We start from the raw sequence: 72,089 nt of genomic DNA, 5'->3' as shown, positions 1-72,089 counted from the left end.
CTAAGAGGAGTAATCTATGCTAAGTCTCCTCACCAAAAGGTATTTCAACGCCCAGCTAGAACAGCAGTCTAAACGTCGGCACAGTCCTCAGCCTGAATATCTGAACCCCCAAAGGTCCAGCAAATAACACAAAGCAGAGAGTTAGAAAACATAATCGCATATCATACGAGTATAAGAAAGGTCTTACACTTTCGAACTACATCATGCATATTCTAACTCACGCCAAAACATCGCACTAAACAATTATCAATTAATAAGGTTCAACACATTTCAACCCCATAATGTCACATACCATTTATCAAATATATGCGCATTTACCCTAAGGTATCTAATGCCAATTAATTCACTGTCATGCCATCCCTAGACATAACTAAATGCATGTGGTACCAAAGTGTCTCACCAACGGTGGACCAAGAACAATTTTATATCGTGCTGGATATGTCGGAACTTACCGAACCATCTTATCTCCCTTGGATAAGCCAACACAGTTTTATATCCTGTTGGATAGCAGCTCTGGACTCATGGATTCATCTAATCCGATCCTCGGCTTCATTATGGACACATAATCCATTTTTCGTTATTGGAACCCAAGTTTCCAATGTTCACATACAATCATGAATGCATGTATGCATACACATATCAACCATATGATATTTTCTAGCTCGAAGCTACACTTTTATGAATGCGGGAACACAATCCTAACACATTCACTTAACATTGCAAATTAATGCCAAAACATAACATTGCTCACTTTAAGCTACAACTTATTGCATACACGTTTATCAATCATATAACGATTAACAATAAGCATTAACAGTATCAACATGTATCAACAATCATGTAAGGATACTCTTAAACCATGTTACAAGCGCCTAATCACACTTATAAACATCAACAAGAATTGCTGTCACAGAGGCCCTCGCTAAGCGAAGCCTTAGCGAGACATAGCGAACCTCACCAGGAAGTCACCTGCTCATGGCGAGCATTGGCGAGCTTCAACGAACCTGTTCGCTGAGCGAAGGCTTAGCGAGCCTACGCGAACCACACCCGGAAGTCACCTGCTCATGGCGAGCATTGGCGAGCTTCAGCGAACCTGTTCGCTACAGCGAACTCCTGGTCGCTTAGCGAACTACACTAGAAAGAAAATATCTGTTCTTGAGTTTCTAAGGCGGTTTAACCTTAAATCAACTCAAAAATTCATCCAAACATGTTATAAATTCATATAAACAGCCATTTCAAACATATATGGTATCAAGGAACATTAATTATCCCTTCCAAACATCCAAATACCTCTAACAATCAAAATCAAGCCAATTTCTTGGGTTTTAAGTAACTTTCATAAACTTAATAAAAATGATCCCAACACATACATATTTATCATGGAATCAAGCTAGTGATTAACACATACAAAGTGATGATGAAGAACATCACACTCACATACAAAAGCTTAATCAAAAGTCTAAAAAGAAATTGAGTGGGAGAGTTCGGGAATGGAGACATAGACAATCTCCCCTCTCCTTGCCACTCAAGAATCATGAATTCTAATCTCTTACCTTAAGTTTGGTGATGATTCAAGCCTTCTCTTGCTCAAGCTTTCTCTCTTGATCAAACCCTAGCTCTTGCTCTATGGTTTTGCTCTTGCTCTACTCACTCAAAACTCAAGGAAATGAAGTTATGATACTATTCATGTGTTTGACTTGCTACATATACTACTTCCCATTGTCATCAACCAAGCCCAAATGGCTTAGGCCCATATGGCCTCTCACGCCCTTCAAGCCCAAAACAAAGGTTCTCGCGTCTAATAACTTACGTTCGGCTAAATAATTATTCGCCGCTCACTAAAATAATCAAAGCCAATTGATAAATAAAATAACATTTAATAAAATATACGAATACGAAAAATGGGTCGTTACAATCCTACCCCCCTTAAAAGAATTTCGCCCTCGAAATTACCTAGAAACAGATCGGGATAAGAATCTCTCATCTTGCTTTCTAGCTCCCACGTTGCATTCTCACCAGCCGGTCCTCCCCACACGACTTTCACGGATGCAATCTCTTTGTTTCTCAACCTCTTCACTTCTCTTCCTTCGATTCTCAAAGGCACAGTCTCGATGGTCAAGTCATCCCTCACTTGAACATCGTCCGATTCAATCACGTGTGTCGGATCAGACACATACTTGCGTAACTGTGATACATGAAAAACATCGTGCAAATTTGCCAATGATGGCGGTAATGCAATCCTATACGCAACTTTCCCAACTCGCTTCAAAATCTCAAACGGTCCAATAAACCTCGATGTCAACTTCCTTGACTTCAACGAACGTCCTACTTCAGTAGTCGATGTAACTCGTAGGAATACATGATCCCCCTCTTGGAATTCAATGTCCTTCCTCCTCTTATCATGATAACTCTTCTGTCGACTCTGAGACGCTTTCATCTTCTCACGAATCATCCGAATCTTCTCTGTTGTTTCTTGTACAATCTCTGGTCCAAGAATTGCACCTTCTCCAGTTTCATACCAACACAGAGGTGTCCTACACCTTCTCCCATACAAAGCCTCAAACGGTGCCATTCCGATACTAGAATGGTAACTGTTGTTGTATGTAAACTCTACCAACGGCAAACAAGAATCCCAATTCACGTTTTGCTCCAAAACACAAGCTCTCAACAAATCTTCTAAGGATTGTATCGTCCTCTCCGACTGACCATCTGTCTGAGGATGATACGCTGAACTCAACCTCAACTTCGTTCCTAAAGCTTCTTGCAAGCTTTCCCAAAATCTGGAAGTAAATCTCGGATCTCTATCCGAAATAATACTTGTTGGAATACCATGTAGCTTCACAATCTGCTCCACATAAATCTCGGCCAACTTAGGCACCAAAGTACCTTTCCTGACAGCAATGAAGTGAGCACACTTCGTCAGACGATCTACCACTACCCAAATCACCTCGTTACCTTTCTTGGTCTTCGGTAAACCTCCCACAAAATCCATTGCAATGCTATCCCATTTCCATTCGGGTATAAACATTGGTTGCAACAAACCAAACGGCTTCTGATGTTCAATCTTCGATTTCTGACAAGTTAAGCATGAATAAACAAATTCAGAAATTTGCCTCTTCATTCCCGACCACCAAAATAACTTCCTCAAATCCTGATACATCTTGGTTACTCCAGGATGTATACTCAAACCACTCCTGTGACCTTCTTCCATGATCATTCTTTTTAATTCGGGTACATCCGGTACACAAACTCTTCCGTGAAATCTCATGACTCCACTCTCGTCAATCTTGATATTGGTCTCCTTGCCTTCATTGATGAGTACCATCTTCTCCATCAATTTCTCATCCGATTTCTGACCTTCTTTAATATCCTCGAGAAAAGGATTCGTCAACTTTAACATTCCAAGCTTCACACTTAAAGAAGTAACCTCACACACAAGACTCAAGTCTCGGAATTCTTCAATCAACTCTAACTCTCTCACCATCAATGATGACATATGCAAAGTTTTCCTACTTAATGCATCGGCCACTACATTGGCTTTTCCGGGGTGATAACTCAATCCAAAGTCGTAGTCCTTTAAGAATTCGAGCCATCTTCGTTGCCTCATATTCAACTCCTTCTGGTCGAATAAGTACTTCAGACTCTTGTGATCACTAAACACTTCAAACCTCGATCCATACAAGTAGTGTCTCCACACTTTCAAAGCAAACACCACTGCGGCTAACTCCAAATCATGCGTTGGATAGTTCCTCTCGTGAACCTTCAGTTGCCTTGAAGCATATGCTACCACATTACCCCCTTGCATAAGCACTCCGCCAAGTCCTAACTTCGAAGCATCGCAATACACGACGAACGACTCTTTGGCATCAGGTAAAATCAACACGGGTGCAGTAGTCAATCTTCTCTTAAGCTCTTGGAAGCTCTCCTCACAATTACCGTCCCAAACAAACGCTTGATCTTTCCTCGTCAACTTGGTTAACGGTAAAGCCAACTTCGAAAAACCTTCGATGAATCTTCTATAATAACCGGCTAAACCAAGGAAACTTCTAATCTCTGAAACAGATTTCGGCGTGCCCCATTGTGACACAGCGTCAACCTTCGCAGGATCTACCGCGATTCCTCCACTTGAAATTATATGCCCTAGGAAACTCACCTCTTTCATCCAAAATTCACACTTTGACAACTTGGCATACAACTTCTTCTCCTTCAAGACTTGCAAAACAATCCTCAAGTGCTCTTCGTGCTCTTCCTCGGATTTTGAGTAAATCAAAATGTCGTCGATGAACACCACCACGAATCTATCCAAAAATGAATGGAAAATTCGGTTCATATACTCCATGAAAACTCCAGGTGCATTGGTCACACCAAACGGCATAACTGAATACTCGTAGTGCCCATACCTCGTCCTGAATGCAGTCTTAGGTATGTCTTCCGTCTTCACTCTAATCTGATGGTATCCAGATCTCAAATCGATCTTACTAAACACGCAAGCTCCAACTAGTTGATCCATCAAATCATCTATCCTCGGAAGTGGATATTTATTCTTGATCGTCACTTTGTTCAACTGACGATAGTCTATACATAATCTCATGCTTCCATCTTTCTTCTTTACAAGCAATACCGGCGCTCCCCATGGCGAAACACTCGGCCGAACAAACCTCTTCTCAAGCAGCTCTTCAAGTTGCTTCTTCAACTCATTCAATTCTGACGCTGACATTCGATACGGCGCCATCGATATCGGACTAGTTCCAGGTACTAGGTCGATAGAAAACTCTACCTCTCGCTTTGGAGGCACGTCAGATATATCATCCGGAAACACATCTGGGAATTCACAAACGATCGGTAACTCTTCTATCTTAACTCCTCCTTCGAGTTTCAATGATGCAAACATCATGAACATCTCGGCATGTTCTTTCAACGCTTCCGATACTTCCTTCCCGCTCATCAATTGCAAGTTCCCCTCCGGCTTCGGAAAAACAACGGCCTTCTCACGACAGTTGATATGAATTCGGTTGAAGATTAACCAATTCATACCAAAAATTACATCCATACCACTAAGTGGAATACACACTAAATCCATACCAAAGTGCCTATCAAAAATGGTTACGGGGCAATTACGACATACTTGTCGAGTAATTACTGAACCATTAGCAGGAGTTTCTATTTCCATCCTACCCGTCATATCCGTTAAAGGAATACTAAGACGCTCCGCACAATCCAAAGAAATAAAAGAATGCGTCACTCCCGTATCTATAATCGCAATTAAAGGAGTGTCATAGATGAAACACGTACCTCTAATGAGATTGTCCTCAAGGCTAGCATCCTCTCCACTCAAAGCAAACACCTTGCCCATCACCTTCTTCGGCTTCTTGCAGGTTATACTCTTGTGGCCTTCATCTCCACAATTGAAACACACCACTTTTGTCCTACACACCTCGGTCTTGTGGCCCAGCTTTCCACAATTCTTACACCTATCCCCTTTCTTCGGGCAATCATAAGACATATGACCCCTTTCTCCACAGTTGTAACAATTCCCATTCACCGGCTTCTTACCACCACTTGTATTACCCCTACCGCGGTTATCATAAGGTTTTCCGCGCTCTTGTCCTTTCCCTTTTCGGTCATTCACAGCTTTGTAGTAGTTCACCTTAGCTCTACCATCCTCATCACAAATCCTACTCTTGTTCACAAGGGTCGCAAAATCCCTTATCTGTGAAAATCCAATCATATGCTTAATGTCTGGACGTAGACCACTTTCAAACTTCACACACTTGTCGTTCTCCGCTTCCAAAGTGTTGTAATGCGGACTAAACGCACACAAAGTCTCAAACTTGACGGCATAGTCAGCTACCGTCATATTCCCCTGTTTCAGTTCCATGAATTCCACCACCTTCTTATTCTTCACATCAACAGGAAAATACTTAACCAAAAATTCTCTCTTAAACATTGCCCATGGTATAGCCATACCACCGGGTCCTAGCCTCAACTTGGCGTTCTTCCACCACACATTCGCTTCCTCGCGCAACACATATGTCCCAAGGGTTGTCTTCCCTTCCTCGGAACAATCCATTGCTTCAAAGATTATTTCAAGTTCCTCCAGCCACTTGTGAGCTCCATCCGGATTGTAACCTCCGGTAAATGTTGGCGGTTTCTGCTTCATGAACCGTTCCAACCTCATCTCTACCTCTCTTCCAGGTTGATGATCTCTAACCACTATGTTGGTGAGTGCGGCCAAAGCCTCCGCAATCTGAGCATTCGTTCTCGCAGCAGCCATGATTCCTGAACGAATCACAACTAGACGTTAGAAAGTACTAACAGTGTTCCCTACACATGCTCATACGGGGAAAAGAAAAGTCCTAATTGGTTCACACGAACCGACCTGCTCTGATACCACTATTGTAACACCCTAACCCATACTACCCTTAAAAACGTAATTTTAAAAACTTTTCAACAAGTGTAAAGGCAGAGTGCCACGCGGTAATTAAAACACATGCATACACACAGAGCGTCATGAATTTTAACATGAAAAGCAACAGCGGATTCAATAAAAAACCAAGCATGCATATATATACATATATATATACGTAAGCCATATTCATCCCTAAGGATGTCACTTATACAAGAACTAGCATATCAAAAGGTAACACCGATATACGATGAAATCCAAGCGTAATCCCCGACTCGATGTTACATTACCAGAGCATTTACTATTTACAAACTCTAATCAAAAGCTAGTACTAAGAGGAGTAATCTATGCTAAGTCTCCTCACCAAAAGGTATTTCAACGCCCAGCTAGAACAGCAGTCTAAACGTCGGCACAGTCCTCAACCTGAATATCTGAACCCCCAAAGGTCCAGCAAATAACACAAAGCAGAGAGTTAGAAAACATAATCGCATATCATACGAGTATAAGAAAGGTCTTACACTTTCGAACTACATCATGCATATTCTAACTCACGCCAAAACATCGCACTAAACAATTATCAATTAATAAGGTTCAACACATTTCAACCCCATAATGTCACATACCATTTATCAAATATATGCGCATTTACCCTAAGGTATCTAATGCCAATTAATTCACTGTCATGCCATCCCTAGACATAACTAAATGCATGTGGTACCAAAGTGTCTCACCAACGGTGGACCAAGAACAGTTTTATATCGTGCTGGATATGTCGGAACTTACCGAACCATCTTATCTCCCTTGGATAAGCCAACACAGTTTTATATCCTGTTGGATAGCAGCTCTGGACTCATGGATTCATCTAATCCGATCCTCGGCTTCATTATGGACACATAATCCATTTTTCGTTATTGGAACCCAAGTTTCCAATGTTCACATACAATCATGAATGCATGTATGCATACACATATCAACCATATGATATTTTCTAGCTCGAAGCTACACTTTTATGAATGCGGGAACACAATCCTAACACATTCACTTAACATTGCAAATTAATGCCAAAACATAACATTGCTCACTTTAAGCTACAACTTATTGCATACACGTTTATCAATCATATAACGATTAACAATAAGCATTAACAGTATCAACATGTATCAACAATCATGTAAGGATACTCTTAAACCATGTTACAAGCGCCTAATCACACTTATAAACATCAACAAGAATTGCTGTCACAGAGGCCCTCGCTAAGCGAAGCCTTAGCGAGACATAGCGAACCTCACCAGGAAGTCACCTGCTCATGGCGAGCATTGGCGAGCTTCAACGAACCTGTTCGCTGAGCGAAGGCTTAGCGAGCCTACGCGAACCACACCCGGAAGTCACCTGCTCATGGCGAGCATTGGCGAGCTTCAGCGAACCTGTTCGCTACAGCGAACTCCTGGTCGCTTAGCGAACTACACTAGAAAGAAAATATCTGTTCTTGAGTTTCTAAGGCGGTTTAACCTTAAATCAACTCAAAAATTCATCCAAACATGTTATAAATTCATATAAACAGCCATTTCAAACATATATGGTATCAAGGAACATTAATTATCCCTTCCAAACATCCAAATACCTCTAACAATCAAAATCAAGCCAATTTCTTGGGTTTTAAGTAACTTTCATAAACTTAATAAAAATGATCCCAACACATACATATTTATCATGGAATCAAGCTAGTGATTAACACATACAAAGTGATGATGAAGAACATCACACTCACATACAAAAGCTTAATCAAAAGTCTAAAAAGAAATTGAGTGGGAGAGTTCGGGAATGGAGACATAGACAATCTCCCCTCTCCTTGCCACTCAAGAATCATGAATTCTAATCTCTTACCTTAAGTTTGGTGATGATTCAAGCCTTCTCTTGCTCAAGCTTTCTCTCTTGATCAAACCCTAGCTCTTGCTCTATGGTTTTGCTCTTGCTCTACTCACTCAAAACTCAAGGAAATGAAGTTATGATACTATTCATGTGTTTGACTTGCTACATATACTACTTCCCATTGTCATCAACCAAGCCCAAATGGCTTAGGCCCATATGGCCTCTCACGCCCTTCAAGCCCAAAACAAAGGTTCTCGCGTCTAATAACTTACGTTCGGCTAAATAATTATTCGCCGCTCACTAAAATAATCAAAGCCAATTGATAAATAAAATAACATTTAATAAAATATACGAATACGAAAAATGGGTCGTTACATTTTCCATGAGCATCGACCAATGATCATAATGACCATCAAACTTTGGAACACGAGACTGTGAGTGCTTGGATTCATCCATTAATGGATTAGGGAAGAAGCTTGAAGAAGAAGCTTGAAGATGAAGAAGAAGCTTAGCACGAAAAAACGGTTGTAACGGTTTTGTTCTTGAGAAAACTGCAGTTTTCTCTCTCCTCAGGTTTAGATCTTTTAGGCTCTAGATACCACTTGTTAATTGCAAAGTGGAATCTCTAGTTTATTCATTATTGGCAATGCCTTATATAGGCTTAGTTACAATACAAGTGCTTAGACTAGTTACTTGGACAAGCCAAGCCTAATAGCAGGCCAGGCCAGCCTTGCGCGCGCGCCTGCTACTAGCTGCTGCTTGTTACACAAGCCAGCTACACAATACTAACTATAAGCACACTTTACAAGCTTATTCCCAACAATGTATGCAGAGATAAAGAAGAGATTTTACAAGAGAAATCATTTGAGAGGTAAATTAGCTGAACTCCGAGCAATGAATGCCGATGAAAACACCATAAAATATGCAATGAAAGATTATGGCATTGAAAAGTTCATATAAATTCTTTTTTGTTTCTTTCTTTTCATGAATATTTCTTTTTTGCTTCTTTTAACTCGTTAAATATACCATAACCATAATCTAACTTTTGTGTGTGGTGCGATTTGAACAAATTAATGCAAAACTAGAACAAATTTGCATGGTTGGCCAAACACATTCACAAAAGCAATGGAGAAATGCTTAGTGAATCAAAAAGACAATATACCATTGATCATCATATGACCCACAATCCCTGTAATATGGAGTCAATTTTTTTTTAATGGCAAATATATTACATATTAATATAAAAAGAGAAAGAAAAAAAGTATAAGAAAAAATTCAGAAAAATATGGAGTCAAATTTGATTTTAGTATATGTTCAACATGCTTATTATTTAAGATATATTCTCGTGCTTTTAGTCCTTTTTGTAGAATCTTAATTATAAAAATATTGATATACAGTATCATTTTTTTGATGTGGCAATGTCGCACATATGTGACAGTTTAACAAACATTTCTTACTCGGCCTTGACAATTTTGAAATAAAAATAAATAATGAGAATAAATGAATGATTGGATGGATTTATACCGGGACATGTTTACTACGGGTAAAGATGATTTTTTTCCCCCTGTACCCCCACTTTTTAATTTTATTTCCGTAATACCCCCATTCTGAAAATAATTATGGTAATACCCCTGTTTGGGGACAAAACTACTGCGCAGCAGGCACCTGCACATGGCGGAATTGAGAGTCCCGCCATGTCAGTCTGTATGGCGGAAATGGCAGGCTTGCCATTGACTAATGATGGCGGAATTGGGAAGAAAGCCATGTGCTCAGAATGGCGGAACTGCCACTCTTGCCATGTGCAGGAGATGGCGACCTGCAAAAGCACGCCATTGACTACGCATTCCAACACTCCTCAACATACCAGTTTTGTTTTTTTTTTCCATTTTCCACACACTCTCATACCATTTTATATAAATACACACTTTACACTTTCATTTTTCACACACTAACTTCATCTTCTTCATTTGAATTTTTCCTCATTCACTTTTTATTATACAAAAGATGACATCTTCTTCCAATGTTTGTGACAACTATTTATCATCAACACCTCTATTTTCTGTGAAATTTGAAGGCCGCCAAAAACATTTTAAATTAATGATTGACAAATTGAGTTCTCTTTCGGCTTTAAAGAGTAAGATTCAAGAAATGTTTTTGTTGAAAAACAATGAACATATAGAAATCGAGCATATGGCCTATTTAAATTCATGCACAGACATCACAAGTGACTCACTCGAAGCTACAACGACAAAATATTGGTACAAATTGAAGGGTGATTTGGAAGTGCAATTGATGTTTTCCTTTGTTGAAAATGAAAAAGAACCACATCGTTTGTACGCGACCTTGAAAAAAATTGGTTAAGTTGTTGTTGTATGTAGTTTATTTTTTATATTATGTCATTTTTTTATGTTTTATGTTTGTGTAATTTTATTAACGATGTAATCCTAAATTTAGCAATTTAATTTTATTTACTGATTTCGTATGAATGTGGAAAATAATATATGTGTGTTTTGTTGTGAAATATTAAAATATAATATATTGATAATAGATAGAAAAACACATAGAAATTACATAAAAAATAAAATTAACTACGATTAATTAGAGGGTCCGGCTGCATTAGGACATTCTCGATAGTTATGACCCGGCACTCGACATAAGCCACATCGGAACTCTCTTTTTTCAAAATCGTCCATTTCAGTGTGGATGCGTGTCTTTTTGGGACGTCCTCTCTTGGTTCTTTTCATATCGGCGCGAGGACAAACAACGTCACCTTCATAAATGGGCCATAAACTCTTGCTTCGAACTACCGGGAAGGCCTCGTCATACACAGCATTTACAGTGGTAACTCGGTACACGTCGTCAATGAATGCTTCATATGAAATGTTAGCATGATTACATGCAGCAATAACATGCGAACATGGCAAGTGTAACGCCTGAAACTTTCCACAGTCGCACATCTTTTCTCTCAAGTGTACCCAGAAATGATCCTTTGGTCGGCCTTCATGGGGATCCTCAGTTTCCTCCACTGAGAAACTATAATTTCGCCGATCAAACTCAGTGACGATACATGAGTTTGACTTACCGAGTGCATCTAAAATCTTTTCTTGGCAAGCTTCAGTATATTGCTGACCAGAAGCTAATACAGCGGCCGACTGTTTTCCTCGTTTTGCAAAAAGTTTCGCCAGCCTATAGTAGGTTGCTTGGACCAAAGCTGTGATCGGTAGGCCGCGGATATCCTTAAAAACTGAGTTCATTGCCTCGGCAAGATTACTTGTCATGTGACCCCACCGAATACCTCCATCGTATGCTTGCGTCCATTTTTCTTTTGGGAGATTATCAACCCACTCTAAAGCCGCTGTATTTTTCTTCAAAATCCTATGCCGCCAGTACAGGAATGTAGCCTCGCTTGGTGCATACCCTATATTGAAAAGAAGAAAAAAAAGTGTTTAGTTTAATATGCTATCGACAACTTAAATTGTAGAAATTTTTTTGATAATTTTAGATATTTACCCATATTAACAGCATATTTCCGTAGTTTTCTGTTTTTTATTGCCCTCACAAAATTCTGTGCGACGTGTCGAAGGCAATACACATGAGAGGAAGTACCATTCCATCCATTTGAAGGGTTTTCATAAGCACTTTTAATAGATGCGTGCCTATCTGAAATCATGCATATATTTTCTTGTGGAGTAACATTCTCTCTCAAATGTTTAAGAAAGAAGTTCCATGCATCTTTCGTTTCCCCTTCAACAATCGCGAATGCCACAGGAAAAATATGAGCGTTTCCATCTTGGGCGACGGCCAACAACAACGTCCCCTTATACTTCCCGTATAAAAACGTTCCATCAACTTGCACAATTGGCTTGCAATGTGCAAATGCTTGGATGCACGGTTTGAAAGCCCAAAACAAACGCTCAAAAAACACTTGCCCCTGAATGGGTGTTGGACTTGTCTCGAACCTGATAATGGTTCCAGGAATCCATTTTTCCATTACTATCAACCACTGTGGAAGATCGCGATAGGACTGCACCCAGTTTCCATAAATTTGTTCGATCGCCTTATTTTTTGCATTCCAAGCCTTTCGATACGTGATGGTGGATATCTTGCATGTGTCCACTCATACGGGAAAAAATCAATGACTGAATTTGGTGTGTATTATACCAGTGGGAATCCAACATTATTACGCCTTGATGAAGAAATTAGCATCTCAAATTTGAAGGAAAAAATTCGTCAAGTAACAACGAATCAAAGAGATATTTTGGAAGTTTGTTATCGAAGTCCTTTTTTAAACGAACATGGAGTTGTTTCGTATGAAGAAAAAAAATTGCAATGCGATAATGATGTACGTAAAATGTTTGAAATTATCAAAAAATTTCAAACATTTATCGGGCCAATTGAGTTGTATGTTCAGTTTGTTCGATCGGTCGACGAAATTATAGAACTATGTCAAACACCATCTTCTGATAATTGTATGCAACATCTTTAATGTATATTTAAAAAAATCTATGGTGCTTAATTGTCATCCATGTTTAAGTCTTATAATAAATTTAATCTATGTTGAATTGCCTACTACTTGTGCCATTTCTTGCATGAATACTATTATGACAGATAAATTTGTAAACACTACTTTTATTCACTAGTACAGAAAACACTTTTTACATCTGGCCAAAACCCCCTTTTACATCTGGCCCAAGTCAGAGGTAGACGTACGAGAAGTAGTAAGTTTATGCTTTTTACATCTGACATTCGCCAGATGTAAAAGTATCCCCTTTTACCTCTGTTCTCATGTTTCAGCTGACCAATTTTTTTTTTTTAATTAAATTGGACCTTTTACATCTGACCAAGTCACCAGATGTGAAATAGTAACTATATTTAATTTTTTTTTTTTTTCAAAATCCTGCGTTTTTTTTTTTTTTTTATATTTTTAAATCCTATTTTGTAATTAAAAAAAACCAAAATAGCATTACAATTCAACATTCAACCAAAATACAATTACATTCAACCAAGTCATTAAAATTCAACATTCAACCAAAATACAATTACGTACCAAAGTCATTACAATTCAAATAAAATACCAAGTCTTACAAGTCAAGCAAAATACCAAAACAATCCAAAATGTTATAACATTCAAGCAAAATACAAGTCATTACAATTCAAAACATCCTAGTCAATGTCAATCTATTGTAACTAGCTAGCTCCTAAACCTCATCATCGGAAACAACATAATCTACCTCGGGATTGTACATGTCAAGAAAACAAGTAGCCCAGTTGTTTCGCAATTCATACATCTCCTCCTCAGTTAATGACGTGGGATCATCGAACACCTATACAATACATATACATGATCAAGTTATTCATACTACATGATCTAAAAAAATGCAATAATCCAAGCAGAATGCAGGAAGCGACAAACAGCAGCAGTTCCCAGGTACGGCATTCGGCGGAAAAAATAACAACTACTCAACCAGATTTCTAGTACAATTAAAATTTCTAGTGTGCAGAAAATCAGATACAGATTTCAATTTACATAAGTTGAAGCTTCATGTCCAACTTTTTCTAGACAAAACAGTTCAATCTCATGGCCAAATTCATGGCACTATCTTGTGAATGTGAAAAACAAACAAATAGTGAAGACTGTCCCAATAAGAGGGAAGTCTGTCAAGTAGAGGCTTCAGCAGAATGCAGCTAATGAAACTACAAGTGACAACACAGTCCTACACAGCTAATGCAGAATGCAGAAGTACTAATCAGGCAAATAGGCAAATACTTATATATGCAGAATGGGTCGTAGACACTAACGTTCGGCCCGACTAATGCAGAATGCAGGAAACTGCAGAAAACCATATATGCAGAAAAAAAGCGGCAATCAAGAAAAAAAAAATACCTCCATCCAATTCTTTGTAATACTAGCGGTGACAATGTCAAGCATGTTCTTCATTACATAATATCCACAGTCATTACCGTTAGGTTGTCGCCTTGTCTACATATAAACGACATATAGTTAATACATAAATAAATATCAATCATGTGTTATGAACGTAAATAAATATTAAAATTTACACCACACTTACTTTGGGAAAAATCCATGTAGCCTTCTTTCTATTACCAAAAGTTGCCAATTGATGAACTTTAAAAGCACTAGAAAAATTTAAAAAACAACAAAGTTTTAATAGGCAGTAAGTGGACGAACAGAGGCAAACCAAAGGCAAACTAATTAAAATAATAACTTACTCTGTAAAAAAATTCCTCGCTGCCTCAGGTATCTTACGGTGTAATGAACAAAGACAAACTATAACATTGTCCATAGGACACATAATTATTAATTGCCAATGCCCGCTGTACACGTGAAAGAATGAGGTGAATCAAAACATTGTAATGAGGTGATGAAAGAATGAATAGCAAGTGAAGTAAATCAAAAACTAAAGGATTAAATAAGAACTTACTCAAAAAGATGTGGTGCTAAGTAGCACACTTTGTTTAGATCACGCAAATTATTTTGAATGTATTGTTTACCCGCCTTTTGAAGTGAAACTGGCTTTGATGCAAAACTCAATTGAACCGGGTCCAAAAATGCAAACAAATCTGATTTTTTTGTGTCTATGGAAACACGTTGCATATACCTGAATAGTCAAGAGAGAAAGAAAAAAAGACTTTTTAGTATAGATATATATATATACCATATTAGATAGCATCAACGAAAATGTACTTACGTGCACCAAAGCTGTAGAATTGATAAGTCAAGCCAATTATCACCCACCAACAAGTCTTTCATATACTTTGGCGACATCTTAAAATTCTTGACAATCTTATCATGTTCCAGCTGTATGGGCAAATATGTTTTCCTTTTGACAATCATGCATAACAATTTTTGAACCGAGTCTACACCATTATCTAAGTCCTCTTTAATGTTTGTTGGTGCAGCAGAACAACTAGCTTTCATACTGTCATAGTTCCCTGCAACATGTTTTGGAGAAGAATCGTCAACCACTTGCTTTGTAGGGGAGGCGTTTTGAGAGAAACCGACAGATTTAAGAGTCTCCATCATTGTCTTTTGCATCAATTGACGCTCTTCAGCCATCTTCTCTTCAAATTCAGCTCTAAGTTTTTCTTCTAGTTGTGAGAGCTGCTCAGTGACATTTGTATTCGATGATGACCTTGAAGCCCTTCCAAAATAATTGCTAAATGTAGCACCTCGTCCAACACCACGAACTTGGCCACCATGCTCAGCTGTTCCAAGGGCACTTGTTAGAATATCATCACGTCCGATTGGAACAAAGTTGCCCTTTTTCGTCTCTTCAACTAGAGAGTCCTACAAAAAAAGTAAGCATAATGCAGTAAGCAGTATGCAGTGACATGTGTGCAGCTGGAAGCAGTAAGCAGTAAGCATAATGCAGTAAGCATAATGCAGTTGGAAGCAAGTAAGCATAATGCAGTAAGCATAAATGTAAAGGGATAAATTACTAAGTATATTGTGCAGCTGGAACCAAGTGATGCAGTAATGCAGTGATGCAGTAAGATAGCATAATGCAGTGATGCAGTAATGCAGTGATGCAGCTGGAACCATGTAAGATAGCATAATGCAGTGATGCAGTAAGATAGCATAACGCAGTGATGAACTGTAATAGCTTGCAGTAAGATAGCATAATGCAGTGAAATGATTTGGATGAACTGTAATAGCTTGCAGTAAGATAGCATAACACAAAATGCAGTGATGCAGTAAGCAGTAACACAAAAGTTTATTACTTACAATTTTATCGGCAACAACTTGTGTAGCCGTTGATGTGTACGAACCATCTTTTGTTTGTCGCGCCCTCTTCCAGCTTTCATGACGGGTGGGTGGAGATGGACTACGATCAACGCTCTCTGCCAACAACTTCTTTTCAGCAATCATAGTCTCCGTAAGCAAATCATACCCTCCACGTGATAATCTATGGGGGTGGCAATTGTTGGCCACTTTTTCCTTACCCTTTTGACTTTTTTCCTAACACCAGAACAAAGAACATTACTACTAAACCATAATACCTTACTACCAATCTTAAAATTACTAAATTTAAGAACACTACTACTAACCTTAAAATCAGGGGTATCACGGGACGCCAAAAACTGTTTCCATACATCTGGTTTAATAAAAGTATACCTCACATATGGAGGTTTGCGATCCTCTTTGGGCCTTGAAACATATTCTCTCGTGAGTTGTGTCTTAAAACCTCTCCATCGGTCTCCCGCATAAGATAACCATGCATTCCTCAAAGGATCTTTATCACGATCTTTATTAATTACCGGAATGTCAAAATAACTCTACATATATAGATTAAAATTTGTGTTAGTATTTTTTTTCCACATAATACAAATAATATCACATGATACATAGATTAAAAGATAAATGATAATTTTAAAATACCTCAAGATCAGTCCACAATTTTGTTTTTTCTTCTTCGTCTACTTCCTTCCACTCATGTTTCAAAATACTACAACAACTTCGAGCAAGATATGCCAAATAACTCTTAAACGTTGTTGCATGAGCACCAGAAACATTCCAAGTTACTGGATCAAATTTCACGGTTAGGCGTTGACCCGATTGATGAACTTTGGTAAGTTTTCTCATCATAGTAGCACCTCTGCCTACATGTTTCTGGCTTGAAGAAGCGGTGACGGTTGAATCAGCCATGTATCTGCTTACACAAAATGAAAACGTTGATTAATTAGGATTAAATTAAGCACAAAAATTATAAACTTAAATGAATTAATATAAAAGAGTGATTTTATATAGTAAGAACCATTTTTAACGAAATGCATGAACCAGTCAAGATTATACATAATATAATAGCATTAATATAATTATAATTCAACATTACAACTCCATAAAAAACGTACTAGTCCTGCCATATCCCTTCTTGATGATCCGAACGAATAGCTTGCACATCATCCTCTACATTTTCTTCAACGAAGGTAGGCACATTTATTGAGAAAGGAAGAGTTTCGGAAATATCAAGAATCACATCTTGATTTTCATCACTACCTTGCACATTTTTTCCTTGTAAAACCACCGACCACCTGCTGTTAGGCGAAGGATCTTTAACATAAAACACTTGTTTTGCTTGGGATGCCATGATGAAAGGTTCGTCGGTATAAGCTGAGTTAGAAAGATCAACCAATGTAAATCCTAATTCATCGATTCGTACACCACTGTTAATATTAATCCACTTGCATTTAAATAGAGGCACTTTAAACAAAACATAATCAACCTCCCAAATCTCTTCGATCACCCCATAGTAGGGTGTAGATGCCATAACCGGGTTTTTATCCTTGGAACTAGAGAAATGCATGGACTCGGCCACAACCATAACCCCACTATTTTGCATGGTACTATGATCATCCTTTAGTTTTGTATAAAAGCAAGTTTTATTGATATCATATGCACTCCAAGTTATTATGTTACGTTTAGGCTCATAAGACAACCACTTTATTGTATCAGAAACACTACCATCATTAGCAACCTTTTCTCTAAACCAATCAGGAAAACTCTTATTATGTTCTTTTAACAACCCTTTTTCATTAATTCTTGGGTACTTTTTCTTCACGATGCTTTTGTGATCAGATAAGTAAGGTTCAACCTCAGCCGTGTTATTCAATATATACAAATGTGCCTGAAGGATTATCTGACCACTCATGCTCTTGACATTTAAACCTTGTATACCCATACCTTCACATCTTCCATCGTGACGAGACTTGGGAACCCCTATAGCATCCACTTCTGACAAATAGTTTGAACAAAACTCAATAGCTTCTTCTGCAATGTACCTCTCAACGATCGATGCTTCCGGACGGTGCGGATTTTTTGTATACCCTTTTAGTATCTTCATATATCGCTCTATTGGATACATCCACCTTAAATAAATGGGTCCGCACAATCTGATCTCTCGTACTAGATGAACAATTAAGTGAACCATAATGTCAAAAAATGAAGGAGGGAAATACATCTCCAATTGACACAAGATAACCGCAGCCTCGTTTTCCAACTCGTCTAACTTCAATGGATCAATGGCTTTACAACATATTGCATTGAAGAATAAGCACAACCTACTTATAGTTTTCCGAACATTGTCGGGCAATATCCCACGAATAGCCACGGGTAGGAGTTGTTGCATCAACACATGACAGTCATGGGACTTTAAGCCAATTAATTTGAGATCATTCATTGATACAAGCTTATTGACATTTGATGAGTAACCATGCGGCACTTTGATACTTTTTAAACACTCACAAAAACTTGTTTTCTCTTTTTTAGACAAAGTGTAACATGCTGGTGGCAAATATGTCCTGTTATTTATTTGTTGTGGTAATAACTCTTTTCTTATACCCATCAAATCCATATCCAGACGAGCATTTATACCATCCTTTGTCTTGCCTGCAATGTTGAGAAGTGTTCCGATTACACTATCACATACATTTTTCTCCACATGCATCACATCAATACAATGTCTTACATCAAGACTGGACCAATATGGAAGATCAAAGAACACCGACCTCTTTTTCCATGAAATTTTCACATCAGACTTTTTTTCTTCCACATCAGACTTTTTTTTGCCCTTTTTTTTCCCCTTTCCAACGTCCTTTCCAAAGACAACATTAATATCTCGTTGTAGTTCATAAACTTGCTCTCCGGTTAAGGGCTCCGGAGCAACACCATCCTCCGGGTGATCATTGAAAGCTTTCCGCAATCTACGATATGGATGATAACGGTTTAGAAATCTCCGATGCCCAAGATACACAGTTTTCTTTCCCTTTTTCAATTGTTTGAAATTTGTGTCTTTTGCACATATAGGACACGCTAAGTGCCCTTTAACGCTATACCCAGACAAATTGCCATATGCCGGAAAGTCGTTGATGGTGCAAAACAACATGGCACGCATATTGAATTGTTCACCAGAATACGCATCAAAAACATCAACTCCTTTCTCCCACAACACTCTTAAATCATCAATTAGGGGACTTAGATAAACATCTATGTCATTTCCGGGTTGTCTTGGGCCCGAAATCATCATCGATAACATAATATATTTACGCTTCATGCACAACCAAGGAGATAGGTTGTAAATCATGAGCAGAACAGGCCATGAACTATGGTTAGTACTTTGATTGCCAAACGGATTCATTCCATCGGTAGCAAGTCCAAGTCTAAGGTTTCTCGACTCCTTGCCAAAATTTGGAAACAAAGAATCGATTTTCTTCCATTGCAAAGAATCAGCTACATGGCGAATTTGTCCATCACATTTTCTCTCTTCTACATGCCATCTAAGATTCTTTGCGTCATTTGCATTAGCGAACAATCTCTTGAACCTTGGAATTATTGGTAGGTACCATACAACTTTCACGGGAGAACCCTTTTTCGTCACCACATCATCACTAGAATCACCATCTTTCTTTTTGTAGCGTGACGCCATGCACTTCGGACAATGATCAGAGTTTGCAAACTCTTTTCTGTATAATATGCAATCATTTGGGCACGCATGTATCCTTTCATACTCCAATCCCATCGGACATAATACTTTCTTCGCCTCGTAACACCGGTTTGGTATTACGTTACCTTCAGGAAGCATCTGTGTCAACAATTCAAGCAATTCGCTAAAACTTTTGTCAGTCCACCCATTCTTTGCCTTCAGGTTAAACAACTTTAACACCGCTGACAAACGTGTAAAATTTGTGCATCCCGGGTACAAAGGTGTATCCTTGTCGCTGCACAACGTATCATGCACATGAGCCGTCTTAAACGAGTCTTCTCCGATATCACGCATCATGTCTTCAAGACGATCATCCATATCTACACTAATGTTTTCGCTTTGGGACACACTACGGTTTGTTACTACTTCACCGTGCCATATCCATTTTGTATAATTTTGACAAATCCCATTGCAAATCAGATGACTAATGATTTTATCCTTATGAATTTCTAGTTTTTTATTTCCACAAAGAACACATGGACATCGAAAATGTTCTTTGCCTTTAGGAGGAAGATTTTTTTCATCATTATTTTCGGGAGATGGAAGATTGATTTCAGCAAATCGAATAAATTCAATCACTCCCCGTTCAAACTCGGCACTTAATCTACTAGCTTTCATCCAACTACGATCCATACCTATGTTGTGAAATTAAGTTAAAACATGGTAACACCAACTAAAGTATTGGTTTCATACCCGATGGGAAACCAATCACTTAAATGAATCAATTGCAGATGAAAAAAACATAAATCAATTGCAGTAGAAACAATTCTAAGAGCTAAAACCAAGTAACAAACCACAAACCATGAATCAATTCAATCACAAACTAATAGCATAAACTAATTATTAGTAAGTAATCACAATGCAATAAGATTGATCCTCTCAAGCTATCAAAAAACTCATCCTTAATCCCACAATTTCAAGCATCTGAACGAAACAATAACAATACAATAGTTTACTTAAAAACAAACCCTTAGGGCTTAATTGAATTGACTTAAACTGACTTAAACACTAATATGAAAATCTAACTGCAAAATACACCAGTATTAGCGTTAAATAACATCAAATCAGAGAGAGAGCGAGAGATTACGGATAAGCGACAAAAATCACGATAGAAATTTATAAGCACTTAGATTTAGCTTAACACCAGTATTAAAAAGGAAAATCACGACAGAAATCACGAAAAGGAAAATATTTAAAAAGGATTAAAATAGAAAGAAGAGTACCTGAATCGATTTGGAGTTAGGGTTCGTGAGAGAGAGGACGGCGCTGGTGGTGAGTTGAGAGAGAGGACGGCGCTGGTTCTTGCGAAGGTGAGGACGGCGCTGGGTTGATGCGTTTTGGGTGCGAATCAAAGGTGAGGACGGCGCTGGGTTTTGGTTCTTCGTTCGTCAAGGTGAGAGGGGTTTTGCTGGGTTGCTGCGAATTGACGACGGCGCTGAGTTGAGAGAGAGGACGGCGCTGTGGGTTTTGGTTGTGAGAGGACGGCGCTGTGTACGCGAATGGGTGAAGAGTGAAGAGGGTGAAGAGTGAAGAGGACGGCGCTGATTTGCGATGGGAATGAAGAAGGAGACACAATACGCGTACCTTTACCTTTGTTCCAATTTTTTTTTTTTTTTTTTGTATTTAACCTTTACCTTTACATCTGTGGCTAAATATGGCCAGATGCATACATATTTTAGATAATTTTCACCATAATTACAAGATTGCCACCGCGTTTAGTTATGCTTCTGGTACATTGAAGTCAGATGTAAAAAGTCTTCTCTATTTATTTTTTACCTCTGTGGATATGGAAGCCAGATGAAAAGGTTACTCCACATAGCCTTTTACATCTGACATATGCTCGTCAGATGTAAACATGATGTGTAATATGTCATATTTGTACTAGTGATTCAAAAAAAATCTACTAACACTTACACTCCTTCACTACTAACAATTACAATTACTACTTTTATTCTCAACCACTATCAATCACTCCTTCACCACCACCCTCTCACTATAAATAAACTACCTTACTACACTAATTTTCCACACTTCTTCTTCACTACAACTTCTAAACTTACTACATTTAATCTCAACTCTTCTTCTTCACTACAACTTCTAAACTTACTACTTTTAATCTCAACTCTTCTTCTTCACTACAACTTCTAAACTACATTACTACACTTATTCTCCACTCTTCTTCTTCACTACAACTTCTAAACTTACTATATACAATACACTTATTATCTACATTACACTACAATATCTTCTCTACATTACACACTAACTTCATCTATACAATACAAAAATGGCTAATTTATGGCAGCGTGACGACCATATTTCAAAAACAAAAGCAGTATGAGTTAATTTTAAGTTATAATTTTATTTATATTTAAGTTATATATATATATATATATATATATATATATATATATATATATAGTATTATAATAAAAATAAATTATAGTAATATTTGTATACTTATACTTATACTAATATATGTAGGACAAGAAGGCTTTGAAAGTGCGCGTTTGTTGCCGATTTGACGAACCACATCCGGCAATAATACCACTCTTACAAGAATGTGGTTTTGGTAATGTCGTACGCATGCGAAATTGTCAAGTTGATTGGCACTTAATCACAGCTATGCTAATCCGATGGAGACCAGAAATGCACACATTTCATCTACCTAGCGGAGAGTGCACAATAACTCTCCAAGATGTCAACATGTTGCTGGATCTCCAAATTTCCGGACAAGCAGTTACCGGAAGAAATGTTTCCATTTGGGAAGAGTTTCCCCGATTATTGGGAGTCGCTGCTCCCGATAATTCACATGGATTCTGTGTTAAGACGTCGTGGCTACAACAACACCTTAGAGCGATGCCACCAAATCCTACCCAAGAACAAATAATGCAAAATCTAAGGATGTATCTCCTTTACTTTCTTGGGAAATTTTTAATCCCCGACAAATCTGGCGACCGTATACATACTATGTATTTGCCGTTGTTGGAAGATATACCTACGATAAGAAGGTATAGTTGGGGGTCTGCTTGTTTGGCCTCGTTGTATAGAGGCTTGTGTGATGCGGCCACTGCATCAAAAAATGTGAACTCAATTTCCGGATGCACCATACTTCTTCAAGCATGGGTACATTCTCGCATCCGATTATTCCAACGTGAAAGAGTCACAAATCCACCCGCCGAGAGGCCATTGGCCCTTAAGTAAGTATATATTATTTTATTAATAATAAATATGAATATGTGCTTCTTGGAAACAAATAAATATGAACATTTATTTCAGGTGGGTTGCTACCGGGACAAGGTATCAAGGCGATCCAGCCCACAATTTCAATGCTGCTACTACCATGATCGATCATATGGGGGAGAATGATGTAATATATATTCTACTCTATATTTCTTAATTATTTCTAAACTATATTCATTCACTATTAAAAAAATCTCTAACTCTTTTTTTTTTTAATCTACCAGTTTATTTGGACTCCTTACGATAATGAAGAGACGATGTATCCAGCGGACATGGCATGTTGGTCAGCAACCACATATCTCATTAATTTTGGGATTGTTGAGTTTCACCAAACCAACCGAGTCCAGTTACAGTTTGGACTTACTAATGCGGGAACGGACGGCGCACAAATCATGAGACATTACCACAAGATAGACATGCGAAAAAATGTTCATGATTGGGCCGCTCACTTTAATGCTGAAATCCAACAATGGGATACTCGCCATCTTCGTGTTCTACAAGGAGTTCCGGTCAACACTGTACCTCTGATGCAGTCAACCGAGTATTTAACTCAATACCGAAGAGACTACATGCCATATTTCTCCGAGGATTGTTATTTGAATGACCCACGTCCACGTCCTGAGATGCCACCACAATACACAAATATCCCACACACATTTACCCAACAACAAGAACAACAAACCATCTTCACACAACCATTTACCCAACAACAACATACCTATATCCCAGATCCACCATTATTCACCCAACAACAACAACATACATATATCTCAGACCCACCATCATTTACCTTTAGCCAACAACAACAACATAACTCTACCCCACAACAACAACCATTCACCCAACATCCGATGTCGATGTCAATTAGTGATTCCGATTTTGTGACCCCAATCCCACAAACACGGAATTTCTTTACCTTCGACCACGACACATTCGAATCACCAGGAACACAACGTTTCAATGATAATTTCAGAAATCTATACCAATCCGGTGATTCTACACAACCCCAACAAACCCAACAAACCCAACAAACCCAACAACCCCCTCACCATCAGGATACGTGGACACAATTTTCGGGCGATTATTTAAACTCGACGTGGGCTCAAGGTCAAGGTTCTACATCGATTCCGGTTGAACCCCCCTCTCCAGCAACAACAGCTTTAGCTAGATCTTTTTTTGGAGTGCAGGAGGATAATGACGCCGATGATGAAGAACAATTTGGACTTGGACTTCGTCCTCGTAATCGTCCTCGTAATCGTCCCCCTTGTGGCACCGGTGGAAACATGTAGTATTAGTGTGTATTATTACTACTATTCGAATAAAATATATTTCGCAATTATTATATTTATTTTAATTTTTATTAATAATGTTTAAATTTATTAATTATATTTTTAAAAAAAAAAAAAAAAAAAAAAAAAAAGCCCATTTTTGGGCGTAAAAAACGTGAAAAAAAAAAGACAAGGCACTGAAATCGATGCCAGTCAATGGCATCACTCCCAATTCCGCCATCCTTTGTCAATGGCATCACTCCCAATTCCGCCATCCTTTGTCAATGGCTAAGCTCCCAATTCCGCCATCATTAGTCAATGGCAAGCCTGCCATTTCCGCCATACAGACTGACATGGCGGGACTCTCAATTCCGCCATGTGCAGGTGCCTGCTGCGCAGCAGTTTTGTCCCCAAACAGGGGTATTACCATAAATATTTTTAGAATGGGGGTATTACGGAAATAAAATTAAAAAGTGGGGGTACAGAAGGAAAAAAATCGGTAAAGATAGATGATAAAGTGATGATTTGAGGTGTGAATTCCACCGAGAACAATAAAAGAATTGGCTTTTTGTATTATCTGAATATTGGTACAAGATATTTTTTTTTTTGGTTACGGTACAAGATACTTTTTATAGATACGAACAGACAATAACACTTAAAGAAATTACTAATATGTTACAATAGTAATGAATAACAAATATACTGATATGAATGCTAAGTATTCTAATTAGGTAACAAAGTATATTGTGTTGATGTGCTGTCGCTGAGAATATTAAGATATGGATGACAGTTGTAGCATACTCATCCTTATCAACTCATGTGCATAATGTGCTATTACGCCCCCTCAAGATGGGATCACAATCGGTGAGACCAATCTTGTCTCTCAAGTATGTGAATCTGGGTCTAGACAATGGCTTTGTGAGAATATCTGCAGGTTGATCTTTGGTGGAAATGTGATACACGCGGAGTTGACCCAATTGCACAAGTTGTCGTACATAATGGTAGTCAAGTGCAATGTGCTTCATTCGAGAGTGAAAAACTGGATTAGAGCACAAGTATGTGGCTCCAATGTTATCACAAAACAAACTAGGAGCTGGTGTTTTGACATGTAATTCATTGAGAAGGTTTGCTAACCACATAACTTCTGCTGCAGCGTTGGCTACGGAGCGGTATTCAGCCTCTGTTGATGATCGTGTCACAGTTCTTTGCCTCTTTGATAGCCATGACACTGGATTACCTCCAAAATAAATTATGAATACTGAGGTTGAAGTGCGATCATCTAAGTTGCCTCCCCAGTCTGCATCACTAAAGGCATGTAATTTTGAATGAGTTGGTTTCTTGAGTTTCAAGCCATAATTGATGGTCAGTTTGAGATATCGCATGACTCGTTTGAGTTGCTGAAAGTGGTTCTGCGTGGGCTGATGCATGAATTGTGACAGTTTATTGATGGAAAAAGAGAGGTATGGCCGAGTAAGAGTGATATATTGCAAAGCTCCAATAATGATGCGAAACATTTTGGAATCAGCCTGTGCGGATCCATCCACTAGTTGAAGGGGAGTGGAAGTACTAAGGGGAGTATGAGTAGGTTTTGCTCCTGTCATATCAAATGTTTGCAACAAGTTCATGATATGTCCATGTTGAGAGAGAATCAAACCATCAGATGTAGGGATAAGTTCAACACCGAGAAAGTAATGTGGATAACCAAGATACTTGATGGAAAAACGAGTTGATAGTTCCTTCATAAATGTGTTGAGGAATGGTGGATGGCTTCCTGTGAGAATCAAGTCATCAACATAAACTAGAAGAAAAACTTGTATACCTTCTTTGTTGTATATGAACAACGAAGAATCACTCAAACTCATTGTAAAGCCATATGATAGTACAAATCCTTTGAGTGCATCATGCCAATCACGAGGTGCTTATTTGAAACCATAGATTGCTTTCTTTAGTTTGCAAATGTGACTAGGGAACTCAGCATGGATAAAAACGGGTGGTTGTTGCATGTAAACCTCTTCACTTAATTGACCTTGTAAGAAGGCATTGTTAACATCTAATTGATGCAGAGACCAATCTGAAGCGAGGGCAATGGTAAGGACAACTTTGATGGTATGAGGTTTAACTACAAGAGCAAACGTTTCTTTGAAATCCGATCCAGCTGTTTGAGTGTAGCCTTTGGCTACCAATCTAGCTTTGTACCTCGAGATACTACCATCCGGATTCCTTTTGATACGAAAGAGCCACTTGCAACCTACCAAATTTTTACTAGTGTCCTTAGGTACCAAAGTCCATGTGCCATTATTCATAAGTGCGTTGAACTCTTCTGAACAAGCTTGTCTCCAATGAGGGTTTTTAAAGCCTGAGTGATGGTTGAAGGTTCCAAATTTTCAAGTAGGTTATGTTTAGTGGCCGCATGAATGCGCTTTGGCTTGAAAATATTGTTTTTGGAACGTGTAATGATAGTATTTCCATCAGATGAGGGGACAACAGATGATAAAGGCATAGATAAAGATGGAATAGGGTGAGTACCTTGGATTGTTGTGTCGGCTTGAGCAAGCGGAAGTTCTGATGCATAGACCAATGAAGAAGCAAGATCATGAGGTGTGGAGTTTGTGGTAGGATTCATCACTGGTTGGACGGGTTGTGTCTGAGTGGATGATGGAATTATTGTATGAAGGGTGGGATCAATTGGAGGTATAGTTGTTGATGTGGTGGTTGGACTGGTTAAAGTGGAGTAAGGGAATTGATTTTCGATGAACTGAACATGTCTGGAGGTGTATATACAACCACAAATAGGTTCAAGGCAGTAAAAAGCATATTGGGGTAAGGAGTAACCGAGAAAAATGCAGGGATAAGGTCTTAACCAAGGAAACCATAGACATCCAAATGCATGTAGTCTATTATAATCAGGTGTTTTGTTAAATAGGACTGCATAAGGTGACTGCATTTTAAGGTTGGGGGTAGGCATTCTGTTTATGAGATATGTGGTTGTGTTGAAAGCAAAACTCCAAAATTAGCTAGGTAGTTTAGCATGATGAAGCAGTGCTCTACCAGTTTCAACAGTGTGTCAGTGTCGCCTTTCGGCAGTTCCATTGATTTCAGGTGTGTGGGGGGGTGTGGTTAAGTGAGAAATGCCATGTGTTGCCAAGAAATGTTTTAATTTTATAAACTCTCCACCATTATCAGAAAAGAAAGTAAGTATAGGCAAATTAAAATGTTTTTCCACAATAGCTTTGAATTGAGTCAAAATATTGAAAACATCTGATTTATTTTTCATAGGATACAACCATACATACTTTGAGAAATGATCAATAAAAATGACATAATAGAGATAGTCATCTAATGATCTAATAGGGGTTGGGCCCCATACATCTGAATAAATGAGTTCTGAAGGTCTGGTACTTCTAATATTGTGATTTGAGAAAGGTAATTTGTGACTTTTAGCACAATAGCAAGAACTACATTCATGAGATGATGGGAGTTTTATTGGTAATTGATGGTTGACAGCCAGATGTTTCATAATAGCTGAAAAGGGATGACCTAGCTTGTGATGCCATGTTGAGGTGGAGTGGAGGCTGGTATTAAATGTTGTAGGATTATTGTGAGGAGTGATTCGACATGGCAGCTGGTAGAGATCTTGTTTAATTGATCCTTGCAGCAGAGCTTGACCCGAGTTCAAGTCCTTCACAACAAAACAAGAGGGAAAAAATTCAACAGAACAATTGTTAGTTTTGCATAGTTTAGAAACATAAAGCAAGTTAGATTTAATATTTGGTACACATAACACTTGATTGAGATGAAGAGATTTGTGTTTAGTGTTCAAAGTTGTGTGACCAATGTGAGTAATATCCAAACATGTGCCATCACCAACTAATACTTTGTCTTGAGCAATGTGATGAGATGCTCCTGTGTCAATGATCCAGTTAGGATGTTGATGAGTAGGCTGGCGAGTAGTTGTGTTTGCTTGAGGCCTACCTCCATTTCTCCTAGGATAACCCTTGATTTCAAAGAAATTTCTTGCAATATGATTAGATTTGTTGCAATACTGACAGACAACCTGTACTTCATTTGGTTTAGCAGAAGTATTAGCGGTACGATTTCCATTGCACCGGGAGTGGTTTTTGTGGCCACGGAATCTTGACACTGCATTTGCCGTAACAACAGGCGGATCTGACAAAGTTGGTTCCTCACGGTGCAACAACATGTTAAAGTCAATGAGTTTTTCATGGAGTTCAGCAAATTCTATGGGACTTTCTCTACTTCTAAGTGCAACAGCAATCTCACGATATTCAGTGGTGAGACCATTCAAGGTGTGAATAACCAGATCGGTTGAATCAAGTGGGTTGTCAATAATAGACAATTCATAAGCAATAGCTTTAATACCTTGAAGGTAAGCAGCCATTGATTGAGTTCCTTTCCCAAAAGTCGAAATGTGTTGCTTTAAAGCCATGATGTGGATCCTGGATTTTCCGGCATACATAGTTTTGAGAATGTCCCAAGCTTGTTTTGCATTGGTGACAGCGCCAAGATGGGTAACAACTGTTGGAGCAACAGATGAAATTATGGCATGAAGTATAAGTTGATCTTGCCTGATCCAGTGAGTGTAATCAGGATTTGTAGTTGCAGCATTCGGTAGAGTTTTGGGAGGACATGGTTTTGTTCCATCGACATAACCAAATAGGTCATAGCCGGTAAGAAGGGCACGAAACTGAATAAGCCAAGCTGGGTAATTTTCACCATCAAGTTTGATGTATATTTGAGAGCCAAAATTGTGGAACACCAATTGATTTATAGGTGGTGGTGGTGGTGTTGAGTTGATGACAGAAGCATCTGGTGTGGGTGTAGTCATTTTGGGATCGGAAAAAAAATTGTTGTTAAGCTTAAGACGCTCTGAAAACCATAAAAGAATTGGCTTTTTGTATTATCTGAATATTTGTACAAGGTACTTTTTATAGATACAAACAGACAATAACACTTAAAGAAATTACTAATATGTTACAATAGTAATTAATAACAAATATACTGATATGAATGCTAAGTATTCTAATTAGGTAACAAAGTATATTGTGTTGATGTCATGTGCTGTCGCTGAGAATATTAAGATATGGATGACATTTGTAGCATACTCATCTTTATCAACTCATGTACATAATCATACTTATCAACTTCATGTGCTATTAAACAACTGCAACAGGGGAAGTTGTAGCTTACATTATGGTTTTGGTGGTCGTGGTATAGCCTTTAGAGAATAGAATAAGAAACCGACCTTATGATGTGTCAACAAATGAAAAATGGGTAAATTGGGAATTTCATATGTATTTTCTTTTCTTAGATAGTAGAAGTTTGACTTAGGGTGTTCAAAAATTCAGTTAAGTGAATCAAACTGTAGTTCGAATTGCATTGACCAATATTTTAAACAAAACTATTTAATTCAGTGTTGAACTGAACCACTTTTAAAAAAACAGTTACAATTAAGTGTATAACTGGTTCAGAACCAGTTTAAATTTATGAACTGGTTTTTATTAAATAAAATAGGCAAAATTACACTACAAATCATTTATCTTATTTATTTGTAACATATTGGTCATTTATCTTATTTATTTCCCATATTGGTCCTTTATTTTTATAAATATGTACAAGTTAGTCATTTTTTCATTTTTTTTATATTAAATATGATGAGTTGGCAACCCACATAAGAAAAACAAATTTTAGAATTTTTTTTATTGAAAAATTTAAAATTCATATGAACATTCATGTTGTTCATCATCTTGTTCATAATGTTCATCATATTCTTCATAACACTATAACAAAATACACCTCAAAATTACATAAACCTACATGTTTTGTTTACCGCAATCTTATTCTAAACTATAAAATTAAAATTCCCAATTTTTGGTAAACCTTAAAATTCCCAAAATCCCCAAAATTCATAGAAGTAAATCAAATCAAAACAAATTCAGGGTTAAAATCCAGAATTTGTTTGGTGCTTGTAGGAAAGGAAATGCATCATGAATAGAGGTCATGTATTAATATTATCAGATTGAGACAATGACGCAGTACGGAGGCGTGAAGGAAAAACAAACGCTAATCCTGTTAGATAAAAGTTCTGGAGTCCACCAGATTTCTGGAATCCACCAGAAAGAGTAATTTGGAATCCACCAAATTTGAGAAAATTCTCTATATGTTTTATTGAATCAAAAGGTTTGCCTTCAAGGCTACAATAGTTTACCTTAAATAGTAGTGGAAAATAACAAACCTAACTAAATAAAAATAACAAATCTACCTAAAATATAAAAATAACTAATTTAGGTGAAATATAAGATAAGAAATCTACCTAAAATATAATAAAACTAAATCTAGCTAAAATAATAAATTATTAAAGAATCCTACTAGATCATACAAGACAATGAGTAAGAACTTGTTTGACTTCTTCCTGACGTTGTGGTGGGAGATTAGGAACCACACCAAGCCGCCATGAACAGCAACTGCCCAACCTACCATATTTTTTTCTATGTTTTAATTAACCTTTCTTTTGCTTTGTATTTCTCATTTATAACCTATAATTTATTTTTGGATTGATTTTATTTTTGGGTTGATATGATTTTCTCATTTATAACCTCTAAAATATGATTAGCTTTGATTTTAACCCAGAATATTTTTGGGTTGATTTTACTTTTATGGATTCAATGAAGCTAACATGAATATTCATATGAATTTTGGATTTTTAAAATTTTCAATGAAAAAAATTATCAAAAAAAAAATTATTATGTGGCTTGCCAACTCATATATTTAATATAAAAAAATGAAAAAAAAACTAAGGGTCTGATTGGTAAAAATAAGCTATAAGCTAGCTGATAGCTGAAAAGCTAGCTTATAGCTGATAGCTGAAAAGCTAGCTTATTAAAATTAAAGTGTTTGGTAAAATTAGCTTTTAAAGTGGTTATTAAATATAAAATTACATAATTGACAGTGGGTAGTTTATTTTTTAGAGTGGGTGGTTATTAAATTAAAGGGTAAAATGGAATAAAGTGTAAAAAGCTATAAGTTATAAGCTCAAATGCTACTTGAAATAGCATCTGGAAAAAAGCTATAAGCTACAAAAAGCTTGTTACCAAACACCTCTAATTTTTTGAAACAAGCTTATAAGCTCATATAATAAGCTATAAGCTAGCTTATTTGTGTTACCAAACACACCCTAACTTGTACATATTTATAAACATAAAGGACCAATATGGGAAAAAAATAAGATAAAGGACCAATATGTTACAAATATATAAGATAAAGACTTGTAGTGTAATTTTGTCAATAAAATATTTTTTTTTTTAGAATACATCAATATTTTCCCGAGAGAAAAGTTCACGATTTTTCTTGGAAAAAGGTTTCGATTTCATATAAAAATAATTCCGAGTTTTTTCCAGAAGAAAAGTTTCCGATAGTTTATTAGGAAAAAAGTTTCCGATATTTTCCGGAAAAAAAAGTTTCCCATCTTTTTTTAAAAAAAAAATTCGATTTATTTTCGGAAAAACAAGTTCCCGATTTTTCCGGAAAAAAGTTTCCGATATTTTCCGGAAATGAGTTTCCGACCTTTTTTCGGGGAAAAATTTTCGATTTTTTTTCGAAAAAAAAGTCTCCAAAATATTTTTTTTCGGGAAATAGTTTTGATTTTTTTCTGAAAAAGTTTCCGATCTTTTTTCCGGGAAAAAATTTTGATTTTTTTTGGAAAAAAAGTACCCGATTTTTTCGGAAATAAGTTTCCGATCTTTTGTCGGGGAAAAATTTTCGATTTTTTTTGAAAAAAAAAAAGTTCCCAATTTTTCCGGATAAAAGTTTCCGATCTTTTTCAAATATAAATTTTCGATTTTTTCGGAAACAAAGTTCCCGATTTTTTCGGAAACAAGTTTCAATTTTAGATAAAAACAATTCCGGAGTTTTTCTGGAACAAAGTTTCCGATATTTTATTCGGAAAAAAAATTTCAAATACTTTCCAGCAAAAAGTTTCCAATATTTTTTCGGAAAAAAAAAAATTCAATTTTTTTCTTAAAAAAGTTCTCAATTTTTTCGGGAAAAAAAGTTTTTAAAAAAATGGTTTAAAACCAATTTTTCAAAAATAAACTGGTTTTTATTAAAAAAAATAGGTTTTAAACAAGTTATCTGAAACTAAACCCGTTTGAAGATGTAAACCGATTCGGAACCGAGCTGTAACTGATTTTAAAAATAAACTGATTTTTATAAAAAAAATGGTTTCAGTTACTTAACTGAACCATATATATATATATATATATATATGGTTTAGTTCATTGCAGTTCATGAACCATGAACACCCCTATAGTATTCAATAGGCTTTGCACGTCTATTCCTAATTTTCTTCTACGACATCATCTTCAATTCACTGATTTAATGTATCAAGTTTAATTTCTATATTATTTTCTAATTTTATTTTTAATAATTTAAGAAATAATTAAATTAAATTTAAATAATAAATAAATAAAAATTAAATTTGACATAGCAGCCACTTAAACATATATCAATTTTTTTTGGTACATTAAACATATATCAATTGCCACATCATTTAAAGAATATGTCACATCATTAAAACTGAAGATTAAACTAATAGGAGGATTAAAAATTTTATTTTTTTAAAATAGAAGAACAAAATTGTGCAAAATAAAATAGGGAAACAAAAATTGTGCACTTTATAAAATATATGGACCAAAATTGCATTTAAGTCAAAACTAAAAAATGATACTCCTTAAAATATGTGGAGTATTTTGAAGTATGTTTTTGTGTGTTTTTCCTAAAATAAATTTCATAGAAAGATGTAAAAACAAATTTTATTAGTTATTGATTATGAAAAAGTTAAAAGAGAGATATTAAATTAAATGGAGTTTGCATTAAATTTCATGAGAATAAAACAAAAAAAATTCTTTAAAAGATAACTGTTTGAATCTCGGTCATCTCATCTATCCACGTTGAGATTGAAATTTCTAGCCACAATGTTACTTTTAAAAAAAAATAATAGGCACAATTCTCCAAAAATAAAAACATGGGTGGAAAAGTGAGATAAGGGGCTGCTAAGACCATCATATTTTCTATATATGACTATCTACTCTCTCTCCATCTTTAATTATAAGTTCCTTTGATTATAAGATAATTTGGCACCTCACCTTTGTAAAATTCTCACCTATTTTATTCATATTATTCTGAGTAAAAACACGGAGGATTAATGGCATTAGAGGTTACTTTTATGTTTACTAGTTACTTTGATGTCTTAATACTTTTTTTTTTACACTATTAGTATCTGGCCCACTAGCTAGACTGTTTAATCTGGTTCTGGGGTCAACTTTAGCATCAAATGATTTCAACTCCCTCCCAATCGTAATTACGATAGATCGAACATTAGTCCTGCATAATAATACCTAATAATAATATCTATGAAAGACAAAAACCAGAATATTACAACTCAATTACAACTCAACCCTAAGAAAGCATTCAATTCAACTAATAAACTAAAGTGGTGAATCAAGCAATCTACAAGTTATGCAGAACAACAAATTGAGTTAATTAATTCATAATCAATCACTCACATGTAATATTGCAATAAAAAGTGGTAGTAACACACTCTTTAACACACACATTCCAATACAATCTCTTTTATTGGTTAAAATATATATGGGTCCCATAAAATTTATATGGGGCCACATATTTTTGGAGGACCCATATGAATTTCAACCAAAATTGAAGATTAAACTAATAGGATGACTAAATTTATGAATTTTTTTAAAATAGAAGACTAAAATTGCGTAAAATAAAATAGGGAAACCAAAATTGTGCACTTTATAAAATATATGGATCAAAACTGAAGTTAAGCTAAAACTAAAATATGATGCTCCTTAAAATATGTGGAATAATTTAAAATATGTGTTTGTGCGTTTTCCTTAAAATAAACACGGAAAGAAAGTGAGAAGGAAAGAAAGTGAGAAGGAAGACAAACATGAAAACGGAAGAATGAATTTGAGAAGAAAGATTTATTTTAAGTACATTCATCGGTTGCTGTATTTTTCTTCATTCCTACTTTCTTTCATTCCAACCAAACGAGCATAAAACATGGGTGGAAAAGTGAGATAAGGGGCTGCTAAGACCATCCTATTTTCTTTACATGATCATTGTCGACGACACTTTTTTTGTTGAACCTGGGCCGCCAATAATACTATCATTTTTGACAGATTTTAGCCCTTCTTAAAAACTTTTAACCATCAATAATTTGTTATTTTCTTGTAATGTATCATTATTTCTACACATTTGAAAGACCCTGTCTATGGCTGCTGGTACCTTTTATGAATATCACCCCTCCCAACTATTAATACTTAGTGGGACACAATTCACCAAAACATTTAATGTGTATTGAAAAGTGAGATTCTAGTCCCATCTATAAATAAGCAGTGACACTATAAGTCATACTAGAAGTAGTAATATATGTGACTTTGATCAATTTGCACTATACTTCTTCTTTTTTTACATATTTGGACTTTACTTATTCTTACTCATAATGAATTCCGGAGCGATTCAAAGCTTTCTCAAGGGAAAGAGCATTTTAGTAGTTGGCACAACAGGCTTCTTAGCAAAAGGTCCTATATCTATAGTATATAATACTACTTCTTCCAGTTTTTTTTTTACTTGATAATTCTTTCGGTTCTATTTATAAGAAACAACTCATTTTTTAAATTCATTAAATATTTTATATATTTGATCTATAATATAAATCAGATATATCAATTATTCAATGAACCTAAAAAATCAATTGTTTTTTATAAAACGGACCGAAGGCAGTACTAAGTAATTATGTAGATATAATTTGTCACGTAAATAATAAATCATGCGAATCAATATCACTATTGTCAAAAGTTGTATCTTCTCATAAGAGCTTCCAACAATGACTTAGCTGCACAACGCTTACAAAATGAGGTGCATTAATAGAAATATTGAAGAATATTTATATTCCGACTTACATAAATTAATTGTTTGAATTAATATACATATAAATTTTTATATATAGGTATTTCAAACAGATTTATTTGCATTGCTACGAGATAAGTGGAGTGAGAAGTTTGATTCTTTCATAACAGAGAAGGTTATGGCCATAGCAGGAGATATTGCTGTTGAAAATTTGGGACTAAAAGATGAAAATCTTAAAAATACTATGTTTCAAGAGATAGACCTTATTGTCAATTCAGCTGCATCCACCAAATTCGATGAAAGGTGATGACACAACAAGAGCTAACTAAATAAATTTCTTGTCAAATAATATGATATATAAAAACTTTTTAATTTATATAAGCTATTTTTATAAGCTCAAAATAGCTATTTTAGCTATTTTTATAAGCTAAAAATTACCATAGGTTTGTCTTTTTTTTTAACAGCAAATATATATATATATATATATATATATATATATATATATATATATATATATATATATATATATATTAGGTAGTAGGAATACATTTTTAACGTACTCCTATATGTTTCTAGGCGTGGGTAAGTTAACAACCCTATATATTAAAGGCTTCTTCATAGGGTATCTGAAAATCTTTTAAAGATTGGTGTTTCTAATATATATGGACCAAAAACAAACCATATATGGACCTAAAAATTGATGTTTCTAATATGGACTAAAAAAATATTTATATAAAGAAAATTATGAATTTAGTTTCTGATTTCATCATTAAATTTGGTAATGAGACAGCCAGACAAAATTTATTATTTTAGGTTTAATTTTTTTTTATGATCGATATTAAAATTTTCCTACAGGTTTGACATCTCAATGGGTGTTAATACAATGGGAGCTTTAAATGTCCTAAACTTTGCCAAAAAATGTTACAAAATAAAGCTTGTTGTCCATATATCAACAGGTAAGTCTCTAGAACAATTTAAAAACATAAGTTAAACCTCTTAAACATTTTGTTAATTCAATGTTGCTATATTACTGAATATAATATAATTGTAATTATTAATATATATATATATATATATAGCCTATGTATGTGGAGATGAAGAAGAGATTTTACAAGAGAAATCATTTGAGATGGGTCAAACTCTAAAGGGAACCTCAAAGTTAAACATCCAAACAGAAATGAATTTGTTGGAGAGTAAATTAGCTGAACTTCGAGCAATGAATGCTGATGAAAACACAATTACTTATGCAATGAAAGATTATGGCATTGAAAGGTTCATCTAATTCTTCTTTGTTTCTTTCTTTACATGAATAATTCTTTTTTGCTTTTTTAACTCCTTAAATATAAATATACCATAACCATAATCTAACTTTTGTGTATGGTGTGATTTGAACTAATTAATGCAAAACTAGAGCAAACTTGCATGGTTGGCCAAACACATATGTATTCACAAAAGCAATGGGAGAGATGCTTGTAGTGAATCAAAAAGACAATATACCATTGATCATCATACGACCCACAATGGTTACCGGTACAATTAGAGATCCGTTTCCTGGTTGGATTGAAGGCGTAAGGTATATAATTTTTATCACTTATCACAAAGGTTTTAAAATTTGTATCACATTACTGTGGTTGAGTTTTCCTAATCTTTGATTCGGAGTTTTCGGGATTAAAGCTACAAAATAAGAAGAGAAAGAATATGGTAAAATTGACCATTGATGGAACTCTTGAAAAATATCTAAAATTTCTCTTTTGATATAAGACCCCAAAAATTCTTAAAAAAAAGATAAAATAAAACTATCTGATCCCGAGCTTTTACTTCCATCCAATTGAGCAAATGACCGCAACCACCTCTTCCACTAGAAAATCAGATTCTAATACCAAGGCCTCCATGTCATCTAGAGTCGGGAAAATCACCCCGTCCAAAGTCGGTCTTTCCCACCCGTAAAAGCCTCCGAAAATGAGACACAATTTACTCTTTAATCTCCTAAGGTTTGACAAGCCAAGATCCATTCAATGTAAGAGCCACAATTGAATTAGCCCTCTTCCTACTATTCTCACAAGCATGGAAATAGGTCGTGATTGCATCTCCCTCTCTAAGCCACCTAGACCTCGACCTTTGAAATTTCATACTATATTTGCTATATAAAAGAAGCCAAAGATGACCAAAAAGTTCTTTTAAGAGACCCCTTTAGCAATCTTAGTGTACAATGTACATCATACACCTCCTTATTCCACACTTTAAGAGACCCCTTTAGCAATTTCAATTTTTCCTTCACAATGAAGCCCTTCCGCCCCAACACCAAAGAGGACCCCACGCCACGCCTCTTCCATCGATGTACAATCTTGACAAATGATTATTAATTAGTTGCAAATTGCTTTAATTACTATATCCATTAACGTATGTACAATATCTTGACAATGATTATTAATTGCAAATTGTTTTAATTCTTGATTACAGAACTCTTGACACTGTCATATGTGGATATGGTCTCGGGAAATTAGAAAGCTTTGTCGGTAATCCCAACACTATTATAGATATAGTAAGTTACGTGCATATAATTTTTTTAAAATATGTTTTGAAATTATGTTCTTCAGATGTGCGACACGGTGTCTTGCACCATTTGTACACCAATATGACACAAGCAAGATAATAAATAATGAAAGCAATAAAGACACAAGTAATTGTTTACCCAGTTCGATGACACTACACTTATTCTAAGGAATACCAATCCAGGAAAGGAAAATCATTACTTTGAATTAATACACTTTAGCCTTATAAGAACAAGCTCTATGTTGTTCAATGCTTCTTCCTAATCATAGTGAACTTTCTACTTAGGACTCCCCCTAAATATGACGTCTCACTCACTTTCCTAATCACTAGCCCAAGTGATTTACTCAATCAATAATGTTAAAGAGACGTTACGATTCAACACAATAACCAAAACTCTAAACTTTGGCACCTAAGTTCTATAAGAGGTAAAAATAACTTGTGTAACAATCATATCTAACAAGCAAGCTTGATAACAAACTTGATCACAAATCTTCTGATAGCATGCAATCTTAATTTCGCGTGTTTGAGTTGTAACAAATCGCGAGATAAACAAGCATAAGATAAACTTGCGTAATAATTCAGCCTTTAATTGTGGCAAGATGTTGCACCCAAGCTAGAACATCATGTCCCACATGTAACACCAGCACATTTGTACTGCACATGTTTAACCTAATGTAGTCAACCTAAAAGAAACTACAATCTCCCCCTGTAAGAGAGCCAATAGAGGAGAGCCAGCTGGACATAATAGAAGAAAGCACAGTCAACACTAGAGGACAAGAAATACCGATTGAGAATGTGCACGAAAAACGCACTCGCACCCCAAATATCCGGTTGAAGGATTTTTAAGTGGTAATTGGTTATGGTATTACTCTATACCAGGTGGTTTTCTTGATGAGCAGTAATATATAAGCAATTAGGATTGAGATGTGATTCATGGATGATTTGAGTAGTTAATTTCTCTTCTTTTCTCTGAGTCAAATGTTTTCTCCTACTTGTAATCCATTCATCACTATTTTCATTTATAAGTGCTTTTGCTTGTAAGTGATTATTAATAAATAGAGTAACCTTCAATCCATTCCCTGTCTCTGTTATTATACCCATTACATTGGTGCTTTCATTAACATCATGACGGATTCTGCAAACCTAAAGGAGATGCAAGATGAGATTCGACAAGATGTTCAATCCCAGTTGAAGAAATTCATGGATAACCTGGATATCCGTGACCGTGATATTGCTAATCGATTCACTCAACTTGAAGACAGTAGTGATGATCGTATAGCACGAATCGAAACCGCCGTCGAATCGTTACTGCAGAACGCAGCAGATTCCCAACGTGATGCAGCGAACTCACGACATCGTCCTCCTTTTCAAACTAGAAATGTGAAATTGGAGTTCCCCAGATTTGATGGTAACCATGCCATTGAATGGATCTTCAAAGCAGAGCAGTTCTTTGATTATTATGCAACACCGGATGAGGATCGTTTGACCATTGCAGCTGTTCACTTGGACCAGAAAGTGGTACCATGGTACCAGATGATGCAGCGTACAAATCCTTTCCAATCTTGGCAGATTTTCACTCGTGCTATTGAGGTAGATTTTGGCCCCTCTGTTTATGAATGTCCTAGAGCTACTTTATTTAAGTTAGTACAGAAAAATACTGTTAATGAGTATTATATGGAATTTACCTCGTTGGCAAATCGAGTCTATGGTCTTAGTAATGAAGCTATGCTTGATTGTTTTGTGAGTGGTTTAAACCCTGCGTTACAACGTGAAGTTATAGCACACACACCCACCTCCATTCAAAGAGCCGTAGCTTTAGCCAAACTTTTTGAAGAAAAGTGTCAACCACCTTCTAAATCAAACTATTACCAAAAAGCTTCAACCACCAACAACCCTAACCCAAACAGACCCACACAACCACCACTATTACCCACCCCTTCAACAAAACCTAGCTTATTCACACAAAAGAACAACATTGTCAAAAACATTAGCTCTGCTGAAATGCAATTGCGCAGAGAGAAAGGCTTGTGCTACACCTGTGAAGACAAATGGTCTTTTAACCACAAGTGTCCCAACAAACATGTTATGCTGCTCATAGTTGAGGATGACTCCCAAATTGAACCAGAAATAGACCAATCAAACCATACACAAATTGACTCTAACCACCAAGATTTAGAGCTACACCTCTCTTTGAATGCTTTGAAAGGGGCCAGTGGCCTTGGCACTATCAAATTTACCGGCCAAGTGAGCAACACACCATTGCAGATTTTGGTTGATGGTGGGAGTTCAGACAATTTTCTCCAACCTAGAATAGCACAGTTTCTCAAATTGGACATTGAACCTGCTCCATTATTTAAAGTACTGGTTGGTAATGGAAATGCTTTGACATCAGAAGGTATAGTTAAAGATTTAAAGGTATCTGTACAAGGGCAAGAATTAAAGTTACCAGTCTATCTTTTGCCTATAGTGGGTGCTGACTTGATTTTAGGTGCCACATGGCTGGCTACCTTGGGACCACATGTAGCTGACTACCAGGCTTTAACATTAAAGTTTTTCCAGCAAGGACACTTTATTACCTTACAGGGTGATAAAAGCACTACCCCTCAACAAGCCCAGCTACATCACATGCGCAGACTGCACACTACTGAGGCTATTTCTGAATATTTCACCATACAAAGAAGTGATCCTGATGGACCACAAGACAATTGGCTAACACTAGCTAAAGACATGGATCCAGAGTTAGCCTTATTACTCAACCAATATAAAGCAGTTTTTGGTAAACCAATTGGATTACCACCTCAGAGACTACAAGACCATGTTATTCCTTTAGAACCAGGGGCAAAACCAGTTAAAGTGAGGCCTTACAGATACCCTCAGAGTCAAAAAGAACAGATAGAAGTAATGGTAAAGGAGATGTTGGAGGAAGGCATTATACAACCCAGTACTAGTCCTTTTTCTTCTCCAATTGTCCTAGTGAAAAAGAAGGATGGCACTTGGAGATTTTGCACAGATTATAGGGCATTAAATGCTATCACTGTGAAGGATTCTTTTCCTATGCCAACTGTAGATGAGCTTTTGGATGAGTTATTTGGAGCACAATATTTCTCCAAACTAGACTTAAGGTCTGGTTATCACCAAATCTTGGTAGATCCACAAGATAGACACAAAACTGCTTTCAGAACACACCAGGGACACTATGAATGGTTGGTCATGCCATTTGGTTTGACTAATGCTCCAGCTTCTTTTCAGTGTCTCATGAACCAAATTTTTCAACCATTTCTCAGAAAATTTGTGTTAGTTTTTTTTGATGATATTCTGGTATACAGTCCCTCTTTTGCAGCTCATCTCAAACATTTGGAGATAGTATTACAAATTTTACAAGACCACACCCTGTTTGTAAAATTATCAAAATGTGCTTTTGGAATTCAACAAGTGGATTATCTAGGCCACACAGTTTTAGGCTCTGGTGTTGCTATGGATAGGAGCAAAATTCAAACTGTGTTGGATTGGCCTACACCTGAGAATATCAAACAATTGAGGGGTTTCTTGGGACTCACTGGATACTATAGAAAATTCATCAAGAGTTATGCTCAAATTGCTACACCCTTGACTGAGTTACTTAAGAAGGATGCTTTCAAGTGGAATCATGCAGCTGAAATGGCTTTTAGCACATTGAAAAAAGCTATCACTTCTGCCCCTGTGCTAGCATTGCCCCAGTTCACAATTCCTTTCACCTTGGAAACAGATGCATCTGGCTCAGGTATTGGAGCAGTGCTAAGTCAGAATGGTCACCCTATAGCATTTTTTTCAAGGAAGTTGGGACCAAGAATGCAGAAGCAATCTGCATATACTAGAGAGTTCTTTGCTATCACTGAAGCAATAGCTAAGTTTAGACACTACCTCTTGGGGCACAAATTTATTATCAAAACAGATCAAAAGAGTCTTAAGAGTTTGATGGATCAATCTCTTCAAACTCCTGAACAACAAGCTTGGCTTCACAAGTTTCTGGGATATGATTTCACTGTGGAGTACAAACCTGGAAAAGAAAATCTTGCTGCAGATGCCTTGTCCAGAGTTATGCTTTTGGCTTGGTCTCAGCCAACTAGTTTATTTTTACAAGAGTTTAAACAAGCTTGCAACCAAGAGGAGGAGATACAGCAGATCAAATTGAAATGGAATGAGAATCGTGGCTATAATCCACATGTGACTATCAAAGACGATTTAGTATTTTGGAAAGGAAGATTGATGGTTCCACAAGTTAGTCACATCAGGGATCGGATCTTGCAGGAGTTTCACAACTCTGCTATAGGGGGTCATGCAGGGATTGCAAGGACAATGGCAAGAATCACTGCACAGTTTTACTGGAAAAACATGAAAAATGATATTACACATTTTGTCCAACAATGTGTAGTGTGTCAACAAGCGAAACATGAAACAAGAAATCCGGCTGGTTTATTACAACCACTTCCAATACCAGACCAAGTATGGGAGGATGTAGCCATGGATTTTATAACAGGCTTACCTAACTCATATGGCTTTACTGTCATTATGGTAGTGATTGACAGGTTGAGCAAATACAGTCATTTTTCCCCCTTAAAAACTGACTACTCTAGTAAGATTGTGGCTGAAGTTTTTATGAGGAATATAGTCAAACTACATGGAGTACCCAAGTCTATTGTATCTGATCGAGACAAAGTGTTTATGAGCAAGTTTTGGAAAGAGTTGTTCCAATTACAAGGCACTACTTTAGCAATGACTTCAGCGTATCATCCACAAAGTGATGGACAATCAGAGGCTCTCAACAAATGTTTGGAAATGTATTTGCGTTGTTTAACATTCCAAAATCCTAAGTCATGGTTCAAGGCTCTGGACTTGGCTGAGTTGTGGTACAATACTGCTTTTCACACAAGCTTAGGAATGACTCCTTTCAAGCTTTTATATGGCAGAGACCCCCCAACCATTATAAGACAAGAATCTTCGACATCTGGAGCAACTATGGCGCAACAACAATTGCAGGACAGAGATGCAATCTTAACACAGGCTAAATTGAATCTAGAGAGAGCACAACAGTATATGAAGACACAAGCAGATAAGAGAAGACATGAACTGCAGCTAGAAGTTGGTGACAATGTCTTGGTCAAGCTACAACCTTATCGTCAACAATCTGTTGCCTTAAGAAAAAATCAGAAGCTTGGTATGCGTTATTTTGGTCCTTTTACTGTTATGGCTAAGATTGGAACTGTAGCTTACAAGTTACAACTACCCCCTGAAGCTAAAATTCACCCTGTGTTTCATATATCACAACTGAAACTATTCAAAGGAAATTGCTCTCAACCTTATTTTCCACTACCAGCCCTTACTAATGAATTAGGACCTGTATTACAACCAGGGGACATTTTACAAGCAAGACAACTTGTGCAGGGCAAGAAAACCATACAACAAATACTGGTGAGGTGGGAAAATTTGACTGCAGAGGAAGCAACATGGGAAGAGCTGGAAGATTTTCGACAGCAGTTTCCAAATTACAACCTTGAGGACAAGGTTGAAGTGATAGGGGGGAGTGATGTAAGAGAGCCAATAGAGGAGAGCCAGCTGGACATAATAGAAGAAAGCACAGTCAACACTAGAGGACAAGAAATACCGATTGAGAATGTGCACGAAAAACGCACTCGCACCCCAAATATCCGGTTGAAGGATTTTTAAGTGGTAATTGGTTATGGTATTACTCTATACCAGGTGGTTTTCTTGATGAGCAGTAATATATAAGCAATTAGGATTGAGATGTGATTCATGGATGATTTGAGTAGTTAATTTCTCTTCTTTTCTCTGAGTCAAATGTTTTCTCCTACTTGTAATCCATTCATCACTATTTTCATTTATAAGTGCTTTTGCTTGTAAGTGATTATTAATAAATAGAGTAACCTTCAATCCATTCCCTGTCTCTGTTATTATACCCATTACACCCCCTTTATAAAATTTTGGCTAAAACAACTAACCAGATATGCATGAATAATTTTCAATCTTCAATATTCAGATGTACAAGTAATATATATAATCCATATTGCTAGTAAAAAATTAAAAGAAGATTATAGTCTTTATTTGATATTTTTTCTAATGTATTTCAATGCCAAAGTATGATTTAATTTTAAAACCATTAATTTTAATGTGTTACATTATATTATATCTATGTATATATATTGAATATAGCTTAATTGGAAATTGATATGCAGATACCAGTAGACCTTGTCGTCAATTGTGTGATCACAGCTATTGTTGTTCATTTGGATCAAGCTCCAAAAAAATTCATCTACCATATTTCTTCTTCATTAAGAAATCCCTTTAAGTATTTTGATTTTCTCAACATTATCTATTATTATTTTGTGAAAAATCCTTGCACAAATCAAAATGGAAAACCTATAGTTATCTCCAAGAGACTTTGGATTTCAAGTTTGGCTACCTTCAACAATTATTTGACAATCCGATATGTGTTGCTCGCAAAGGTTTGTTGAATGTGAAAGTAAATTTTAGATCTCTTGTATTAGAAAATGTTTTTTATTTTCCTTTTAAATATGTGTTTATTTTATTTTATTTTACAAATTAAAAGCATTTAGATATCAAGGTAGGGATACATATCCCAACTATGTTGGTACTCCTATTCTTCCACATCCTCTACCTATAATTGATATTATTATTAAAAGAAAAAAAAATAAGATAATTACAAGGGGGATTAGGCCTTACCCCAATAGAATGAACGTAGAACAATGAAGCATACTTATTTGATCATAAAAGACAAAATAGAAATCCCTATGGCTTAATTAGTCTTTTGGTCCCTTAAAGATATTTTAGGTTTCACAATGGTCCTTTAAAGAAAAAAAGGTCCGGATTGGTCCCTTAAAGACACATTCGTTTCTCAATTGGTCCTTTCTGTCAATTTTTTACAAAAAACGTTAGTTTTAATTGACTAGATTGTGGATGTCATTAAGTGTAAGTGGTCTACCAAAAACCTTATTAATTTTTAAAATTTTAACCATTGGAATTTTTTGTTATATTTGGAGTTAAAATTTAACGGAAAGGACCAATATGGCAAATATATATGTCTTTAAGGGACCAATCCGGACATTTTTTTCTTTAAGGGACCAATCTGAGCCTTTTTTTCTTTAAGGGACCATTGTGAAACCTAAAATATTTTTAAGGGACCAATAGACTAATTAAACCTTAATATATGTATTTATTGAGGTGAACCGTTGTGGGATTTATCCAAAAAAAAAACCCACAAATTGAAATTTTTAAAAGTCAATTAAAATCTCCTTACTAGCAAAAAAATATTTTCAGAAAGTAAAAGGGGTTTAATATTTCATACTTTTAGCATTTACTACTAATCCATTTTACACCTTTTGGCAAATTTATAAGGTCTTAAATTTGGTTAGTAAAATGTTTTTCCGTTTACCTCAGGATCATACTTATGACAACCACAAAAAATATAAAATGCTTCAAAGATGGGGGAAACTATACAATCCATATGGATTTTTTAAAGCCATGTAAGTTATATTTGATCTATTTTGATTTGTTCCTCATATATGAAATATATATATGTATAGTAATAAAAAATATATTATTTCAGATTTGATGACACAAATGTCGAAAATTTACGAAGGATGGCAAAGGGTTATACAAAGAATGAAGAATTAGACTTTGACCCTACTAATATTGATTGGACAAACTACATGATGAATACACACATCCCTGGCCTCCTTAAGTATGCAATCAAACAGTCTATCAATTCCAAATTATAAGAAAAGATATTTATATTTTTTGTCTTAAATTATAAAAAAAAATGTAAGATTTATGTTTTCTAAAATGTAACTTTTGTTTTTTCTCTTATAATTGGGACGGAGGAAGTGGTAAAAGTTGTGTGGCCTTGAATAATCTTCAAATATGATATTTGTGCTTAAATTTGTTGTTTTGCTTGCAAGAATGGTGATGTGTATAGGTATATTATTTAAGTGGTGATGTGTTGCAGTCTTGAAATTGAAATTTTTAGTCTCATTTGCAATTGTAATGTTGTGTGTATGTAATTTTGTTTTCTTAATGAGTAGTACATGTTGATGAAATTAATATTGGAGTGAATGACTTTTTTCTTTTTACCAAAATATTGGAGTGAATGACTTTATTCACTTACATTTGCAAACGGACACTTAGTTCAAAATCTCTTTGTTCATCTTCAAGCACTTGAAACTCAAAAAATAGCCACAATTCTAGCAAACAAAAATGAGATTCTCTTAAGCAGAATTGTTTGGGAAAAATAAAGTTTAATTTTTAGTAAAAACAACTTTTATCAAACTTTACTTATCTTGCGGTTAAACTCTAAATTATCAGAGCTCATTCTCCCGCTAACTAATGAGTTAAAACCAAAAGAAATTGAGTTCCCTAAAAACTCAAAAAATAGTCTCACAAACAATTAGTTGATTACAATTGCATGACTACAACATCACCACTTCAGTAATCCACCAAACAACATGGGTTCACTTAAAATTCACAAAATAGCCACCATTCTTGCAATCAAAAACAACAAATTTAGGCACACATTGTTCAACATTCATATTTGAAGATTATCCAAGGCTACAACATTTACCACTTCAATATTCCAGACCTTACAAACATTGAGTACAAAATAAGAGCAATGTCTAGCCATTTTGAACCAACAATATAATTTGGATATTATTTCATTCCAGGCTTTGTCTAACATGCAGAAGCTCCTTATGTTGTGCATGGTGGACAAGTAATCATTTATTTATGTCATAATGAATACGAATTTTATAAAATCTACCGTTGGATTGAAAGTTTATATCATATAGATCATTCATAAAAATTATGAAATTTTTTGAAAATAATTTGATATGTTATTATGACCAATCAAAATTAACAGTATTTATTAAAAGGGTCATGCTAAACAGTGCCCCCGGGACACTTGTTAAGCATATCTAAAAAGGAAATAAAAAATAAAATTTATATTGAAAAGACAACTTTTTGTATTTTTGAGGCATTGAATGCACGTATTTCGAGACAAAATTTCTATTTTAAGATGCTTAACCAGTGCCCCCCCGGGGCACTGTTTAGCATTTTCCTTATTAAAAACTCATAAAACTTCATATGCATTTGGCCCGCCGATGCTTTGAATCTCAAACCGGAAGTGCTTCAATGTTATCGTATTGTACTAACTGTCAAATTGTTGCACATCAATATTGTCTCAATTATAAAAACTTGTCTCAATTAATCATTCGAAAGCACCTTCAAAGAAAAACAAGAGCGAAATGCCAATAGGCAGACACATCAATATTGTAAAAACTCATCCCAAATAATGTTAATTAGTTCAATAATTAGATTGATGAAAAAAGCAAGTTAAATTTGAGAAATAATTAACACTAATGGCATTCTTGATGTAAAAAAGTTATTTTTTATGGAGATATTTAATTCTATCACAGATAATTAAGGAGATATTTTATGAGTTCACATGAACATCGCTCAATTAGTAGGGATGTTAGATTTTATATGCAGGGTCCTTGTTCAAATCCAAAATCTCGCAGTTATTCATCTCAAAAAGTGAATTTCTAACCATTAGTCACTTGACCAAAAATTTTTTTTTTTAAGAACTACTATAACAAGGTAACATAATAGTGAGATATAAAAAATCCTCTAAATAACTTAATTAGCTGCGATATAATGTTGGTGTTAAAGTTTCTGAATCACCATACAGGTTGGATTTCATTCTGGAATTTGGGCTTTAATACAGGCAACAAGATGACATAACTAGAGGACCAAGTGAAAAACAATCCAAGTATTTGTTGACAACAGAAGTACTAATCAAACTGAAAAGGTAAAGATAAAATCAGCCTTCTTGTTGGATGGAGCAACCGTACCAATGTGCTCATCCTCATTTCCCCCTGAAATTTGTAAGAGCAAATTATTTCACTTAAATTTAGGAGAAGAAAACCATAGAAATAGATGAAAATGCAATTTTGATTTCACTTACGTGTTCATCATTAGTGTTATGTTGTCTCCTTTAAGAAGGATCCTCCCTAATCAAAACAATAACATCTGTCAGAAAATGCATAACTGGTAAAGACACATGATAAGATTTGAGAAATGTATCTTACCCAAAGTCTTTTTGCTCTTCTTCTTGACGTTTACTTCTTCAGCATCATCCAAAACCAAATTCATGTACTCATCAAAACCCTGTTTAAACAAAAATAAATCACTAGATACTTAACCATCTATTGCAATATCCAATGTACTGTCTACACTCTAACATAAACAATAACCAAGCCTTTTCCACTAAAAAATGAGATCATGGACCCAAAAGTAAACATAAGAACAAAAGTGTTGAAAGAGACCAAAGAGATTTAAAATTCAAAGTTCTGGATAACAAGTGCAATATCCTATTTCTTAGTACGTTGATAATCAAATAACTAAAACAGATGAATGTCCCATCTCTTCTGTAAAAGGGGATTTTGTATTCTAATTTTATGCATCAGTGTTGATATACAAACTTACTTTCAAGTTAGTATTAAAGCAAGGCACTAATAACTAAAGTTCTGCCTCCATACAGCGGAGGATCCTAACTCTGAATCATCTCTTACAGAGGTTTACTCTAGATTAATCCCTTCCACATCGACACACACAAGACAGATGATCCTAAAAACCAACTAATTCTGCGTACATTCAGATCGATTCAATTCAATTGAATACGGCAAGTTTGTTCAGTTGAATGGTTTCAGTCTCGGGTCTAGGCGATACACCCCACCCCAAGTTTATGAGCTGGGGTGGGCACACCTGGTCGGCCTGGTCTAACCAAACCAAGTTAGAGCAGCAAGTCCACAAACATAGCATCAGAGTCAAAATTTGACGAACATGGTAATAAATCACAAGATAAAAAAATATAAATAAAAAAAAAAGCATAAAAAGTTTAAAAACAGTGGCCAAATCAATAAATTACAAGGTTAAAAATTACTAAAGAATGAAGAATGGTGGGAAAAGGTTCACCATCTTAGAGCAAATTCAACTTGGTGGAACTATGTTTCAAATTATCAGATATGGGTTTACTCACCTGCTTAGCTTGTTAGGTGCAAATCACAAGTTCGCAACAATAGACTTGTTTGTGTTTTCTAATTTATGAATTTATTAATGCTGGGACATATATGGGTTTAAATTCCATACAACACATTCACCTCCTTTGCAGATGGTTTACATTGGACTGTTGGATGAATACATGGGATGGAGTAATACAACTGTTATTTGTGCAAAACAGAGCATTACCCTTCAGCTGTTGCATCTGACATATCAGGTTTCTTAAAAAACACAAACCACTATCATTTTCAACATTCATTCATCTATTTCTTATGTTCATTCATCTTCAAACTCAAGAATCTGCCTAAGTTTACATGTAAACTATTTTGTAAATGAGTTTACTTGATTCTGATGCCTAGAGTTGTTAAGTCGTGTCATTTTGAGTTAACTACATTGAGATCGATAACCATAGCGGCATGTGCTCTTCCAGCTATTCCAAAATTTCTAATCTATTTGTTCGTAGAAACTCAAACACCACAAAAAGCTCTAAATTGGAAAATAAAATATCAATGATGGAAGAGTTGTCAGCTGTGGAAAATAGTTTTGGGAAAATATCAAATGCACAGCTGATTGTAACTCCAAAGGTTTGTGTAAAACACTCGGCTAAAACCTGACAGTTAAATCCACAGGCTTGTGTAAAACTCTCGACTATTTCCACAACTATAAAGCACCGGATCATCTAGAGTTAACTGTCAAGAGATATTTACCCAAACTACAAAAATCAACTCAATTTGAGGCTGCTCTATCTTTATTAGTGGATTTTAAATGGCCTTCATATCAGCTAGAAATGAAGAATGCATTTCTAAATGGAGTTTTGGACGAAGAGATTTTTATGAACCTTCAGTTCACCTAGATTTGAAGAAAAAGCAGGTGACATAACAGCCTGCGCGATGGACTAAAACAATCTCCTAGTGTAGAGTTTGAGAGGTTTGGGCAGAAGTGAAGAGTCACAGATACACCCAAAGCTACGCTGATCAGATTTTATTTTATATAGTGTACACACAGCCAAAAGAGAAACTACAGCACAAATTGTGTATGTGAATGATATTATCATTACAAGCAATAATGAAGCTGAATTTCAAGCTTGAAGGAGAAGAGCAGAATGTTTGACATTGCAGATTTTGGATCTACTGAAATATTTTCTGGGGATGGTATTTTCTGCTAGATCTAAAGGTATACTCATAAACCAAAAGAAGTGTGTACTAAAGTAGCAGAAATTCCCATTGAACCTAATACAAAGATGCAGCCTCAAAAGCTGATGAAGTGATAGATATAAAGACATCAAAGACTGATTGAGGGACTCATTTACAATCTCATACTTGTCCAGATATATCTTTTTGCAGTAAGCATGGTATGCCAATTAAAGTATTCACCAAGACCGCAACACCTTGAGTTGTTTGCAGATTCTGATCAATCAATGTGGGTCACCAGGAAGATAGTTAATGCATTAGAAAGAAGCAGGGATACATGCATGTCGAAGCCCATAATAACGCAGATTGACTAGTTGATAGGAATCAACTTCTGGTTATTGTAAGTATGTTACAGGGAACCTTGTGAGAAACAGAATGAGGTGGCTATGAGAAGTGCTCGAGTAAAATTTTAATGAAGGGCCCGTGGAATATGTGAGATTATGTGGAAAGAAAAGCTACCACAAAAATTATGAGTTTGCAACTCTGCACCTATGGAAGTGAGGAAGTCTACTGTGAAAAAAAATCAACAATCTCCAAACCTCACAATCCTATTCTCCATCAAAGAATAGAATTAATCATAGAAAAAGCAGGAATAGTTCTTTTATTTATTTATGAAAATAGAGGAATCTCCACAGAAGAGATTACCACCTGGGAAAGGACAAGAAATACAAGCATGAAAACAAAAGAAAATGCAGGATAACTAGTAATTCCCAGATCACGAGCACAAGCAATGATGGCCCAATTACACACTCGAATCTGATCTCCCCTAATCAACTCTCCTTCTATAACCAACTTTTAGATGTGGACTGACCAGATTTTCCTACCATTGTGTGTAAGTCATTCTTAAAACACAACCCATACCAACTACAACAATAATCTTAAATCCAGTAGTAGTTATCAGGAACCCAAATTGGAATTAGAAAAATCACAAGACCGTGGAAGTTATTTAGTAAAAATACACCAGTTTCTGTTACACAAAGAGAGGGAGGGGGCGGTACCTTTCCAAATCACAATACTCAGAGCAGAGTAAAAGGTTTGCATTCTAGATGGCTAGACATCTGCTGCCCCAAATGATATACAAAAAACAACGGAGAAAAAGCAAGGAAGTAATACATATGGCAGGGAAGACAGCTGAAAGTTTCACATGCCTCTCAAAGCTTTACAAAGTGTCCTTCAGAAGGCTAGAGTCTTTTGATTCATCGACATTTAACCATTCAACAGTATGAACAAAATAACAACTTTATTTTCCCAAGTTTTTTAGTAAACTATTATAAGCTACTACTACTACAACCATTTGGAGGCCAACGTGAAACGGAAACACGATACTAGTTGAAACGTTGAATAGACCCTAATTGCATGGAACGGTACACAAATAATTCATATCATTGTAAAAATTCTAACTAGATATATTTCTATACAATAAAGAAGGTAGTTGAAAGACAATTCACAGTATCAAAATCCAAATTAAAGGCTTTTATCATTTTTCACAACATTTTAAAAACAATTTGATAAGTACATATGTGAAAAACCAAGAAAAAAGCTTTGAAAATGAAACTCACAATGATTCTGCCTTCAATCCTCAAATCCTTTTGCTCAAAAAGCCAAATCTGAATACGCGCTTTCTGCATAAAAAAAATCAAATAAAAGAAAACCAAATTAGATTAAAAAAAACGGGACTTAGGGGTGAGCTAAGAAGGAACGACTAACTGAAATCTGAAATCACTTACGCTTTGAAGGAACCTGAAGATCAAGTTCTGAGAGAGAGAAAATAAAATAAAGGAGATTAGGTTAACTGGTTAAAGAGAAAGAATACTGAAATTGAAAGTGAAAGAGTGTGTTGAGAAAGCATACGATGGGTTGGGTCATAACCCTCTGAACTTTGGTGCTCGCCATGGCAGCTAAGGTGTTTGAAAAACGATGGAGGTTAGTGGAGACGCGGGAGCTAAACCCTAAATCTTAGAACTATGCCTTTACTATCTCGTCGCGGTCACTCCCTCTCCCCACAGGGTTTTAGACACTGACCAAAATATATACTACTACTAATTTTAATTTATTTATTATTTATTTTGCTAATACATCTTTTTTTTTTGTTACATTTTTGCTAATATATATCCACTACTATAATTTATTTAATTTAGTTCTTTTTACCAAATTTATTTAATTGAAACTGAATAATTCTTCTTTGAAAAAGTGAAGAATAAGATTTACTTCACTAAAGTTAGGATGACAATAACTTACTTTGTCAAGTCACTGTTTGTCTAGTTAAAAAATTCAACGTCTAAGTTTGACGTAAAAAATAGGGAACTGAACTGGACAACTATTGTTGTACCATGTTTTATTTAGAAAATAGTTATGAGAATTGACAAAATAGGTAGCAAGAGATATTATAAAAACAAAAATTTTTTGTCCCCTACTAAACCATGGGACAACTTTTTGTCCATAGTACAACGATAAAAAATCCAAAAATATCCATTTTAAGTTCGAATATAAAAAATATTATAGTTTAATCTCTCTCCGATATAGTTTTGTTCTGTCATGTATTATCTTATTTTGTCCTGTACTGTTATGTTCGGTACTTGTTGTTTTGCGAATCAAACGCATCATAGTGTATCATAGACATATTTAATAAGTTTGAGTCTGTCGTCTTGAAAACCTGAAAATGTCATGTTAGTTGAGTTTGGCTTTTTTGTGAAAAGAGAGTCTGGCTTTTTTAATAACTAGTTCATAGGTAGTTTGCAGCTGAGAGAGAAGGCAATCTCAAACAATTTTGAATATATCTTTGCTATCGACATTCATAATGTTGCTATCAGTTCGGTGGAAGGAATAGTTGGAGAGCTCTATCGGCTGTTTGAGTGGCTTTAAACACGGATGGATAAATTATTTAGCTAGGGAATAACACTGCATATGGGATGTTTTGCGTGAAAACAATAGAAGTTAGAAGTTGATACAAATTGAACCTAACTCCACCTTAAAAACGTGGTTCAAAGGGGAGGATATAAACCCTCACATCGGGTTCATTACTTTCAATGTGAGACTCTAAGTTGGGTTCACAAAGCGCAACTTGCACATGGAAATCGGTAACAAATTCGTCTATTGAACAATTGACGTCCCGACAGTTCCATTCTTCCCCTTTTCATTTATAGGGTTCATTCTTCCCATTCAGTCCTGACACCCAAAGATCGAACTTTCTCTGATACCAATTGATACGGATCGAACTAACTCCACCTCAAAACCTTGGTTAAAAGGAGAGGTTTATAAACCCTCACATCGGATTCATTACTTCCGATGTGGAACTCAGAGTTGCAGAAGATGAAGGGAAGGGAAGCAGCAAAAGGGATAAACAATGAGTGATGATATGGGGTGTAAGCGGATCAGAAAACTGATTAAATCGATCATCCAAACTAGAAAAAAAATGCATGGTTCAGATAAAAAAATCAAATCGAATCAATTAAAAATCGATGTGGTTTGGTTCATTTCTCGACTTCAATTTTTAGGAACCGAAGAACCGATGAACCGAACCATCATTATATTATTAACAATTTATTGAGTGCAGCCCATCAAGCAAGTTCACGCCTAAAATCGGCCCAACCTTATGTCTTCCATTTCTATAGTGATAATTAGTTACGTCAAGTGTTACGTTTCATTGAAAAGATAATAGGGGAGAATACATTGGAAAACAAATAATAGAAGGGAACACATCGGAAAAAAGTGCTGCAAACTGTTAAAATATATGAACTGTGATCCTCTCTATCAAGTTCGGCGCAAATCACAATTGTACCAACAAACTATTGCTTTTTATTCGTTTTTAGATATTCATAATCTTTTTTCCTTTTTTTATTCTTTATTTTGATTTACGGGAAAGAAATTGATTTTTTTACCAACAATGAATTGGTGGTAAGGGTCTTGGTCCTGACTATTGACTATGCATATAGAGAAAATTTGATTTGAAAAAAAGAACTCACTTTTATGTGTCACATATGTTTCCGAAGGAGATTAGTCAGTGTTAAAAACTTCATATAGCAGAAAGGGATGGGCGCTGCTGCACTGGGAATAGGTTCATCACTTCGCCGGTGCTCCGCCACTTCCATTTCTCGCCGCAGCGCCGGAGACATGCGTACAACCGTCATCTTCTCACAACTTTCTATCCTAAACCGACTATCTCACCGCCTCAACTCTAGCCTCTCATTAACATCCAACACTATGCCGGCGGCAGAAGATCCTGACGACGGATTCCCATACTCCGACGTTCCCAACCCTAGCCGGATAAAGTCAGAGAGGAAGCCATACGTGACGCCAATGAAGATTCTGATTGCGAGGGCGAAAGCAGAGAAAGAAGCTCGAAAGGCACAACCTTGTAGAGTTCTGGAAGAACCTCCTGAAAATGGATTGCTTGTACCGGAGCTTGTGGAAGTTGCTCATCGTGTCTATCGAGCTCGCGGTCATCTATTATCTGGTTTGAGTCAACTCGTCCGAGTCATTCCTGTTCTACGCTGCGAGTAGGCACCCTCTTTATCTCATGTGAATATTTGATTGTTTGCTTTTGAATTCTGAAGTTGAAATTGATGCTAATCAAGAAATTAAGTGGCATGGACAATTGCATAAGAAACAAATTTATGTTTAGTATCCTCCTAAACAATTCAATTCTCAATAAAGATATCAAATATAAATGTTAATGTTAGATTCATATAGGAAATATGAAAAATATGTCTTAAATTGGTTTGTGAAACATTTTAGTTTTGTTGCAAAACTTTCTGTGTTTTAGAATTAGAAATTGAAGACATATGTGACATTGTTCATCCAAATATACCCCTAAATATTATTAACATTATTTACTTTTTATAAGATTATTTATGAGATATTTAGAGGTATTTTTAAACAATTTCATGATTATAATAGGGTTATTTTGGTGCTTATAGACACCAGTTAAGTGATTCCTATGCTAAATTCCACTTTTCCATGCTAAATGCCACCTCCTTTTCTAGTTGCAAATACCTTAATTAAACAACCAAAGTTTGGAATGGGGAAATAGAGTTTTGACGTTCCACCTTATGCCACTTTTCTTAAAGTACATAGACTAGTTTTACGAGGAGCCAAATATGCTTCGGTGTGATTTTTAAATTAAACAAATGAGTTCTGAGTATTCTTCGCAAACGTTTGATTTTTTAAGTGGTTGTTTTTTGTGTCATTGTTCTGGGATTTCTACTGTTTTTGGAGTGGAAATACAACAAGTTGCATTGTCTTATAGTTGTTGGCTTCATGTTTAATGGTTTCAACTTATCAGGCTTTGTAATGAAGTTCACATTGGTTATGTGGGTCATGAAATTCGAACATGTACTGGACCAAACAGTTGGCTGCGGAGTGCAACTCATGTTTGGAAAAGGGGAGGTGTTCGAGATGTGTTTCGTTTCCCAAAATGTTTTCATCTCTATGACCGTGTTGGCAAACCGAGGGTTGGGCATGACGAGAGATTTAGTGTTCCTCGTATCCCTGCCATAGTTGAACTCTGTATACAAGCGGGTCTAAACCTTGAAAAATATCCCACGAAGAGGAGAACCAAACCTGTATATTGTATCGAAGGAAGAATAGCTGATTTTGAATCCGTTGCGGAAGAGAATGAAAGCGAAAGAAAATGTTCTTTTCAAAATGTTAATCCTTTAATTGATTCATCCTCTATGTTGATAGAACCTGTAGAGAAGATCCAAAATCTAGTTGAGAACCGAATAAGCCATATGGATCAGTTGAATGATGAGGAAAGAAACAAAGTAAGGGATTTAAGTAAACTTACATTGGCCTCATGGTTTGAGATGATGTCAGGTGCAAAGAAGATCATGGAGAAGTATGTTGTGAATACTTGTGGATATTGTCCTGAGGTTCAGGTTGGTCCTAAGGGGCATAAGTTGAGAATGTGCAAGGCTTCAAAGCATCAGTCTCGGAATGGTTTACACGCATGGCAACAAGCAACATTAGATGATATTGTTGATCCGAATTATGTCTGGCATGTTGAGGATCTGAATGGCCCTGCTCTGAATAACAATCTGAAGAGATATTATGGCAAGGCTCCTGCTGTCGTGGAACTCTGTGTGCATGCTGGGGCTCCCGTTCCTGATCAATATAGGAGCATGATGAGATTAGACGTGGTTTCCCCAGAACGAGATGAAGTTGACCTTGTTGCCTGAAACACCTTCTTCCCTTTTGAAGGTGGGACATATACATTCAGTGGACATTTAGAGTTCTTATGGATAAAATCATCAACTTTTGAGTTTGATAAAATCTGAACATTAGTGTCCTGTCCTGTGCTTGGCTGTAATTCATCATTCACATATTCTGAATATATTTACCAGCTTATTTTATCTTCAGAAAGGACACGCAGATTGAAGAATTATTACAAGCCTTTCATTTTTCGTGTTTCCATATTGATTTGCATTTAGCTCAAACTGCACAGTTTCTTGTGAAAACAATGCTTACACCGGAATTGATACTATGAAAGACCACACAGTCTGAACTGCAATGCATAATGATAAAGGGTCTTGCACTATGCTGTGGGTGCAAAAGTATGTCAAGCACGCTATTGGTAGATTCTTCTCACAAAACATAGCTTACTAATACATCCTCAACTAATTGAATGAATGTTGAAGCTAATTTAGCTCGAAATTTCTCCTAACTACTATATTCGATGAATTTAAAGATGAATGATGGAAAGAAAGTTCAACAAGGGCTCCGACCACCTGCGTGGTAGGTAATTGATGCGGCAAAAGGTAAAACTGTTGTAGAATCCATCTCATTCTTTACCCACTATCAATTAAAGCCTTTCTCTAGTACTTGACATTAGACTCCAGCTCCACTGGCTACAACTTACAAATGTTTTTACTGGGGGGGCTCCTTCAGTTTTTTTTTTTTTGGTATATAATGTATTGATTATTTCATCTTTTGAATTGCATTTAATAAATATTCATATTTTCCTAATCTCCAGGTATTATTTATATGATAAAATGATGATGATAACACGTAAATTTTGTGCTTTTGGTGTATATAGAGATAGTAAGTTTAACTTTTGATTAACTTCCTTTATCACTCTTCACTAAACAAATTCTTTTATTCATGAATAATATTGGTGTTTAGTATATGTTCATTTTAAAAGAAGAGTTCAATAAGTATGCACTGTCGGTAAACTTGTGTTACACTGAATTCAATTACAGCTCGTTGTTTTGCAATGTAAATCTATCGTTCTCCCCCTCCCCCTCCTCTATTGTGCTTCTTCATCTATGCCTCTGTTGCCCTTTGTTCCGATGATCTTGTTTTGAATATTAAGAACATTTTAAATAAAAGCTTAGAAACACGACGGGCATCAAATTCTTCCACTGGTTCACTTACTCAGTAATTCAGAGAAGTAAGACAGAGATAGAGGATGCTAAAAAGAATGCCCAACAATCATGTAGTATCATAGTGTTGTCAAATAGCAGCTACAGGAGCACTATAGTGCTATAGCGAAGTTGCATTTAACCAAACCGCTACTGTTGCACAATATGCTATTTAGTGCGAATTGTTTCCAAATAGCGACTACAACAGTGGTATAGCTCTGTAGCATAGTGGAATTTGAACAAACTGCTATTCTCCACAATTTGTGATTGACAACAGTCACCGAAATCATGTATCCAAACCTGACATTGGGGTTGAAATCTACGTTTTCATATTAACAAATCACTCTTTTTATTAATGAACAGGCAAACCATGATATATTATCAAGATTGATATGATTGGGAGAAAACAATGCAATTGACAAAAAGTCATTGAGCTTATTTTGAGCGTTGTAATTGCTGGTTGGGACACAACTGCAACAACTCTATCACAAGTTATTTATTTATATGGTAGCTACACATGCTCATGTTGCGACAAACTTTACTTAAAGCTTAAAACTTTTGATGGGAATCAAGCAAAGGAAGAGACTATGACCTGCTTCAATGTGACTAAGGACCCTTGCATGCAGTCATAACGGAGACCCGTTTACCTAAGATGGTAAAATTTATCCAGCCATTTCTAAGGTATGGATTTTCTACATTCCTTTGGTGCTTAATATTATGAAGACAATATAGGATAGCCTTTGATAAGTATAACATAGTTTATACACGTAAGCACAATAAGAAAGGAGGAGGGAATCACTCCTAAATGATGGCAACAAACTCAGTGGGTTTTGGATGACTATGCCAGGTGGCAGAGAGAGAAAATAGAATTTAGATGCTATAATTATAGAGTTTACGATGGGAATAATCATTCAGATATTTTGTCAGTATTGTTACTGCTTTGGGAGATCCAAGGCTTCTCGAATTGCCTTACCTACCTTTTACAGTCTTTATCGTTTTTTTCCTTTTCTTTCATCTCTGTAATAGTTGGCTGAATCCCATATGAACTTCAGCTATTTATATTACTAAAAATAAATATACCAGTTTTCCCTATTTGTCTGCTGTTTTGTGATTTGTGTTAGCAATACAATATTGATCCTATCAATTTGGTATCAGAGCTTTGGTTGTTGTTGATCTTTATCATCAATAATGGAAGCTGCAAGAGCTGATGCGTTAGAACAGAGGATGGGTAACGTCGAAAATACTTTGGATGAGATTCGATTGTTACGTGAGCGAAATCGACCTCGACAAAGGCAAGGAAGGCCACGTCGGAGACTGTCGCCTACAGAGGATGACGATAGAAGTGACGGTAGCATGGTATCGAGAGAATCGCGTCCTCGTTTTCCCAGGTACCAGGGACACCGACGTAAGCTAGAGATCCCGATATTCAAAGGGGATGATGCTTATGGGTGGTTGGTTCGTATTGAACGGTATTTTCGTTTGAATGAAGTACGCGTTCGTGATAAGTTAGATGCAGCTGTGATCGCCTTAGAGGATAAGGCCTTAAATTGGTTTGTGTGGTGGGAAGAACAAACTGCATCAAGGACTTGGGATGAGTTTAAACTCTCGCTGATTAGAAGATTCCAACCAGGAATTCTTCAAAACCCACTTGGTCCATTGTTAAATCTGAAACAAAAGGGGACAGTTATGGAGTTTAGAGAGCAATTTGAAACGTTGGTAGCTCCAGTAAGAAGAGAAGAGAGAGTGATGTTGGATAGCATATTTTTAAATGGGTTAAAAGAAGAAATTCAAGCTGAGTTGAAGCTCTATGATTGTCGAGACTTGGCAGAAATTATGGATCGTGCCCTGTTGTTGGAGGAAAAGAATGATGCTTTGATGAAACGAGGAGCTGGAGGAAAGGAGAAGGGGGAATGGAAGGATAGAGGCGGTGCAGTAAAGTTTAGAGACCCTGGTGATTTTGGAGGAGCCAAGAGAGATAGTGATAAGAGGGGGGCAGTAGGTGGAGATAAATTCAAAGGCAAGTGGTTGAGTTCGGCAGAGTTGGAAGAAAGGCATAAGAAAGGACTGTGTTTCAAGTGTGGAGATAAATGGGGCAGAGATCACACTTGCAAGTTCAAACATATGAGTTTGAGGCTATGTGATTGGAGTAGTGAGGAAGAGAAGGAGTTGATAGCAGAGGAGAGTGGAGAGGAAGAGCCAGTAAGGGAGTTAAAAAACCTACAGTTGTCATTACACAGCAGAGAAGGGTTCACTTCCAACAAGTCCTTCAAGGTGTGGGTGAGAGTAGGGGAAAGACAAGTGAGGACCTTGATTGATTCAGGTGCCACTAGTAATTTCATAACATCTGGATTAGTGAAAGAATTGAAAGTGCCAGTAGTTGAGACACCCACCTATGTCATCGAAGTGGGGAACGGGGAGAAGGTGAGAAACAATGGTGTGTGTGAAGGTTTACAATTCAACATTCAAGGGGTTGAATTTAAACAACATTTTTTCATTATGGAACTGAGTGGTTCAGAAATGGTGCTTGGTATGGACTGGTTAGCAAGCTTGGGCAACATAGAAGCTAATTTTAGCAATCTTTGTCTGAAGTGTGAATTAGACGGAAAAAAATACACCATCCAAGGAGATCCAACTATGTGCAACAGTCAAGCAACTTGGAAGACAATGATTAAAGCTTTGTCTGATGAGGCGATGGGATTTTATATACACACGATCAGTGGTGATGCAACAGAAGCAGTAGAAGGTGGAGATATGTCTGAATGGGGGAAGGTGATTAATGAATTTACTACCGTTTTTAACATGCCCTCTGGATTACCACCAATTAGAGAGCATGATCATGCTATACTGCTCAAGCCAGATGCCAACATTCCTAATCTGAGGCCATATAGGTACCCGTATTATCAAAAGAATGAGATAGAGAAGATTGTCAAAGAAATGATGCAAGCTGGTATCATAAGGCACAGTACCAGCCCATTCTCCAGTCCAGTTTTGCTAGTGAAAAAGAAAGATGGAGGGTGGAGATTTTGCACTGACTATCGAGCTTTAAATAAGGTAACTGTCCCAAACAAGTTCCCTATACCAGTTATAGATGAATTATTAGATGAATTAAATGGAGCTGTCATATTTTCCAAGTTTGATCTTAAGTCTGGGTACCACCAAATTAGAATGAAAGAGGATGATATAGCCAAAACAGCCTTTAGAACCCACGAAGGTCACTATGAGTATTTAGTTATGCCTTTTGGCCTCACCAATGCTCCATCAACCTTCCAAGCCTTGATGAATGAAGTGTTGAGACCTTATTTGAGAAAATTTGTTTTGGTGTTTTTTGATGATATTCTAATATATAGTGCCAACAAAGAGGATCATGTGAGACATTTGAAAGAAATTTTACAAGTTCTGCACACTCACAAATTGTTTGCCAATAAAAAGAAGTGTTCTTTTGGTCAAGCAGAAATTGAGTACTTAGGCCATTTAATTTCTGGAAAAGGAGTATCAGCTGATCCCAAGAAGATTGAAGATATGTTGAGATGGCCTATCCCTAAGGAACTTAAAAGTTTGAGGGGATTCTTAGGCTTAACTGGATATTACAGGAAGTTTGTCAGAAATTATAGCAAGATAGCTTGGCCATTAACTCAGTTACTGAAGAAGGACAACTTTAAATGGGGTGAAGAACCTCAACTGGCCTTTGACAAGCTGAAGCAGTCCATGACCACTATCCCAGTACTAGCAATGCCAGATTTCAACAAAGAGTTTATAGTGGAGACTGATGCATCTGGGAAGGGAATTGGTGCAGTGTTGATGCAGGAGGGTAGACCAATAGCTTATATGAGTCAGACACTTTCTGACAGAGCACAGGGCAAGTCAGTATATGAAAGAGAACTTATGGCTATAGTGGTAGCTATACAGAAGTGGCGGCCTTATTTGTTAGGCAGACACTTTCAGGTTCACACTGATCAAAAGAGCCTGAAACACATCACTGAACAGAAGACAATGGGGGAGGATCAGCAAAAGTGGATAGCCAAGTTGATTGGGTTTGATTTTGAAGTTAAATATAAACCTGGAAAAGAGAACAGTGTTGCTGATGCATTGTCAAGACAGATGCAGTACTCAACCATTTCTATGGTGCAATGTGAAGCTTGGGAAGGATTAGGAGAAGAAATTCAGAAAGATGATAAGCTTAAAATACTAGTTCAGGATTTAATTGGTGATCCATTAAGTCATCCGGGCTATCAGTTAAGAGGTGGAAAACTATTTCATGAAGGCAGAGTGGCTATTCCTAAGAATTCACCACGAATTGCTTGGATTCTACATGAATTTCATGATACTTCCACTGGAGGACATTCTGGCTATCTCAGGACTTACAAAAAAATTGCTAGTGTGGTGTATTGGGAGGGTATGAGAAAGAATATTAAGGAATATGTGGATGCTTGTGAGGTGTGCCAGAGAAATAAGTATCAAACTCTGAGTCCTGGGGGTTTGATTCAACCTTTACCGGTACCTAAACAGGTTTGGACTGACATATCTATGGACTTCATAGGTGGGCTACCTAAGGTACAAGGGGTTGACACCATAATGGTAGTGGTAGATAGGCTAACCAAATATGCTCATTTCTTGCCGGTGAAACATCCTTACACAGCTAAGGATATTGCAGAGCTATTTATCAAAGAAATAGTGAGACTTCATGGATTCCCCAGCTCTATTGTCTCAGATAGAAACAAGGTTTTCCTCAGTTCATTTTGGGCAGAAGTTTTCAAACAGGCAGGTACAAGATTGAAGTATAGCAGTGCTTATCACCCTCAGTCAGATGGGCAAACAGAGGTAGTGAATAGATGTCTAGAAACATATTTAAGATGCTTGACTGGTAGACAACCCAAGCAGTGGCCTAGATGGTTAGCGTGGGCAGAATATTGGTATAATACGAATTATCATGCATCTCTGAAATCCACTCCCTTTGAGGCTTTGTATGGGAGAGTACCACCAGTGTTAATAAGAGGTGATGTGAGTCGTTCTTCAGTGGAGGAAGTTAACAAGCTTACAGCAGAAAGGAATGTTATGTTGAGAGAAATGCAAGAACAGTTATTGAAGGCACAAGACCAGATGAGGGCACAAGCCAACAAACATAGAAGAGAGGTGGAGTATCAAGTAGGAGATATGGTGTATTTGAAGATCCAACCTTACAAGTTAAGGAAGTTGGCTAATAGATTTAATCAGAAACTAAGCCCAAGATATTATGGGCCTTATGAGATAGAGCAGAAGATAGGTGCTGTGGCTTATAAACTGAAGTTACCTGATGACAGTAGGGTACATCCAGTTTTTCATGCTTCTTTATTAAAGAAAGCTATCTCTCCTAATGTAGAATCTCAACCTCTACCTGCTTGTATGAATGAGCAGTGGCAGTTAGAGTCAGGGCCAGAAGAAGCAATGGATACTAGGAGGAATGAGCAGGGTGAAGTGGAAGTATTAGTGAAATGGCAAGGGCTACCAGAATTTGAGAATTCATGGGAGTCAGTTGAGAAAATGAGGAAAGAGTTTCCCGGATTTCTCCTTGAGGTCAAGGAGAGTTTTGAAGGACGGGGTATTGATAAGTATAACATAGTTTATACACGTAAGCACAATAAGAAAGGAGGAGGGAATCACTCCTAAATGATGGCAACAAACTCAGTGGGTTTTGGATGACTATGCCAGGTGGCAGAGAGAGAAAATAGAATTTAGATGCTATAATTATAGAGTTTACGATGGGAATAATCATTCAGATATTTTGTCAGTATTGTTACTGCTCTGGGAGATCCAAGGCTTCTCGAATTGCCTTACCTACCTTTTACAGTCTTTATCGTTTTTTTCCTTTTCTTTCATCTCTGTAATAGTTGGCTGAATCCCATATGAACTTCAGCTATTTATATTACTAAAAATAAATATACCAGTTTTCCCTATTTGTCTGCTGTTTTGTGATTTGTGTTAGCAATACAATATTGATCCTATCAGCCTTAAAATAGGTTTCTTTCTAGTTTTAGCTTCTTTTTTTTGACAAATCTTTCTAGTTTTAGCTAAACTTCCAATTGCACATGGGATAAGCAAAAATATAGAGATCATGTTTCATTTTCTTAGAGACCAGTTGAACACAGGAAGGCTGAACTTGGAGTGTTGCAGAATAGCTTGCTGGCCAGGTAGTGGATATTATGACTTTACCATTGAAAGCTGACAAGTTTAAACAATTAAGAAACAAGGTGGCGATTGTCCACTGAACCAGAATGTGCGTTTTGAGAGAAATAGTTAGCTCAAGTGTTATGTTAGTGTTACTTAGAATTGACTAGTTGTGTTTTTTAACCGCTTAATGATAAGCCCGATCAGTGTGAGACTTATTCATAGTATGTATGAATAATTTTATTGAGTAATACAAGTGTGTACATTTTTCAGTGTGAATACTTTTCCACCCTCTTTAAGTTTCCCTCTTTTCTCTGTTCAAGTGTTCTGTGAGGTTTGGTACCTAGAATTAGATTCTTTACAGTGAACCTGTGTTTCTTGCAGCCAATGTGGCCTCTTTTAATGTCCATTTTCCAGAAAATCTCCCCATTCTTGATGGCCAAACATAAGAGAAGTCTTTCCATCCTCTCCAAGTTTCCTTTTTTTCTCTGTTCAAGTGGTCTGTGAGTTAAAGTTTGTGTGTGAGGTTTGGATCCAACGAATAATACCACTGAACTGAAAAATTACAACAATCTGAACATAATTGAGTATCAGATTACAGGTACAAACTACAAAGTGTAACAAGTATGCAGTGGATTGGACTTTTCTTCATGAGCCACTGCACTTACATATCTGTTTTCTGTTTTAACTTTCCCGCTTTTCTCCAACTGTATAAATGACGACCTCAGCATCTTTTCCTCTTCGAGTCAATGAGAAATAATTCATTTTCCGTTCAATTCCGTTGATGTTTACTCATTATCTCTCTAATTTTGTCTGTTGAAAATTTGTGTCAAATATGGCTAATCAGAAATCTGTTGAAGTTTAAGTGTTACAAACAGACCAGAAACTAATAGAGAACATTGACAAACATCAAAGAGAGTAAAGACGGCGCACATATATCAGAACTCAGAAGTACATTAAGCAGAAATAATAATGACAAGACTGTGTGCATCTAGTTTGCTTCTTCATGAAAGCGATAACCAGAAATAGAGTTCGACTCAATTCAACCACAGAAAGACTAACTCACTAGAACACTAGTTATGTATTTTTTAAAAGATAATTGATCCTTCTAGATGTCTTAAGAGTCCCACCAAAAAGTATCATAAAAATCTCCCATGCTGCCATGCAACAGATGCTTCAGACAGCCAGGTAAAAGGCACGCGATCCCTCTCTGTAAACCTGCTTAGGAATTAAAAAGTATGCAATTTAGTGATTACGCTTGTTTATAATGAAGACTATCATAGTTTATTGTGAACAAGTGCTGATAGAAATTAATTTTTGATAACTTGAGTAGGGTTATTAAAAAGTTCGAAATGGAATGTGTTTTCATAGTTTGACGTTATTTCGTATGTCTAAATTGCCATTGTAGATTCTATGCAAGGAAGAGATAATGTTGCCTGCATGTTAACTGTTAAGTGCTCATAGTCTTACGAGGATACGGCTTGCTGCAACAGAGAGATAATTCCACCTACATACAAGTAAGTGCTAATGGTCTTATGAGGCTACTTTATGCAAACAACAAATGTGAAGATTATCATAAGAAGCTAATGGGTTGAAAAACTTGAGACCCATCATTCCCTACCTATCTCCTAGAAATGAGAATTTCATTTCGTTTCAACCGGGTTTTGATGACTACTTACGCGGTACTGAGAACACATTTGAATGCAGTCTCTCCCCTGATTGTTATTACAGTACATCATCCAAAACACTTAATAGGCCATATTATCATTATAACTATTTAGTTTGATTTTGAAAGAGAGTAGGTAACTTGCAATAAATTATCATAGTCATGTCATTAACATAAAGAATTGCAAATTTAGATTTGAAAGCTTAGTTGTGATCAAATTCAAAACGTTTTTGTTTTTACCACCAGTTTAATCTAGTTCGGGGCAAATTCAAGACTTTGATAGCCAGGTTGCACAATGTAGCATTATAGAGTTTGTTATGGTAAGGGCATCTGAATTAATAAAAATATCTTGTACCACAGTGTTTGACTTTCTGTATTCTTCTGCTATAAGATAGTGTCTGTTTGACAAATGAAGCTCGTGAGAGGACAAATGCGAAGTACCCATTACCATATCCTATCTTACTTTTGTCTAGTGCTAAATTCTTCCCTTTTTATAATATATACCAAGCTTATCACTAAGTTAATATAATATATTTAGTTATCTTATTTTACCAAAAAATTTAGCTATCTTATTTAATGTTGGATTAAAAATGTAAAATTTGACAAAAGACAAATTTCGCTAAAACAATTCAAGTATATTTTTGTGTAAATGTCAAGAGTGGTATTTTGAGTTTGTTGTCAAATTTGTAGTAGACTGTTTTCATTTTCAATAGGCACCACGTAGATGTTTCCTACTTCAATGCTATTTTAAAAGATTGACATAGTCTCTAGTTTTTTTTTTGATACAAAAGGGGCGAAGTCCAAGAGAAAAGAAACTACATAGAGATGACTCTAGGGGTAGCTATCCCCATAACATCGGCTAATAACAATGAGCTCAGACTTGCAGGACAATGGTCATACACCTGCATCCCCGGTTCATTGTCGCACCCCAAATTGGCAAGTGTATCGCCGCAAGCATTTGATTCACGATAAGTGACTAATCTTAACTTCCCAATCCATTGCAAGCAACCGTCTAATTTCTTGGATAATTCTCCATCCAACAACACTGTCGTCCTTGTCACTTTGTAGCGTATGTACCACAACATACGAATCAATATGCAACGCTATCTTTTTAAACCCTTTTATCATAAGCAAACTTGAGACCATGAAATACTCCCCACAACTCTGCAAGATAGGCATTACACCGCCCCAGATGATGTGAAAAACCCCCGAGCCACTGACCATTCGAATTTCGAAGCAGTCCCCCGCACCCTGCCGAGCTACTAGGCCTGCTAGCTCCATCTGTATTGAGCATTATCCAATCTTCTTCCGGACGAGTCCATCCGATTTGTACTACCGCTTTATGTCTGACATGCGATGCTACATGTAAAATATTGGCTTGCTGATAATGTTGAAACTGACTCATAATAAGCTGCCAAGGTTGACTCAGCCTCCTACTTTCATCTCCATGAGCTTCTTTGTTGCGCCAAAACCAAAGGAAATGGCACCCCACAGCCCACACACAACTCCACGTGCCTTCTTTCTCTTTCCCAAGGTCTTGATTCAAGTTCAAAGTTATCCAATCTTCCAAATTAGCAGCATAAAATATGTCCCCAACTGCGCTATTCATCAAATTACACCATACTACTTTGGCTAGGGGAAAGTCCCGAAGCACATGCATGGTATCCTCGATGGCTTTCACACAATGTTTACACCATGGTGCACAGATATGCATTTTACTTTTGCGATAATTCGTAATTAACCGGTCATGCCGCACTAACCAAATGAAGCTTCGAACTCTTTCCAGGACCTGTAGCCGCCAAATCCGCCGCCACACTACATCCCACTCGTCGTCATTAAGATTACAGAGCATTGTATAAGCAGAAGCAATGCTGAAATTCCCATCCATTGTTCCTCTCCAAGCTCTCATGTCCGCAGCACTAGCATTGTTTGGTGGAACAATTGCAAACAGCTTGCTAATAATGTTATGAGGTAGCCATGAAGTTAAAGTATCTAGCTTCCAGACCCCACTGTCATCCACTAAATCCCTCACCTTCCAACTTTGCATATTATCTAGTACTACTATGCCAAGTTCTTCAATTGACTTACCATATAATAACCATCTATCACTCCATGCCTTTACTGTATTACCATTCCCAATGGCCCAAAATTCATACATATGAAAATTATGCAAACCATCAGACAAGCACTTCCATAGACTAGAATCATGAGCTTTCACAATGGGTATTTCAAAGCTTGAATTTTGCCTCCCATATTTTCCTTTCATAACATCAATCCACAAAGCTTTTTGACCAGTTTGAATAGCCTAGCCTAATTTCATTAAACACGCTTTATTCATATTTACTGGTCTCGTAATACCCAAACCACCAAGAGATTTTGGTTTGGTAACATTGTCCCAACTCACAGCATGATATTTTCGGTTGCCATCTTCGTCACCCCATATAAACGCACGCTGAATTTTTTGTATCTCATTCAGACATGTTTTAGGTATGGGACTAGTCATCATGGGATAGATGGGAATAGCCTCAATAACAGCCTTTGAGAGCGTAACTCTACCAACGAAAGATAATTGTTTTGCTTTCCAAGCCGATAATTTACTCTTCACTTGATCAATAAGGTAATTGTAGTCTTATCGCCTTGGAGCTCTACCCACAAGAGGTACACCTAAATATTTTCCCAAAGACGGGGTTTCAATATTAAATCCGGATAACAACACCAACTCCTCCCTAACACGATGACATACATTCTTGGAGAACATGATGCTAGTTTTCTCATGAGATACCTGTTGACCTGAAAGTTGACAGAACTGGCTAAGAATTTTCATAACAATTCTATGTGAAATTTGCCTCCGCAAAAAGCAATAAATCATCTGCAAACATAAGATGTGAAATAAGTGGACCATTTCTACCAGTCCTCATAGGTTTCCACTCTCCCTCTTGAACCTCTTGAGTGATCAAATGAGACAGTTTATCCATGCAAATGACAAAGAGATAGGCAGATATAGGGTCACCTTGCCTGATACCTTGCTGAGGATGAAAGTAATTTGCATTCTCCCCATTCCATTTAACATTCGTACGAACGCTAGTAACCGAATTCATTGAAGTAGCAAAGTTTTTCACAAGAAAGAGAGGTTTGAATTGTGAACCTTTAAAAATTGTCCTTTTAAAAATTAGATATCAAAACATACGTTAGAATGATCTCAGAATAAATAGTATAAGTTAGGAGAATGATCTTAGAACGATCTCAGAGCTGCAAACAAAACAATAAGTGATTTGTGTGTGTTTGTGTTTGCATAAAATTAATATGAGTTTAAGGGAGAGAAGAGACACAATAATTTTATCCTGGTTCACCCCTTAATAGTATGGGCTACTCCAGTCCCCACGCTCCTGTGAGATTGTCCACTAAGAGATTCTACCGATCTCAAGATACACTTCTTCTTTGATCTAATCCAAGATCACAATCTTCCAAGCTTCACTTGCTTGATCTACCTAAGTCTTTCCTAGACTTTATGAGGTGTCACTCAATCAATAGTTACGTATTGAATTGAGCCAATCTTTACAATTTTGATAATGGTTTGGATCTAAAGCTTTCTCACTCAAACTAAGTTGAAAAACTAGTTACAATAAAATCTCTCTTTGTTCACTCAAAATGGATACTGATCCTAGTATGATAATTACAAAATATGGAGTGAAAGAGATCTTTAAAGAAGAGCTTGAAAACTTGTATCACAAAGACAAGTAGATTGATTGTTGTAAATTGAACTCTTGCTCTTCAATGTTGCCAAAGCCTTCCTTTTATAGTTGAACCTTGAGTCTTCAGTTCCTTGGTCCCAAAGGAAGTTCTCCAACGGCTAGTTGATTCAAAATAGACAGCTCATGCTGAATTGTTGAGTGGATAAGCTCAAACTGATCTTTTTCAGAACGTTCTCCCTGCTGTTCTTCATGTTTTCAAATAAAAGGGCCATAATGACAGCTTGCAATGGGCTGTAGATAGTTGTTCCTTGCTTCCTCACCAAGTATATCCGTTATAGACCATTTAGGCACGTTTTGGACAGCTGTAGATGAGCTTGCAACTTCAAAAGCAAAGGACAGTCATTCTCAGCATCATTCTGAGATCGTTCTCCAATTTGGGCGAATTTTACACTTGATCTTCAAATGGAGAATGATGCAGAACTGTGGCCAGCTGTAGTGTGAAGGGAATGCAGCTGTGATGTCCTTGCATAACTATTCACTTGTCCTTTCCATGTACTTCATTTTCTTGATTAAAAATTAATCTCTTGGAGAATGTTCATTAAATAATGACATTGAAGGTACATGACAACTATGAGTTCAATGTGTGTTGTCTCATCCTTATTGGTCTATGTAATTCTTGTCCAAACACTCTTGATACACCTGATTAGATGATGCCTTGAGAAATTATCATGTTGCACATGCTTGATCATTAACTTTGTCCAAAGAGGAAAGTCACTTTCCTTCCAATTTATTCCTTGCCTTAATTGTTCATGAACTGTTGTGATCTTGTGAGTTAAAGCCAAGATAAAGTGCTTCTTTGTCTTGTATATGGTTGACTTAATGAAATAAGTGCTTTTGCATTTATTCTTGTTCAAGAGGAGAATGTTGCAATTAAACCAGAGATCATTCTCAGACTGATCCTGAAGCTTCTCTTTTTGCCAAAACATAATGAATATCATTGAGATTAGAAGCTTAATTGTTCCTGACTAATTAAAACACTCAAGAGCACTTGTTAGATAACAATAAGATCAGAATTACATTTAAAATATAATTAAGATGTTTGTTATCTTTAAAACATCAAATTGAGATTTTGCATTTTGCCTCAACATTCATAACTACTGCAATCCATTCCAAAGGATATCCCACCTCAATAAGAGTTTGATGAATAAAATTCCAGTTAAGGCGGTCATAAGCTTTGGACAAGTCAACCTTGATAGCAAAATATCCCACCTTTCCATTCATCTTTCGCATGTTGTGAGCCATCTCCTGAGCGACAACAATATTCTCATGAATACTCTTCCCGGAATAAATCTCGTCTGATGAGCGGACACCACTTTAGTAATAGTATCTTTTATTCTGTTAGTCATAACCTTACTCACAACTTTATATAAAGTATTACACAAGGATATGGGTCTAAACTGCTGGATGGTCTCCGGTTGAGCAACCTTCGAGATTAAGCAGATATCAGTGTAATCTCTAGTTTAAAAGCTCTCATTTTTTATAAACAGCTAATATTAGTAGATAATAATTAGTATTATTCATTTATATTGAAAGTGAGAATCAAACCCTATCTCATCTCATGTTGAGTATAATATAAGAGAGAAACAAATGTGATTGCTAAGAAATTAGTAGGGGTAGGCACATTATTTATACACACAGCTTTCAGTGTTAAAAGTTAAAAACATTTTACTATTATTGACCATGTCTTTTCCAGACAAAAAATTAATTCAATGGGTTGACCAAGTCATGGGAAATAAATAATTGACTCTTGTATTCCCTCCGTCCTTAATATAAGATCTTTTTATAAAAAAAAATGTCTGTTCTTTTTTGATGAATAAAAAAAATATCTTTAAATATAAGTCTTTTTACAAATTTTTAGATGTATTTACTTTTCTTTTAAAATATACTCTATTAATATCAATTTGTCTTTGCAATATAAAAAGTCAACAATAAATATATTTACACACAAATGATAATTTAGTAATAATCACACTTTTAAGATAAATTTATAATTCCATCAACTTTTTATAATATCCGTAATTTTTATCAAAAGTTTTTATAAGGACGTAGGAAATAGTACATTATGAAGTCAACGTTTAAATCCATAATAACACGTTGTGAGATCTCTGTGGTCTCTTTCAAAATTAAGTTCAATTCAATTCAATTCTTCTAGCTAACTAATCTTGTAGAATAAATTCGTTACCAAGAGTCACGGAATTCGTCCCCATAATCTTTATTGGCAACTTACAAATGACAAGTACCAGGTCAGGTGTGATTTATTTATGTATTTTCAGCAGAGGGATACTCACAAACATGATATATGTGATGCTAACTTATTAATACATGTAAAAAAAATAAATTATTCATGCATGTAAATGTATAAGTTGTAAAAAAATAACATGTATGCGTGTGATAATTAGACTTTGAAATACAAACAGACAAAAAGGCGTGTCGTTAATTTTTTTAAAGTGACAAAATCAATTCTCTTAAAAACTATATCGAAAGATCTCGGAGATTCTATGATTAAACTTTTCGTTTACAATGATGTTTGATGTCGACTTTACGATGTAGAAGTTTATAACTCATCTTGTCTGTAACTTATAAGAAAATGACATAATCAATGTCAATTAGCAAAACACATGCAAGAATAAACAAGTATACATGTTTGATGCCTAAAATTAAACTCATTTGTTGTTTTGGGGGGAAAAATATCATGGTGTCAGCATCTCTTCGTGACTATGAAGTATGAACTTTTACTTCTAAATAATGCATAAGTATTGTATCGATGCTTTAAACAATTTTCAAGTACAAACCTATCTAAAAAAAAAAAAGCTTGTTTTGCTACTATAAAAGTTGGATTAATGAGAGTAGCATGATCAGTCAGACACAAGGTGTGTCAGCAAATAAACCGATCTACATGTTAAAATTAGATATCTCTGTCGGTGACTCAAGTAGCAGTTTTTCAAAAGAGTTTGGACCCACTTCACTAGCACACTTGTGTTCAATTTATATTGCACTTCTTTTGGCCATATACAAATGTAGTTTCACACTTTATGAGTCTTCCATTACTAAGAAATCATAATTCAACC

The 72,089-nt window shown here is 36.2% G+C and overlaps 6 protein-coding genes across 9 annotated transcripts; 2 read left to right on the top strand and 4 right to left on the bottom strand.

Annotated features, from left to right (window-relative positions):
• Positions 1–10,869: 10,869 nt before the first annotated feature.
• On the bottom strand, positions 10,870–12,266 carry LOC123922469. The gene is made up of 2 exons (XM_045975186.1): positions 11,786–12,266; positions 10,870–11,693 (listed from the first exon to the last, which is right to left on the bottom strand). The coding sequence occupies exons 1-2, from the start codon at positions 12,264–12,266 to the stop codon at positions 10,870–10,872; spliced, it is 1,305 nt and encodes a 434-aa protein (XP_045831142.1).
• A 1,207-nt stretch (positions 12,267–13,473) lies between these two features.
• On the bottom strand, positions 13,474–16,829 carry LOC123922468. Its single transcript, XM_045975184.1, has 9 exons — positions 16,677–16,829; positions 16,413–16,573; positions 16,023–16,256; positions 14,986–15,584; positions 14,719–14,895; positions 14,507–14,611; positions 14,347–14,413; positions 14,160–14,255; positions 13,474–13,599 (listed from the first exon to the last, which is right to left on the bottom strand). Exons 3-9 carry the CDS (start codon positions 16,164–16,166, stop codon positions 13,474–13,476), a joined length of 1,314 nt encoding a protein of 437 aa, XP_045831140.1. The 5' UTR covers positions 16,167–16,256; positions 16,413–16,573; positions 16,677–16,829.
• A 319-nt stretch (positions 16,830–17,148) lies between these two features.
• On the bottom strand, positions 17,149–20,073 carry LOC123922467. Its single transcript, XM_045975183.1, has one exon. It carries the CDS (start codon positions 20,071–20,073, stop codon positions 17,149–17,151), a length of 2,925 nt encoding a protein of 974 aa, XP_045831139.1.
• Positions 20,074–35,342: 15,269 nt separating this feature from the next.
• Positions 35,343–45,583, top strand: LOC123922466 (probable fatty acyl-CoA reductase 4). Its single transcript, XM_045975182.1, has 8 exons — positions 35,343–35,540; positions 36,093–36,193; positions 36,317–36,509; positions 36,649–36,810; positions 37,698–37,779; positions 44,021–44,290; positions 45,243–45,328; positions 45,412–45,583. Exons 1-8 carry the CDS (start codon positions 35,416–35,418, stop codon positions 45,581–45,583), a joined length of 1,191 nt encoding a protein of 396 aa, XP_045831138.1. The 5' UTR covers positions 35,343–35,415.
• Positions 45,584–47,465: 1,882 nt separating this feature from the next.
• LOC123924709 (small nuclear ribonucleoprotein E-like) lies at positions 47,466–52,127 on the bottom strand. The gene is made up of 6 exons (XM_045977672.1): positions 51,956–52,127; positions 51,832–51,858; positions 51,664–51,726; positions 47,945–48,023; positions 47,821–47,866; positions 47,466–47,731 (listed from the first exon to the last, which is right to left on the bottom strand). The coding sequence occupies exons 1-6, from the start codon at positions 51,995–51,997 to the stop codon at positions 47,722–47,724; spliced, it is 267 nt and encodes an 88-aa protein (XP_045833628.1). The 5' UTR covers positions 51,998–52,127; the 3' UTR covers positions 47,466–47,721.
• Positions 52,128–53,947: 1,820 nt separating this feature from the next.
• On the top strand, positions 53,948–65,719 carry LOC123921276 (APO protein 3, mitochondrial). 4 transcript variants are annotated; one of them, XR_006814007.1, is made up of 4 exons: positions 54,037–54,600; positions 55,386–56,859; positions 57,826–58,143; positions 65,012–65,719. XR_006814007.1 is itself a non-coding variant. In XM_045973752.1 (2 exons), the coding sequence occupies exons 1-2, from the start codon at positions 54,134–54,136 to the stop codon at positions 56,278–56,280; spliced, it is 1,362 nt and encodes a 453-aa protein (XP_045829708.1). In that variant the 5' UTR covers positions 53,948–54,133; the 3' UTR covers positions 56,281–58,563. The 4 variants fall into 4 exon arrangements, 1 of the variants encoding a protein (XP_045829708.1); XR_006814008.1 differs by having other exon boundaries at positions 63,568–65,706; XR_006814009.1 differs by lacking the exon at positions 65,012–65,719 and having other exon boundaries at positions 57,826–58,203.
• Positions 65,720–72,089: the final 6,370 nt, after the last annotated feature.

This window comes from Trifolium pratense, linkage group LG4 (assembly GCF_020283565.1).
Source record: "Trifolium pratense cultivar HEN17-A07 linkage group LG4, ARS_RC_1.1, whole genome shotgun sequence".
Taxonomy (NCBI): domain Eukaryota; kingdom Viridiplantae; phylum Streptophyta; class Magnoliopsida; order Fabales; family Fabaceae; genus Trifolium; species Trifolium pratense.
The sequence above is the reverse complement of the archived record's forward strand: the minus strand, read 5'-3'. Positions and strand labels throughout refer to the sequence as shown.

Bases quoted from the DNA above. Each gene is read 5' to 3' on its own strand.
- LOC123922469 (XM_045975186.1), bottom strand. From the start codon at position 12,266: ATGGAAAAATGGATTCCTGGAACCATTATCAGGTTCGAGACAAGTCCA. The intron at 11,694-11,785 runs GTAAATATCTAA...TTTTCAATATAG, and splicing joins GAAATATGCTGTTAATATGG to GGTATGCACCAAGCGAGGCT.
- LOC123922468 (XM_045975184.1), bottom strand. From the start codon at position 16,166: ATGATTGCTGAAAAGAAGTTGTTGGCAGAGAGCGTTGATCGTAGTCCA. The intron at 14,612-14,718 runs GTAAGTTCTTAT...TCACGTGTACAG, and splicing joins TTAGCACCACATCTTTTTGA to CGGGCATTGGCAATTAATAA. The intron at 14,256-14,346 runs GTAAGTGTGGTG...GTTTATATGTAG, and splicing joins CTACATGGATTTTTCCCAAA to ACAAGGCGACAACCTAACGG.
- LOC123922467 (XM_045975183.1), bottom strand. From the start codon at position 20,073: ATGATGCGTGATATCGGAGAAGACTCGTTTAAGACGGCTCATGTGCAT.
- LOC123922466 (XM_045975182.1), top strand. From the start codon at position 35,416: ATGGCCATAGCAGGAGATATTGCTGTTGAAAATTTGGGACTAAAAGAT. The intron at 35,541-36,092 runs GTGATGACACAA...ATTTTCCTACAG, and splicing joins TCCACCAAATTCGATGAAAG to GTTTGACATCTCAATGGGTG. The intron at 37,780-44,020 runs GTAAGTTACGTG...ATTGATATGCAG, and splicing joins CCAACACTATTATAGATATA to ATACCAGTAGACCTTGTCGT.
- LOC123924709 (XM_045977672.1), bottom strand. From the start codon at position 51,997: ATGGCGAGCACCAAAGTTCAGAGGGTTATGACCCAACCCATC. The intron at 51,859-51,955 runs GTATGCTTTCTC...TCTCTCTCTCAG, and splicing joins GGGTTATGACCCAACCCATC to AACTTGATCTTCAGGTTCCT. The intron at 51,727-51,831 runs GTAAGTGATTTC...TTTTTTATGCAG, and splicing joins TCTTCAGGTTCCTTCAAAGC to AAAGCGCGTATTCAGATTTG.
- LOC123921276 (XM_045973752.1), top strand. From the start codon at position 54,134: ATGGGCGCTGCTGCACTGGGAATAGGTTCATCACTTCGCCGGTGCTCC. The intron at 54,601-55,385 runs GTAGGCACCCTC...TCAACTTATCAG, and splicing joins ATTCCTGTTCTACGCTGCGA to GCTTTGTAATGAAGTTCACA.